At 44.3% G+C, this 72,089-nt stretch overlaps 1 protein-coding gene and 1 pseudogene across 1 annotated transcript; both read right to left on the bottom strand.

Annotated features, from left to right (window-relative positions):
• Window positions 1–30,507: 30,507 nt before the first annotated feature.
• LOC144714708 (small nucleolar RNA R71) lies at window positions 30,508–30,604 on the bottom strand (annotated as a pseudogene).
• A 16,619-nt stretch (window positions 30,605–47,223) lies between these two features.
• On the bottom strand, window positions 47,224–51,046 carry LOC144714219 (uncharacterized). The gene is made up of 3 exons (XM_078588916.1): window positions 49,615–51,046; window positions 48,145–48,971; window positions 47,224–48,039 (listed from the first exon to the last, which is right to left on the bottom strand). Exons 1-3 carry the CDS (start codon window positions 51,044–51,046, stop codon window positions 47,224–47,226), a joined length of 3,075 nt encoding a protein of 1,024 aa, XP_078445042.1.
• Window positions 51,047–72,089: the final 21,043 nt, after the last annotated feature.

Genomic DNA, 72,089 nt, shown 5'->3' with positions numbered 1-72,089 from the left:
CGGACCCGGCCGGCTTGAAATCGCGGAGAAAAGTTGCGAACAGAGGATGATAGATGTGCGAGATGGGAATACAGAACTCGTGAAGCTCCTCTCCGTCTTTCTCCGGAATCCCCACCTTCACTTTCACGTATCCCTTCTTCGCCTTCGTCTCCTTCTCTAACGCCATCTCTTCCGCCCTTCCTCCGCGAAGACGATCAGCGAAGAAGAAACACGGCCAACTACGGATGAAGAGTTGTCCCAGTTGCGAAAAAGGGATAAATTTTATAGGGAAAGAAGACCGAGGTCGGTTGTTTGAACCAATGGCGGGATCCAGCCGATGCGGAACACTTTTGAACAGGTTAATGTTTTTCTTGGCTGTTTGTTTTCCCACGACTAACCAACCTGTCAACGAAGCATTTTTAAGTTTTGGACACGGAAGATTCTCGGCTATGTTCGCGGATCTTTGTTGCACGCTGGTTGCTGCGGCAACTCTTACGAACGTCGCATTTCATATTTTATTTCATTTTGATTTTAGCACACACACTATCTAATTGTGAATTATATGCAAAATAACATGATTTTTTTTTGAATTAATAGACAAACCACAATAATAATCGCGAAACGTGTTTATGGAAGGAGAATAAGCGTAGTTGACGAATAACGAAAAAGAGGGGTTGATGCTTTTCGAAACTAATACGGACCCCAAAAACTGAGTCAGGAACCAATCGACATAAAACAACCCTCGATGCCAAAACTGAGGCACCTTTATTTTGCCGGATTGTAAGATGAGATGCCAAAACAACATCATAAATTTATCTTATCACAAATTATGCATATCAGAGTTTATTATGTTTTAGACAGTATCAGATGATCTTTCTCTAGTTTTGTTTGACAAAGAATTTGTGCTGGGGGAAAACAAGTCATGAAATTATGGGTAGCATTCCGTGGAAAAGATGGTACTTAAAAGTTTTCCTCAAAAAGTGGTGTGGTGCGGACAATGTGGCTACCGTCAGGAAATAGGTTCACATGAATATTGTACTGATTTGTAAGTCACCTAAGCAAAAATTTTAGTTTAGTAATAAAAAAAAGATATTTGGTATGACTCACTGGGGGGTCTAATTTACGGCGGCACAAAAGAAAAGGAATAACCGTTCTGGGTTTCTGGTCGCTGTGGAAGTTTATTATGTCTGTTTTTGAAATGGTCATATGGAGATTTCATCGTTTTCATTTATTGCTGTTGAATGGCCTATATAGGAAACAAATTTATGCGACCTTATAACAAATTTTGTTGGGCTTCGTTAGATCACAATTTTAGCCCGTGTGTTGACTGGGTAGTTCTATCCTTCTCCTTTCAGTTGGTGTAGACATCAATAAGAGAAATGGACTCTTCCAGAAGAACCCCCACCGTCCTCTCTCTCGGGAGCGACGGAGGGGTTACGACGTCATAGAACCGATCGGCTCTTTGTGCAATCAACCATCCGTTGATCCGATCGCAGTACGCATCTGATAATCGTCCAAAAGAAAGAAGGCTAGACAGGGAGGGTTGTGAGGATCGCAGGAAGAATTTCGTTAAAAGACCATACGATCTGTTTGGAGCACATATAAGGCATCGTTCGATTGGAGCAAAACAATTCCCATACTTAGAGTTCAAAAAAAGAGATTAAAAGAAGTAGTGATGTTTCATCGAGACAGATTTAGAGTTTCTACAGTGAGTTATGAGATGGAACCCAGTAAGATTCAACTTAGTAGCTGCTCGCGGATGATCCGGGTCTTCGTGTGTAGAGTGAGAACAAGAAAGAGAAAGAGGCACGCATGCCACGGCGAGATCGAAGAGAAGGCCGGTGGCGGGGCTCTTGGCGATGATCCAGCAGACGGTGAAGAAATCGGCGAGGGGACAAGGAATAACGAATCTGCCGTAGAAGGTGTAGTCGTGCTGGAACACGGGGGGTTTCAACTCGACGAGAGACTGGAACAGCGGATGACACAGGTGCGTGATGGGAATCCAGAACTCGTGTGGCTCCCCGCCGTCCTTCCGGTGAATCCCCACCAAGACTGGCACGCACCCCTTCTTCGCCTTCTCCTTCTTCTCTGGCGCCATCTCTTCCTTCCTTTCTTCCTAGGAGAAGACGATCAGTTCGCTGGCTGGATGGTACAGAGAAGAAATACTCCCAAGTACGAATGGCGTGGTGTTCCAGTTGCGGAACAAGGGTGGAGTTTAGAGGGGAAGAATATAGAGATCTGTTGTTTGTGCGAACTGCGAGTTTCCACTCGACGCGGAACACTTTGGAACGGGTTAATGTTTCTGTTTGTCTTTCGATGGCTCCAGATACTCTTTGGAATTTCAAAATGGGGGATTTCCGGCTTCTGTTTCCTCTCTCGCGTTGACTGACGGCTTCCTGACGAAGAGGAGGGATCGCTGTTTGTATCCTCACGCTGCCGTCTTCCGAACGTTGACGGTATCCTAGTTTGCATTTTCAGCATGTCTTTTCCGACTGTGGGCATTTGTGCTTGTGGCCATACCTTGTATTTGGACTTGGAAAGGTGAATCCCAAGTGTGGGCCTTCGAGGAGCCCATTACTACCTCTATGTAAGGGGGGCTGCCCCCTCTACAAGAACAAAGAAAAGGAAGAAAAACTATATTTTCTTATAATTTTATTATCAATTTCAGTTTTTAATTGTTTTACAGTTCTGCTACTCTGATTTTGAGTATGGAAAATCTAGCTGATCGTCACCATTGCCGCCCCTGCCATGATCACGCCCAGTGTAGCCCTGGCCGTGAATTCGTGGCCGCCGCACTGTAGCCCAGCACTGTCCGGGACCGTGCAAAGCTTCTATCCTTCTTCGCCTTCGCCTTCTTGCCTCCTCTGCATTCTCGATACAAGTGAGATGTGATTTTGAATGACGAGTTGAGATTGAATGACCATTCTATCATCAACTGTTCGGGTGTAATGCAAATGGATGATAATGCACATGCACGCGCAAAAATCAATGAGAAGTATGTACTTCGTGTCAAAAGACACTAGCGGCTGATAAATCACGTCATGGGGACCCTTGTGTATGCCATAAGGGTCCCAATGACCTAAGCATGGAGTTGAAGAATGATGCTGTGAGCACGGCTGCTGCTGCTAGTGCGCACGCCATCAATCGGTCCAACCAAGGATGTATCGTTTGAAAATCTATCTTATGGAACATCAACAGTATCTATACTTATTCTAACCCCAGCATTGGAGACACTTTGGGGATGTACTAGAAAGAATAATGCACACGTAAATGGGAAGAGGTGCGAACGCACCAGATTAGTTGTGACCCTGTCATCCGCGCCACTGATAATGGGAGCAGTCGAGCAATAGGTTGGTGATGTGTACGGCATGCAAGGACGGCGTGGGCATTGCGGGAAGAGTTGGCGATGAAGGCATGGACGATGGCACGCGTATTGGAGCACAGTTAATAGGGCACAATGTAGGTGTAACACTGTAGGGGGGGCTGTGGTTGCAAGACATGGCAGTGGCATGGCACGGGGTTGAGCAGCGCACTATGTGGTCGATGGTGGAGCGGGGTAGCTGACACCAGCATTTGCGCAGGCAGCTCAAGAGCAATGTGGCACCTCGGGACAGGATGAGGCAGCAGTACGAGAGCAAAAACTGTACTTATGTTTGATGTACTTACTGGTGGTTTAATTTAACTTGGCAGTTCTGACCAAGATGAAGAAATGGACTCCAGAGTTCATAAAAATCTCATTGTAATTTGTTTTGCTAAAAAAAAGAGACTAGAATCTTTATGGTGTTTGATTATTAAAAATGATCCTAGTTACTATATTCAGAATACACGTATTCATAGTTGGTGTAATATGCATGCACATGCAAGACTCTTGTTGGGGTTTGTCAGCCCCCCCATTACGAGAATGTGGAGGGGGGGGGGTTGACTAGTCAAGCCCCAATAAAGAGGAGGAGGATATGAAAAGGCTGAACCCTCCCTCTTGTCTATGTGGGGAAGATGAAAAGGCTTGTTTTGCCAATATGAAAAGGCTCATGGATTTTCATATTCCAGACCTTTCACATTCCCTTAACATGTAAGTGACCCTCTATAAATAGAGGGCAAACCTTTTCTCAATGAGATGCATATGAGTTTTCTGTTCATTCTTCTTGTCTCTTCCTCTTTCTCCTCTCACTCTCCCTTAGTTTCTTTTCATCACTCCTTGGTGGTCACTACCTTACCTTGGGAGTTGAAAAAGTTGCTCTACAGCACCGCACGAGAGGCCAGTGCCCTGCAACGAGAGCCTTGGATGTTGGCATCACGCCGGTGATGTAAATAGGTTCTTGTTATCTGTCTCTATACACCGGCACGTTTATCTCGTCCGTGTTGATTCCGCATTTCCACCGTAGCGTCTTGGGTCGTTGTTTTCTTCAACGAGTTTCAACAAGTGGTATCAGAGCTATTCGTTGCTTTACTCAGATTTGATATGGTATCGTCTTCATCTCGTTTTGATGTTGAGAAGCTAGACAGTTCATCAAACTTTAACCTGTGGCAACAGCGGGTGTACGATCTATTGATCCAGCAGGATTTGACGTTGACCTTTGATGGGCCGAAGCCTGATAATGTTATGGCGGCTGATTGGCACAAGTATCAGCAGAAGGCCGCAAGCACCATTCGTTCGTGTTTATCCGATAGTGCTCTTTATCATGTTCTCGGCGACAAGGATCCCGCGGCGATTTGGGATAAGTTGGCAAAGCGCTTTGCATCGAAGTCAATAATGAGCAAGTTGGCATTGAAGAGAAGATTTTTCGGGCTATGAATGGATGAAGGTGCTGATTTATTTGTTTATATTGATTGTTTTAATCAGCTGATCAGAGAACTGATGAAGATTGAGGAGGTGTTTTCCGATGAGAACAAAGTGATTTTTCTGCTTGTTTCTCGAGTCGCATGATCACCTCGTGACGACCTTGTTACATGGAAGCAGAGCGCCAGGTCTTGAGGAGGTTATTACAACCTTGATGGAGTATTATCAGCGGAAGAAAGGAGCTGAAGATAACCATGAAGAGGCACTCTACGTGAAGAATGGGAAAGAAAATGGATGGCAGAAGGAGAAGGGGAGGTCAGGAGAGAAGAACGAAAGTCTCATACAAATTGATTAAAGAGCGTGACATGCCACAAGTGTTATGAGAAATGACATCTTTGGAGAGATTTTCCAAAGTTGAAGAATGGGAAGACGGATGCTGTTGAGACAAGCACTACTAATGTCGTGAGGGTTGAGGAGGGTAGCAATGGAGACGTCTACTCTGCCTTGGTTGCGGCTGGTGAATTAGTAGACTCATGGATTCTGGATTCTGGCTGCTCTTACCATTTATGCCCTCACCCTGACTGGTTTTACTCTTATGTGAGTGCTTCACGAGTCGTTTCTATGGGGAACGATACTCCTCGCAAGATTGTTGGCGTTGGAGCGGTGAAGATCCGAATGTTTGATGGAACAATCATAATGCTGAGAAATGTGCGGCACGTGCCGGAGCTACGACAAGGTTTGATTTCCCTCGAGTACTTGGAGGCGAATGGCTGCACATTCAAGGCTGCAGACGTAGTATTGAAAGTTTGTAAAGGAGCGCTCATTGTGATGAAGGGGGCACGATGTCGGACGTCGTCAACACGTTGTTCGGTCGACAGCGAGGGTAGCGGCTCAGTATCGATTAAGGATCTCTATCGGACGACGACGGCGAGTGTCGTCCGATAATGCAGATGGAGAGATATGAATAATGACAGAAATGCAAAGAATCCTAACTGTAGTACGTGCGAGTGCCGATGTGCGGTTGTGCCGTTCCAGAGATCCGACGGGGTCACCTAGGATATAATCAACTAGACCACCCGTACCTCGCCTATGAGGGTCGAGGACGACTATGTCGCCGAATAAGAATATCCCACTTAGATGCCCCCACTCGTCAGGCTCGCCCGACGCGTACCAGCCAGGTAAGACTCTCAAAGAATTCGTTGTCGTTTTCTCAACCTGTCTCACTCACCTACGTCTACCGAGCGCGCAGGATGCAATACGAAAGCGTACTGAAGTAGATAAGAGACGTAAAGAGCAGAAAGAGAGGGATACCTTCGTCGCGTCCTACGATAGATATCTCGTGAAACTTGGAATCTGGAGCAACAACTGTGCTTGCGCGGGCGCGGGTGTTGGAGAGACGAGGGGAGCAGCGATGCAGCGGCGTGGGCGACCGGTGGAGTGGAGGGGCACAGCACAGGCAAGAGCCAACGCTCGGCACTCAATGTGGTTGGGCGTAGCAGGGCAAGGCATTGGGGCGCGGGTCACTGTATGGGGTGTCGGCGCGGTGCGGCAGTCATCGCAGCACGGGCGCGGCACCGCACGGTGAGGCGCGGTCGCAACTCGGGCGCGGAGCAGGGTGCGAGTTTGGATCCCGGGGCAGGGTGCCGAGCGCGCACGATGACCAACGCATCACGGATGCGGGGCGGCGCAGTTGCGGAGCAGCATGGTGTGGCATAGGCATGGCTCCAAAGCGGACGCGGGCGGTACCCGGCTGCAGGCAGTGGCGAGCTGTCAGTGACGGTAGTGGGTGGTGCTCCTCTTAGTGGTGTCGGCAGCTGTCCGCAGGGGGCGGAGCGGAGGTGTAGCGTCGCGCGCGCAGGGAGCCGGGCAGCGTGCACATTAACGGAGGCTTTCGTGTGGTGGCGATCAGTGGGGCGGCAGGAAGGCCGGGAGGGCGGCCTCGTGTCCAGTCTAACGGTGGTGGCTAAACAGACAGGGGGGCGGCGAGGCCGGTCGAGCGGCGGCGGACAGAGCGGTGGCGGCGGAAGAGGCGGCACGACGGCACGTTCTCTCTCCTTCTTCTCTCTCCCTTCTTGTACTTCTTCTTCCTTCTTCTTCTTCCCTCTTATTCTTCTTTCTTGTTCTTCCTCTCCTCGCGAGGGTGACTCTTCAACTTCTCAGGTTAAACTTTCAATATGAAATTCAAGAGTGGTTCGGGGGGCGCCCAGGCCTCACTTATATAGGAAGGATAAATGGGCCCCTTAAACTACAAAGGGAAAAGAAAATAAAAGGGGCTTATTAGGCCCACTAGGTTCATGGGAGGGGATGGTATTCTCATATGGGAATTTCCCCTCACTACAACATAGATGAGAAGACAAAATTATGAAAGACGAGAAGTGCAATAAAAATAAAAAGATAGATGGGATCGAAGGGGGGGTGCGCCGCTATCCGGGATATCTGAATCAGGGTGTGCACGTTGTCGCTTTGGCTAGTTGTTCGGGCTGGATGCGAGTCGGTGGCGAGATTGAAGGCGGTGCCGACTGCTCGAGCGATGGTCGTGCGGTCTCGGACGGGGCTGCACCATCAACCCTCCCGGGGTGGAAAGGACTCGACTCCGGCGAGTCAAGGTGGATGAACGGTAGCGGTTGGAGTAGGTCTGGCCGAAGGCAGTGGAGCTCGTCTTCTAAAATCCAGGTGTCATCCACGCATGTTCGTCCTGTCCAACGCACCAGCAGCCTCCTCGATATCCCCTCCCCTGCATGTTCAATTACATCCTCTAGTACACGAGCGATTGCCTCGTGCCTATCGGGCAAATCAATTGGGGGAGTGGTCGCCGCAAACCCACTCACACTGATGGAGTCTAGAGAGGCTGAGTCTGGGGGTGAGAAGGGGCCGAGTACGGAGCTAGGTCCACCGCATTGAATATTGAGCCTAGTGTCCGCCCGTCCCAATGTCGTTACCGGATGCCGGTATCGGGACGAATGCTGAACCGGATACTGGAACTTGATTTTTTGGTATCCATTTTTTTCGATATCCGGATGCTGGATGTCAGTATTGGATATCGGTTGCTACAATGCCAATATCCCATACCGATATCCGTTTGGTACCAGCATCCGTCTCCATCTCAGGGGGACAGATGATGGTATCGAATCTTGGATGCGGATATCGGTTTTCGATATCCGCATCGAATTTCATAAGTTATGAAATGTCCTCCGTCTTACTCCTCTTTTTTCAAAGGGGGACAACGGTGAGCAACGGTGAGCGATTAACAGCGAGTGGGCAACAAGGAGCGGCGGGGAGTGGACAGCGGTGTCGGCGGACGAAGGCAGCGGTATGGGTTTCTTGATCGCTCTATGATTGTCTAGCATTTCAATCTGATTCCTATGATTTCCCCATTCGAATGAAACTGGAGAGTTCATTCTCAACCTTCTAGGAATCGGTGAAGTTGAAACAGACAAGAACGATCGACCAATCAGCCCTGTTCCCATAATTGCCAGCGTGGAGGTAAAATTTCTTCATTTAGTGTTGAATTTCTAAGAAATCCTCATGAATTTTGTTGAATTTCAAGGTCTGAAAACATGTTTAATTTTCATTATTGTTCATCTTGTTTGCAAATGCGAATATCAATGTCTCCCTCTCTCCATTTCTCCCTCCCTCTCTCTCTCTCTTTCCATTTCTCCCTCTCTCTCTCCCACTCAATTTCTCCGTCCCTCTCCATCTCTCCCTCTCTCTCCACTTCTCCCTCCCTCTATCTGTTTGCTTTTTTCCCTCTCTCTCTTTCTCCATTTCTCACTCTCTCTCGATTTCTCCCTCCCTCTCTCTCTTTCTATTTCTCCCTCTATATCTCTCTCTCCATTTCTCTCTCCCCCTCCATTTCTCCCTCCATCCATCTCTTTCCATTTCTCTCTCTCTCTCTCACTCAATTTCTCCCTCCCTCTCTTCCTCTCTCATTCCATTTCTCCCCCTCTCTTTCCATTTCTCTCTCTCTCTCTCACTTCTTTTTCTCCCTCCTCTCTCCCTCTCTCTTTTTATCTCTCCCCCTCTCTTTCCATTTCTCTCTCTCTCTCTCTCACTCAATTTCTCCCTCCCTCTCCATTTCTCCCTCTCTCACTATTTGTCCCACACTAATCACTGTGAAGCGTTGGCTCCGTGCGGACAACAAACGTTGGTACAATGACGTCGAGCTAGATGTGGATGCTGACGACGAAGAAGATGGTGTGGTTGCATGTGCTCGAGGTACAGGTCACATAACTCAACTAGATCTTCTTATTTCTACGTAATGATCGTTACTTATCACTTATCTTATGCAACGCAGGTGATGATCAATTGAGCACAAATCTCTGACAGAGCCATTAAGACTACGCTTTTTTGAAAGGATTACAGTCATAGCATACGTGTGAATTTTGCTAGAAATCTCGAATTAACGACGTGTATGGATTCTTTTAAATTTATTCAAATTTTTATACATTTTCCAAATATGTAATTGAATATCCCTAGATTACTATGACGATTCCGATGAATGCATAATATTATATTTTATATCAACTTGAATAGACACTTTCAGTTCTTGTTGCAAGGTTATATCCATCATCACTATATTCCTCCAACTGTCGAATTAATAATCTTAGTAACAATCAAGATAATTAATCCCTGTAATTAAATATACTGCCAAGAAGTATACTTACTCGTCTAGTATATGTATTCACTACATTACACATTTCTATTCTCTTAAAATAACAGTATATTAATGTCCTAATAACAATAGTTTTTAGTTAAAAATAACAATTCTACAACAATCTAGTTATGGTTCTACGTATTTTATTAATACCACTAGTTGTTATGTCATATTAAATCTATCGTTAATTTTATTTACTATATTAGCGACTTTATTTACTCAACATTAATATATATTAATTACCTAGTAGCATTATTATTTACTTCAATAACTATAAAACCCACTTTTGTTTTCCTAAAATAGCAATATATTTATTTCTTAATACCACTAGTTGTTATGTAAGATTAAATCTATTGTTATTTTTATTTACTATATTAACAACATTATTTGCTCAAAATGACTATAGATTAATTGCCTAGTAGAATTAGTTGTTAGGACATATTAACATTACTATTTAATTCACTAACTATAAAACGCAATTTTTTTTTCCTAAAATAACAATATATTTATTTCTTAATACCACTGGTTCTTATGTAAGATTAAATCTTTTGTTATTTTTATTCACTATATTAGCAAAAATTTTTACTCAAAATGACTACATATTAATTATCTAGTATCATTAGTTGTGAGGTCATATTAACATTATTAGTTCATTCACTAACTATAAAACGCAGTTTTGTTTTCCTAAAATAACATTATATTTATTTCTTAATACCACTAGTTGTTTTGTAAGATTAAATCTATTGTTATTTTTTTTACTATATTTGCAACTTTATTTACCCAAAATGACTATATATTAATTACCTAGTAGCATTAGTTGTTAGGTCCTATTAACATTATTATTTCATTTACTAACTATAAAACGGAATATATTTTCTTCAAATAACATTAAATTTATTAATATTTTTGTTAGCTATATTAGGCAACTCTACCCTCGTTATCATGATAATTTAAAATTTTTAAATTTACATAATTATGGGACACGGGCTGGGGATGATGAGATTGAACTGAAAAATGGCTGGGGTGAATATATAGTCTCACGGCAATTGGAATTTTCCGATATGGGATGCAGACAACTGAACAAAAATTGCCGGATATCAAAAACCAATATCCAGCATCCGAGATTTGCCTCGTCCCTCCCCCTCCGATATCCGGTACCGATATCCGTCAAACCACTGATAGACGATATCGCTGGATATCCGATATCCGATATCCCGAACCGTTTGACTTTTTCCCAGATATCGGATATCGGTTGTCCGATACAAGATATTGGACGGATATCAGGACGGCGAACACTAGTTGAGCCTATTCCCCATGTAGGAGGAATCTCGACAACGTAGGCGTTGTCGCCCACTCTTCGGAGGATCGGGAACGGGCCAGCACTAGGAGCATGTAGCTTCGTAGCCGTCCCGAGAGAGTACCTCTCCGGCCTAAGTCTCACCGTTACTAGGTCTCCCACATCAAAATCTCTAGGTCGGCGATGCAAGTCGGCGGCTTGCTTGTACAATGCATTTTGCTGTGTGATCCTATCATGAATGCGATGATGTAATGCAGAAATATGATAGGCAAATGCAAGTTGTCTTCTGACACCCTAACATGCGGGTCTACGGGAGCTAGGTCTAGTGGTCGACGGGGGGCCTAGCCGTAGGCAATCGCAAAGGTGCTCAACCCGGTGGTACGGTTCACCGAGGAGTTATAGGCAAACTCGATGCGTGGTATGATCAGATCCCACGACACGAGATGTTCACCAACTACGGAACGGAGGAGTTCGCCCAAACTTCGATTGACTACCTCTGTCTGACCATCGGGTCTGCCGATGGTAAGCAGTCAAGAATTTGAGCTTCGTGCCCAAGAGGCTCCACGAGGTCTTCCAGAAGTAACTTGTGAAGCGCACGTCCCGGTTGGACACGATCGCCACTGGCAGGCCACGAAGACGCACAATCTCCCTAAAGAATACCTGTGCGACCTTCGTGGCGTCGGATGTCTTCGCGCAAGGCACGAAGTGTGCCATCTTCGAGAACTTGTCCATGACTACCATGATAGACTCATGGTGCTTTGCGGTGTGAGGTAGTCCTAAGACGAAATCCATACTCACGTCGTCCCAGGGACGCTTGGGCATCGGTAGCGGGGTGTATAACCTAGTGCTTTTCTTGACCTGTTTGGCCGAGGCACAAACGCGGCATTGGGCAACTATGTTGCTGACATCGCGCTTTAATGAAGGCCTATAGAACTGGTATTCTACGGCCGCAATAGTCTTATCGCGGCCGAAGTGGCAGCTAAGTCCCCCAGCGTGACACTCCCAGGTAAGGGAGTTACGTAGCGATGTGCGAGGCACACATAAGTTGTTATTGTAGAACAGGTATCCATCAGTGACGACATAGTCATGATGATCACGTGACGGGCCTCGTCGGACTTCGGCGATGATGGAGCTGAAGTCGGGGCAACTTTCGTACGTCTCGGATGGTCTCAAACCTGAGGACTGTCACCTTCATGACGTTCAGCACATGCGCTCTACGGCTGAGGGCATCAGCGACAACATTGTCCTTGCCCTTCTTGTGCTTGATGACGAATGTGTAGTCCTATAGGTACTCGACCCACCTGGTGTGTCGGTCGCTCAACTTCTGCTACGAGTGCAGGTATTTGAGCGCCTCATGGTCCGAGAAGAGCACAAACTCCGAGGATAGGAGGTAGTGTCGCCAATGCCTCAAGGCCTAGACAACGGCGTAGAACTCCTTGTCGTAAGTGGAGTATCGCAGTCTGGCATCATTCAGCTTCTCGTTGAAGAACTCGACGGGGTGGCCCTCCTGACTAAGGATGCCACCAATCCCAATGCCTGAGGCGTCACATGTGATCTCGAATATCTTCCCGAAGTCGGATAGGTGGAGGACCGGGGCTTGGGTCATCATGAGCTTTATCTTTTGGAAAGCTCGTTCTGCCGCAGGGGTCCAAGCAAATGTCTCAACTTTGAGACAGTAGGTGATTGGAGCCGAGACAAAACTAAAGTTCCGTATGAATCGTCGATAAAAAGTTGCGAAACCTATGAAGCTCCTAATGTCGTGCAGACTAGCCGGTGTCGACCATGACGTGATAGCCCGGACCTTCTCCGGGTCCGCGGCAATGCGTTGCGTGGATACGAAAAACCCGAGTAAGGCGACTTCCGAGGTGAGGAAGCTGCACTTCTTGGGGTGTGCGTACAGCTGCAAACACCGAAGGACGGTGCAGATCTGTCGGAGGTGGTCAAGATGCTCTTCCCTCGAGCGACAAGAGATGAGAATGTGATCAAAGTACACGATGACGAACCTCTCGATGAACGCACGTAGTACCTCGTTCATGAGGCACTGAAAGGTACTTGGTGCATTGGAGAGGCCAAATGGCTCCACTCATATAACCCATCCTTTATCTTTAAGGTGGTCTTCCATTCGTCGCTAGGACGAATTCTAACCTGATGGTATCCACTCCGTAGATCTATCTTGGAGAAGATAGTAGATCCAGCCATCATGTCGAATAAGTCCTATACACGAGGAATGGGAAAACGGTACTTGACAGTTATCTTGTTGATGGCACGAATATCGCAGCACATACGCCACGTGCCATCCTTTTTCGAGGCTAAGAGAGCAAGAACTGCACACGGGCTAAGGCTATCCTGGATAAGGCCCTTCTCTAGGAGGTCCCAGACCTGTCGTAGTAGCTCCTCGTACTTCTGCGGCTCCATACGATAATGAGACAGGTTCGGTAAAGTCGCACCGGGCACGAGATCTATGGCATGCTAAATGTTACGCATCAGTGGTAGCCCAGCGGGTAACTCATCCGGGAAGACATCGCGGAACTCCGATACGAGGGCATCGACCTCGGGTGGCTGAAAAACTACGGACGGATCGGTGGGTATGTCGAGGGTGATGGCGAGGCACAAAGGCGTGTCGTCCCCCTTGCTGCCCAAGTCTCGGGTAAACAAGGGCCCTCGAACGACCACTAACCCTACAGGTTTGGTCATGGCCAACTTGTTCCCCAGCTTCATGGTATAAGGGTACCATTTCACCCGTCGCCCCTGATACATGAACGAACACGTGTTCGTTCTACCGGCTAGAGTGACATCGTAGTCGTATAGCCATGGACGGCCCAGGATGATGCTCCTCACTTTCATCGGGAGTGCATCGCAGAGGACGTTCTCATCGTAGGCACTCACCTTCAACGGAACGCGACATTGACGCTTCACCAGTAGTGAGGAAGCGTCAATCTACGAGACGTCGAAGGGAGTCGGATGATCGATAGCGGCCAAACCTAGTCGGGTAACCATCGTATCAGAGATAGCGTTGATGCAACTGCCACTATCCACGATCAGCTTACACACCTTGCCATTGATCTTGACATATGTGTAGAAGATTGAGGTGCGGAGGACCGCATCGACAAACGGTTCCCGCCGTGGTTCGACCGAAGGGGTCCTAGCCTGGACGGTAACCCACGGTGATGTTGGCCAACGGTCGATTGGACAAACGTGGTGCCATGGAGGGGGTCTCTCGTGCCTCGGTGATCTGTATATACCCAACGTGTCCATCGGGTTCCTCATACTCGAGGGCGAACTCTTCATCTCTGTGATAGTGGCCATCCTATGGTGTGTCCACTCCATACATTTGGTCGGGGTCAACGTCTCTAGTGTCGATCAGAAGTGCCGAAGAGGCACATTGATTGGCCCGGTGTCCTTTCGCTTGGCACTTATAGCACGTTACATGTGCTTGACTCACAGTAGTGCTCCCGGCCAGTAAGTCGCTAGTGGCGGCCAGAGCTAGTGGTGTGGACCCCACGGATGTTGGGGGGTGTAGTTCCCTGCCCCCGGTGGTCAGAATGACCCGTGCAGTCACGGGTGGTGCGGTCCGAGCGGGGTTGGTCCGGATAGGTGGGTTCCGGGGCGCTGTGCTCGTGTTGGCTACTGGAGTGTCATCAGTGGGAAGGTCCATGTGTTCCACTAGGTGGTAAGCCTCATCGACCTCGGCCGGATGGCACTCGAGGACCTTGTTGCGCAGGGCGGGTCTGAGGCCGTTCGCGATAATCCAATGATGACCCGAGCGTCATCCACGAAATGGCAGCACATCCGGCATTCCTTGAAGGCTTCGATGTACTCTGTCACCGTGAGTCGACCTTGCTTGAGGTTGAGCAACGAGAGGAAGAGGGACATCCAGTACTGCCGAGGAACGTACTTGCTCCGCAGCTTCTGCTCCATGTCTACCCAGGACGTGATGGGTCGTCCTCATCACTCAGCGGCGACACGCTCGTTCTCCCAGGAAATCTTGGCCTGTCCGCCAAGTCTCGTCTCTGCGCACTCAACACATAGGTCGTTGTCCATACGGTACCACTGAAAATAAGAGTTCATGTTTGATTCCCAGTCGAGGAACTCTTTGGGCTTCCAGGAGCCTCAAAGATGACAACGTCGGCATGCATGCTTCTCTGGATGCATGCGCGGTGCTCCTCGCGCCGATGTTCGTCATCGTCCAAGTGCCGCTCGGTCACTGTGTAGTCTCTGTGTCACGGCTCCATGTGGCAACGGGGCGGGATCGGCTTGTGGCCACGGTCATCCTAAAGGTGGGGAGGGCCGTCACGAGGTGCGCGGTCGATGGTCATCGCACTGTGTGGATGTATGGGGACATCGTCAACCCTGTAGTGTCGGGGCGGGGGCGGCCAGAAGTAGTCGTCACGGCACGCCAGTGGGTCAGCCATCTGCCTAGGATCATAGGGCATCGGCGGACCTTATATTCGGCGTCCATTTCATGATTATACCGTCGGACGTAAGGGTCCAGGCAGACCGGTCGATCCGCGTCATACCCGCGAGCAGGGTCGTCCCACGGGTGCTGCATATCCCAGGCATGAACATCCTGGAGGTCTCGTGCTAGGTCTCTGATCAGGCATCCACGCGGAGGGACACCGTCTAACCGGTAGTCAAAACCCTCGTAATCATCATCTAGGTCGTGGATGTGTTTCCCTAAGGGTCCTTGTAGAGCAACCCATGACAGGTTGCGTGGTCGCCTCTTGGCGGCCGGACACATGCCAGCTCCATGCTCGGACGTTCGTTGGTTGGCAAACATGCGCTCGATGTGTTCCATCCTAGGGGTCATGGCATGGAAGTAGGCTCCCTGGTCGTCCGGTAGCTCATCTCGAAGCGGGTCCTGGCAGTGTACTCCTCTCTGACCTTGTCTTTGACCCTGTGTGGGGGTCGCTCAGGGAGTGTAGTTGATAACGGGACATTTCCCATGGGGTCGTCGATCTACGATCGTCCTATCCTCGTAGTCACTAGGCGAGGCATCGTCGAAGAATCGTGGTGAGCCGCGTGGAGAGTGCTGTAGTTTACGGGATGCACCGAGGGTTCCGGGGGGCCCAATGTCCCAGGAGCAACCGTACCGTCCGGTGTGGTCTGCGTAGCCTCAACATGTGGTAGTACCGGACGGGACTGGCTACCGGTGTCGCGGGTTGGGGTCCCAAGAGGGCAGTATCATTGCCCCACTCGTCTTGCGACGGGTCTGAATGTTGCGGGGAGGTAGAACCTCCGCGTTGTGCCATCCGTGTCGATCGCGTCTCTACGGCCATTCCTAGGGTTCCTATATGATTTTCGAAAAGACGATGCGATGCAGATGCAACTAGATGCTGATGCGAAGTCGGAGGCGTGCTGTGGGCAACCACAGCCGGGCTCTGATACCAATTTGATGCCGGACGCCATCCGACAAGACGACATCCGGTCGACACTGAGGGTAGCGGCTTGGTATCGAATAAGGATGGCTATCAGATGACAATGGCAAGTATCATCCGATAATGCGGATGGATAGATACGAATAATCATGGAAATGCGAAGAATCCTAACTGTAGTACGTGCGAGTGTTGATGTGCAGTTGTGTCGTTCCAGAGATCCGACGAGCTCGCTGATGACTCTAAAATATGTCATCAAATAATCAAGTTCTCAAGTTTAAATTCATTACAATTATCTTGTGAATTCATGCTAAGTTCATGCATATGTATTATTTTATGAAATCACTAACCCCACTTGATTCTTTTAATCAAGTGGAATATATTTAACGTTTTATGGCTAGTGAACATTCAGAAACAGGTTAAGAAGATCAAGGAAGAGAGGAGGATCAACAGAAGTGGGCAAAAATTCAAGTGGCAAAATTACGAAAATGCCCTGGGCATGACTTAAGAGAAAACCTATAAATACTCTCTTGAGAGAGGAGTTTAGGTGTTCAGAATTTTCTAAGGAAACTAGGGCTTGGAGAAGAGGATTTCTGCACCCTCCAGGAGCTGATGAGCTTTGGAGTTGGAGAGGAAGAACAGACTGAAGATAGCTTGGATTGAAGAACCACGCCCGCCGCAAGGACGTGACACCCGACGTGGAAATCGCAAGCTTCAGCCCTGTAATCCCTCTCTTCTCAGACAATTTTGGTTGGATTGGAAGAGTCACAAGATCTTCCAATGTTTCCCAAGCGAGGATTGTTTCGTTTAGATTTGATTTCAGTTTAAACTTTGTTCCTTTGTTGTTCAAATCGTCTTCCCAAATCTTCCAAAAGAACAGAACTCCTCCGCATCTCCCACACGCCGTGCAGCAAAGCCGCGCTCAGCGTGCACAGCCGCCGCGCAACGCAGCGCGCCGCACTGCACATCACGCAGCACACAGCCGCCAAAGGCCGCGCGCGCCGCGTGCAGCGCAGCGCGCGGCCGCGTGCAGCACGCACCGCGCGCAGCGCGCAGCACGCGCAGCGCACTGCGCGCAGACGCGGCCGCACGCAATCGTGCAGCACGCAGCCGCGTGCAGCACGCAGCCGCGCAGCACGCAGCGCGCGCGCGCAGCACGCGCGCCGCGCGCAGCACGCTGTTGCGTGCAGGCATTCCGATGCATAGCAGCCGCCGCGCTGCATAGTCAGCGCGCAGAGGTCGCCAAACACGCAACACCTGCGCGCAGGTTATCCCTGCACGCAAGGTGTTCGATCCTTTGCCCCAAAGGGCAAGGATCTGTCTACAGAGAAATTCTCGTAGACGGCTTGATTAAGTTGCACTTTAACGTACTGAAAAGGAATTTCTTGCTGTTTTCTTTGCTCCTGTGCATCGACCCTCACTACTCTAACTTGTGAGGTTTATAAATTCGTTGAATAAGCTTAATCCTCACACATGTTACTGATAAATAACCAGTAAAAACACAGTAAAATTTAGCTTATCAACTGGCGCCGCTGTGGGAGCACGGTATTACAGTAGAAAATTCTATTTTCTCTGAATCTACAGTTATCTCTCTAAACCTACAGTCATTTTGGTGAATCTATAGTCATTTTGTGAATCTACTGTCATTTCTCTAAATCTACAGTCATTTTGTTGATTTTCTAGAGCTGCAGGACTTGACAATCCTCAGCTCATTGTTATTCTAACCGCTTGCTGTAGATTTATGGTAGTAACACGCCAGGAGCTGGTGAAAAGTCTGCAGAAAAAGACATTAGAGACGCCACTCCGGATTCTACAGTGACAGAACCAGAAATTCAGCAGAGAAATATGGCTGAAGAGATGCACCAGCAGAATGAGAGGAGGAGGACTATGCTGGATAGGTCCACACCGTCGGGAAGCTTATGCCAAACCGATGTAAATCTGAACATCGGTGACGGTATTTCCTTTCGATATGACAATGCATTAATTCATTCCTTACCTGAATTTAATGGACTGCCTGCTCAAAACCCATTAGAATTCCTTGATGATTTCCACATTAGGTGTTCATCTCAAAACGTTCCAGGGATATCTACAGAAATTTTAAAAATGAAATATTTTCCTCTAACCTTAAAAGATAAAGCATTTTCCTGGTACCGCAATTTAGGAATCACTTTAATTCATGGGAAGAGATGCAGGAAAATTTCTGCAGAAATTTTACCTCTCTCCAAAACTAACTTTTATAGAAGGAAATTCACAACTTCCATCCTCATGATGGTGAGGCGTTTAGTGAATCATGGGAGAGGTTCAATGATCTGTTGAGGAAGTGCCCTCACTATGGAATTGAACAATGTCAACTAGCTCAGATATTTTATGAGTCTCTCTCTGATTTTATGAAAAACAAGGTAAACCTCGCCACGGGTGGAACGTTTTATACTGCATATGAGGATGAAGTCTTTGATATTTTGGAGAGAGTTGCAGAAACTGATTTGCAGGAGATTGGAGCCAATCAGAATGGGAGGAATGTGCAGCCCAAGAGAGCAGGAGTTCTGCAGGTCAACGCCAAGGAGGGAGAGCTACAAGCGGGCCTAAGGGAGACCAACCAGAAATTGGAGGAGCTCACCTCTACCTTGAAGAATGTCTTCCTAGGTAACTCTCCCATCATTAAAGCTAAGATCTGCTCTCTCTGTTTTAGCAGGAACATGAAGATGGAGCTTGCCAAGCCATGGAAGAAGAGGTGAAGGCTTTCAACCAGCCGCAACAACCGTGGGCGGGTCAAAAGCGGTCAAATTTCCAAACGGAGAGGCCCTCCACCAAGGAAACAAGTCGGCAGCTCCACCCCCGTTCCAGCACAGACAGCCACTCCAGCACAGGCCTCCACAACAGCACCAGCTTTCATCGCAAACCCCACCTGATCTCTCCACATTAACTCCGTCATTTCAGATATGATCGAAAAGCAAAATCAAAAGTTGCGGCGGAAATGGAGATGCGGATGCAAGTGATGATGGAGTTTCAAACGAAGCAAATGCTGGATGCTCAAGAGCAGATGAGGAAGATGCTAGAAAGCCTCAGACCTGTCCAATCTGAACACCAAGGTATACAGTTAGATTCTCCTTGCACATCTTATAAACTTCACGAAACCGCCCATCAATCCATGCAACTTGCATCATGTGCAGCATTCCATTCATGATGAGACGAATAGAGATGATCCTGAGGTTCTAGCCATCTCAAAATTGAGAAATGGGAAAGAACTTCAGGATCCTATCGGACTTCTATAGAGAATTCTAAGAAGGGAACCGAACCACAAGAGGGAGAAGGAGAGGACCCCACGTGGAGGAGCCTCTACCTTCTACGAGTGGGCAGCATGTTCCCTACCCTTCCGCTTTAAATAGAAAAAAACCGATATTTGATTATGAAAACCGACTGCTAGAGAATTTTAGAAAAGCCACCATGACTGTTACTGTCGAAGATATGCTTAGGTGTGCACCTTCCCTAAAGAAGTACCTTAAGGACTCTTGCACCATTAAGAAGCCTAGGGAAGTGGTTAAATTATCTGAAAATGCCTCTAGCATTCTTAATGCCATCCCTATCAAAATGAGAGACCCCGGAGCCCCTTTCATTACATGCGAAATAGGAGGAAACACCTTCTCTAAAGTTTTATTAGATACGGGAGCAAGCATAAGTATCATTCCGACCGCATTAAATGAGGAGAGTGGGTTTGGAGAGTTGGAGGAAATTCATATGGACCTACTCTTAGCTGACGGCACTGTTAGGCAACCCGAGGGAAGGTTAACCGATGTCATGATCACTGTAGAGAATTGTGAAATCCCTGTAGACTTTATAGTGACAGATGTAAAGATATCGGGAGACATTAATTTAGCTCCTATCATCTTAGGTAGACCATTCTTGGTTACGGCAAAAACGATTATGGATTGGGAGAAGGGGACGGTTGAGTTTAAAATTGGAAAGGATAGAGTTCAACTGGATATATCGAAAATGATGAAATGTCCTGTAGGAAGCAATGTGGAGTTAAAATTGTGTGCAGAAGATGAAGGAGAGGATGTGGTTAAAGAATACTTGTCACAAGTAGAGGGTAGAGAGCTAGAGGGAGAGATCATAGACCCCCCTTCGGTAGAGGTAGGGCCAGAATTGAAACCTTTGCCCTCATCCCTCAAATATGCATATCTAGATGAGCAGAAAATCCTACCGGTAATCATATCTTCATCACTATCCTCTGAACAGGAAAAGGACTTGCTAGAGGTACTTAGGGAGCATAGAAATGCCATAGGTTGGACCTTTGATGATATTAGAGGAATTCCATCTTTGATCTGTGAACATAGGATATTTTAGAAGAGGAAGAAAACCTTGTAGAGAGCATCAAAGGAGACTCAACCCTTACATGAGAGAAGTTCTTGAGAAAGAAGTGATTAAGTGGTTGAATGCAGGAATAATTTATGCTATATCCGACAGTAGATGGGTGAGTCCTGTACACGTGGTACCAAAGAAATCTGGAATTACCGTAGAAGTGAACGAAAAAGGGGAAGAGGTGCAGAAAAGATTGACCACAGGGTGGAGGGTGTGCATTGATTACAGGAAATTAAATAAGGCGACAAAGAAGGATCACTACCCACTACCCTTCATAGATCAAATACTAGAAAAACTGTCAGGGCAGCAATATTTTTGTTTTCTTGATGGTTATTCAGGATACAACCAAGTAAACATCCCTCCCCATGATCAATAGAAGACAACATTTACGAGTCCCCTAGGGACATATGCCTTCAGGCGTATGCCCTTCGGGTTATGCAATGCCCCGCCACATTTCAGCGATGTATGAATGCCTATTTTCTGATTTAGTAGGCGAATGTTTAGAAATATTTATGGATGATTTTTCAGTATTTGGATCTACCTTTGAGAACTGCCTCCTAAGCCTCACCAAAGTATTGAAGAGGTGCATTGAGTCCAACCTTGTCCTAAGTTGGGAAAAATCTCATTTCATGGTGCAGGAGGGAGTAGTGCTGGGACACACGGTCAGGAACCGTGGATTGAAGTGGACAAGGCCAAAATCGAAATCATCCAGGGCCTTCCACCTCCAACCAACCTAAAACCCTTAGGGGTTTCTCGCCACGCGGGTTTCTATAGACGTTTTATCCTTGATTTTGCTAAAATTTCTAAACCTCTTACAAACCTTTTATCGTCTAAAAATAATGATTTTGAACTAACACTAGAGGCTAAAGATGCATTTTATAAATTGAAAGAAGCTTTGGTTAATGCGCCTATCCTGCAAGGGCCCGATTGGACCCTTCCTTTTGAACTAATGTGCGACGCTTCTGATTTTGCAGTAGGTGCAGTGTTAGGCCAAAGAATTGATAACAAACCCGTGGTGATCTACTACGCCTGCAGGACCTTAGTGGACGCACAACTGAATTACACCACCACCGAAAAGGAGCTGCTGGCCATTATTTTCGCTTTAGCAAAGTTTAGGTCTTATTTACTAGGTAGTAAAATGACTGTTTATTCTGATCATGCAGCTATTAGATACTTGTTAACGAAGAAAGAGGCTAAACCGAGATTGATTAGATGGGTGCTTTTATTACAGGAATTTGATTTGGAAATTAAAGACAAGAAAGGGTGTGAAAATGTAGTAGCCGACCATCTCTCACGAATCATAGGCGCCCCACCTGAACAAATTAATGATGCATTTCCTGATGAATTTGTCCTAACTGCACAAGGAACATTCGTTCCTTGGTATGCACATATTGTCAACTTTTTAGTTTCAGGACAAATTCCTACAGGTTGGACTTCCCACGAGAGAAAAAAGCTACTCAAGGATGCGCGATTTTATTTTTGGGAAGATCCGGAGCTGTTTCACCAAGGACAAGATCAAATTCTCCGACGATGCGTCCCCGAGAGCGAGCAACGAAGCATCCTAGAATTCTGCCACGCAAAACCAGGAGGGGGTCACTACTCGGCCAAGGTAACAGCTCATAAGATTGTTGAATCGGGTTTCTTTTGGCCTACATTATTTCATGACGCGCAGAAATTTTATAACAGTTGTTTAGCATGCCAAGCATCCATCAATATCAATAGGAAAGATAGAATGCCCCTACAACCCATCTTAGAAGTGGAAATATTTGATTTATGGGGAATTGATTTTATGGGTCCATTTCCTAGTTCTAACGGTTATGAATACATCTTGATGGCTGTTGACTACGTCTCCAAATGGGTAGAAGCCATTCCCTCCAAAACCAATGACAGTAAGGTAGTGACCAATTTTATTGAAAAACACATTTTTTATAGATATGGATGCCCACGAGCGATCATTAGTGATGGAGGTTCACACTTCACAAATTACAACTTTAGGAATCTCCTCAAAAAGTTTGGTGTTCATCATCGAGTCACTACCCCATATCATCCTCAAGCCAATGGACAAGTTGAATTGTGCAATAGAGAGGTGAAGAAAATTTTGAGGAAAATAGTGCGTCCAGATGGGAAAGATTGGTCCAGGAAGCTAGACGAGGCGTTATGGGCTTATAGGACAGCTTACAAAACCCTTCTCGGCATGTCTCCCTTCTGCCTTATCTTTGGCAAAGCTTGTCACCTACCACTTGAGTTAGAACACAAGGCCCTTTGGGCTATTAGAAAACTCAACCTAGATTTGGATAGAGCCGGCAAGCATAGACTTCTTCAATTGAATGAGTTGGAAGAGTTAAGAAATGAGGCTTATGAGAATTCAAAGATTTATAAAGCCAAGATGAAGATGTTTCATGACAAGAGCTTGAGGAGAAGAATTTTTGTGGAGAATCAAAAAGTATGGCTTTACACCTCTAGACTAAAACTCTTTCCAGGTAAATTGAAAACGCGATGGGATGGTCCTTCCTTGTTCAACAGGTTTTTGAGAATGGAGCCGTTACAATTTTAGATCCTACGTCTCAAAGACGATTCACTGTGAACGAACGGCTCAAACCCTACTTAGAAGAAGAAGATCTTCACAGCCCCATGAAGATTACGTTAGAAAAGCCATCGCATGATAGCTCATGATCCGATTAGTTGTTGTTTTTACTACGTTTCATATTCGCTCTGCTTGATGACTTTCCTTGTTTTGTTTTTGTTTTTGCGTTTTTGTTTCTGTTCTCGTGTGCAGCCACTCCGATCCACGCCCACCTAACACGTCACTGGACAACACGCATGCTGATCGCTGCCCTTCCTTCCATGCTTTGGTATTCCTTTCTCCATTCTCTCATTTTTTATTTGTCATGTAGGAACATGCCTTTTATTGAGGGGAGGGGAGTACATTTACATGCATTATCCAGGAAATTTTTTTCGTTTTTGCATTCACAAACCATGGATATTTGATGATCTTAGGAGATGATTGTCCAATGATATGCATGATAATTTGATTCTTTTCAAAAGGGTAGAAATGCAAGAGTGGCCAGCTAGGGAATCCTAGGTGAAGTAAGCCTAGCTAGGTGCACTAGGATCCATACCACGACAGTCGTATCTATTACCATTATACTTCTCTCACCTCACCATCCACCTCGGGTTGAGTTAGCACTTACATGCACGAAAAATTTTTAGCTTTAGTGGAGAGTAGGGTTAGTGTTAGCTCATTGGCAGTATTATTATGGCGTGAGTGAAGCTCCTGACCCATGAAGGATACATAACCGTGGGGAATAAGCTGCCGGTCTACTAAGGACGGCACATGGGTAGTGGATAAGCGCCACCAAACTATCAAGTGAAAGCTGCACTGCGCATAAACAAGCAAAAGCTTGCATCATAGTACTAAAGTTGATTGTCATCAAAAATGACCAACAAGCAGAAAATGCCAAATAAAATAAAGGTGGAAAAGCTGTCTCCCGTGTGTTTGAGCCGATGCTACTATAGCCATAGTATTGAGCTAGCATTAATGCCACTCTCTACGCCTGCTCAGTAGTGCGCTGGGGGGGTTAACTCGATCTTATTCCATATACTATGTACTTACTATATGTACTCCATAGATCATGTGCACTTAGTTGAGGTTTAAGGCTGAGATAGATCCTAAATTTCTTCTACGCTGGTCAATTTAAATTGCTGAAAGTACTCCTTGAGAGGAGCATGAATCAAAGTTATCGAAGTCAAAACTCACATTGAGATCATCTTTTATTCTCACCTGCATGTCATTACTAAGGGACTAGTAATGCTCTAAGCTGGGGGGGGTTTGATGACTCTAAAATATGTCATCAAATAATGAAGTTCTCAAGTTTAAATTCATTACAATTATCTTGTGAATTCATGCTCAGTTCATGCATATGTATTGTGTTATGAAATCATTAACCCCACTTGATTCTTTGAATCAAGTGGAATATATTTAACGTTTTATGGCTAGTGACCATTCAGAAACAGGTTAAGAAGATCAAGGAAGAGAGGAGGATCAACAGAAGTGGGCAAAAAATTCGAAGTGGCAAAACTTACGAAAATGCCCCTGGGCATGACTTAAGAGAAACCCTATAAATACTCTCTTGAGAGCGGAGTTTAGGTGTTCATAATTTTCTCTAAGGAAACTAGGGCTTGGAGCAGAGGATTTCTGCACCCTCCAGGAGCTGATGAGCTTTGGAGTTGGAGAGGAAGAACAGACTGAAGATAGCTTGGATTGAAGAACCACGCCTGCCGCAAGGACGTGACACCCGACGTGGGAAATCGCAAGCTTCAGCCCTGTAATCCCTCTCTTCTCAGACAATTTTGGTTGGATTGGAAGAGTCACAAGATCTTCCAATGTTTCCCAACTGAGGATTGTTTCGTTTAGATTTGATTTCAGTTTAAACTTTGTTCCTTTGTTGTTCAAATCGTCTTCCCAAATCTTCCAAAAGAACAGAACTCCTCCGCATCTCCACCACGCCGTGCAGCAAAGCCGCCAGCCGCACAGCCGCGCAGCCGCGCGCAGCACGCTGCTGCGCAGCAACGCTGTTTTGGCAGGCATTCACGTGCATAGGCAGCCGCCCGCGCTGCATAGTCAGCGCAGAGGCTGCATCGCACCTTGACCTGCGCCAGGTTATCCTGCACGCAAGGTGTTCGATCCTTTGCCCCAAAGGGCAAGGATCTGTCTCAGAGGAATTCTCTGTAGACGGCTTGATTAAGTTGCACTTTAACGTACTGAAAAGGGATTTCGTGCTGTTTTCTTTTGCTCCCTGTGGATCGACCCTCACTCGCCCTAACTTGTGAGGTTTATAAATTCGTTGAATAAGCTTAATCCTCACACATGTTACTGATAAATAACCAGTAAAAAACACAGTAAAATTGAGCTTATCAGTCGCCTAGGATATGATCAAATAGACCACCCGAACCTCGCCCGTGAGGGTTGAGGACGACTATGTCGCCAAACGGGAATATCCCGGTTAGATGCTCACACTCGTCGGGCTCTCCCGACACGTATGAGCTAGGTAAGACTCACCAAGAATTTGTCATCATTTTTTCAACCTGTCTCGCTCACCTACGTCTAACCCGAGTGTCGAGCAAGAATTTGTCATTTTTTCAACCCGAGTGCGGCGGTCGTGGCAGCACAGGCGCAGCACAGCACGGTGAGGCACGGTTGCAACTCGAGTGCGGGGCAGGGTGCGAGTTTGGATCCCGGGGCGGGGTGCCGGGCGTGAGGGGCGACCGATGCGGAGCAGATGCGGCGCGGCGGCTGCGGCGCGGCACGGTGTGGCGCGTGCGTGGCTCGGGTGCAGACGCCGGCGGTACACGCCGGTAGGCAACGGCGAGCTGTCAGCGATGGCGGCAGCGGGTGCTCCTCCTCTTAGTGGTGTTGGCATCTGTCCACAGCTGATGGAGCAGAGGTGGGGCGTCGCACGCGCGCTGGGAGCCGGGCAGCGTGCATAGTGACAGAGGCGGCGTGCGATGGCGATTAGCGGGCGGCAGGAAGGCCAAGCGGGCGGCCGCGCCGCCAGTTGGGTGGTGGCAGAATAGGACAGCGGCAGCGGCGAGGCCAGTCGAGCGCCAGCGGACAGGGCGGTGGCGGCGGAACAGGGCGGGGCGGCGGCACGTTCTCTCTTCTTCTTCTTCTCCTCTCTCCCTTCTTTTTCTTCTTCCTTCTTCTTCTTCCTTCTTCTTCTTCTTTCTTCTTCTTCCTCTCCTCACGAAGGTGACTCTTGACCTTCTTAGGTTAAACTTTCAATATGAAATTTAAGAGTGGTCTGGGGGGCGCCCACGCCTCCCTTATATAGGAAGGATAAATTGGCTCCTTAAACTACAAAGGGAAAAGAAAATAAAAGGGGCTTATTAGGCCCACTAGGTTGATGGGAGGGGACGGTATCCTCATTTGGGAACTTCCCCTCACTACAACGTAGATGAGACGACAAAATTATGAAAGACGAGAAGTGCAATAAAAATAAAAAGATAGATGGGATCGAAGGGGGGATGCGCCGCTATCCGAGATATCTGAATCCGGGTGCGCACGTTGTCGCTTTGGCTTGTCGTGCGGGCTGGATGCGAGTCAGTTGCGAGATCGAAGGCGGTGCCGACTCCTCGAGCGGTGGTCGTGAGGTCTCGGACGGGGCTGCGCCATCAACCCTCTCGGGGTGGAAAGGACTCGACTCCGGCGAGTCAGGGTGGATGAACGGCAACGGTTGGAGTAGGTCTGGACGAAGGTGGTGGAGCTCCTCTCCTAAAATCCAGGTATCCGACCCAACGCACCAGCAGCCTCCTCGATATTCCCTCCCCTGCATGTTCAATTACCTCCTGCAACACACAAGCAGTTGCCTCGTGCCTATCGGGCGAAACAACTGGGGGAGTGGTCACCACAAACCCACTCACACTGATGGGGTCTGGAGAGACTGAGTGTGGGGGGTAAGAAGGGGCCCGGTACGGAGCTAGGTCCGCCACATTGAATGTTGAGCCTATTCCCCATGTAGGAGGAATCTCAACGACGTAGGCGTTGTCGCCCACTCTTTGGAGGATCGGGAACGGGCCGGCACTACGAGCATGTAGCTTCGTAGCCGTCCCGCGAGAGTACCTCTCCGCCCTGAGTCTCGCCATCACTAAGTCTCCCACGTCAAAATTTCTGGGTCGGCGATGGAAGTCGGCGGCTTGCTTGTACAATGCATTTTGCTGCGTAATCCTAGCATGAATGCGATGATGTAATGCAGAAATATGCTGGGCAAATGCAAGTTCGTCTTTTGCCACCCTAACAAGCGGGTCTCAGATGGGGCCGCGCCATTAGAGCACATCTACGATCCAACATTTACAAGCTTAAAGGGAGCACTGTGATCGGTGGAGCTGTAAATGCTACACCACGTGAGCCAATGACAAACGACACACTCTTGTGGCGCTTGCACTTGGCCCATATGAGTAAGGCCAGTAGGCCGAAGCTACATGCACGAGGTCTGCTACCTAGGGTGAGGTCATGCAAATTGCACTTTTGCAAGTACTATGTCATGGGCAAACATTGTCGAGTGATGTTCAAGGCGGCAAAGCATGACATTGGTGGTGTCATGGATTAGATCCATGCTGATGTTTGGGGACCCATTGACGTGATGAGCCGTGGAGGTGCTCGATATTTTCTAACGTTTGTTGATGATTTTCAAGGAAATTTTGGGTTTATTTCTTGAACCAGAAGTTAGACATTTTCTCGCGGTTCAAGACTTGGTGCGCAAGAGTTGAGAACCAAACAGGGAGGACGATCAAGGTCTTGCGCATAGACAATGATATGGAATTGAAGAATTTTGAATCTGATCAGCTCTGCGAAGAACATGGTATTTGACGTCATTTTATGGTGAAGAAGACCCCTCAAAAGAATGGCATTGCAGAACACATAAACCACACCATTGCGGGTAGAGCAATGTGTTTGCGGTCGAATGCTGAATTGCCCAAGGAGTTCTGGGCAGAGGCAGTTCCGATGGCGGTGATAACATGCAAATTAATATACTTAATTACTGAATTATACATTCTATTTATGTGTTTTAATGGTCATATTTGCATGTTATCATGATAAAATACATTGAAATTAGTTAACATGTCGTTTTTCTATTATTTCATATTTTTTATCATTTTTTACATGGAATTTGACATTGTTTCAGTGAAGAAATATTTTTTTACATGATTTTATTTGCTTGGTTTAAGGTCAGTAAATCATCTCCTGATTTTTCTGAATTTCTCCCATATTTTTATGAATTTTTCTGACCATTATTTAGGCAAGAAACGATTTTTATTTAATTAAATAATATATTGATTATTTATTTTTCATTTTAAATGCATTTAAAATGAATATCCACGTCATTAAGCCCAAATTGGCGAATGAAGGGATATATTAATTAAATAAGAAAGGAGAGAAGAGAGGAGAGAGATAGGAAAAGTCAAATAGAGTGATTAAAGAGAGAGAGAGGAGAGAGAGAGAGAGTAGAGCGGCTAGAGAGGAGAGAGAAGAAAAGATATTTAATAGGAGGAGAGAGATTTGAAAAGTCAGAAAGAGCTAGAGAGAGAGAGAAAACAAAGGCGGAAGAGAAGATAGAAAAGTCAGGAAAGCGGCTAGGAGGAGAGAGATTAAAAAAAGAAAAAAGCACTATTTTGTCCTTTTCTGTTTTCTTAAAAAGCAGCAAAAAAAGTGCGGCCCACGCGGACAACGAGGGTGCATGTGTCCCGAAACACGGAAAGTGAGAAAATCAAGCCCAGCCAATAGGAAATTCCGTTTTTTTAGAGAAAATAAAAGAGATCCAACGGCCCACATTTGATCTCACTAAAACTGCGATATCTTGAGATCTACAACTCCGATTTGGCTGAAATTTTGAGGCCAGGTTCGTCTTTTCCTCCTCTACAATCTGGACGGTTGGATCTTTAAATAGAGGTCAGAAAAAAGGCGAAACTCACTTTTGGAGGCTCTCCTCAAGCAATTGGCCAGGAAGGACACAGGAGGCATTCTGGAAGTCGTCAGATCTACATCTCTTTATCAAATTTGTAAGTTTCTGAATTGTATTTGATCATCTTCTAGAACGATTCAAAAACGCCTTGGCATGGGCGAAATGTACATGCCCTAGATTCATGTTTTGAATGCATCAGCACTTCTTTCTGATTTGGATTCGAGATCTGACTTTTGATAATTAATTCTTAATCATTTTAGGACATTTCTGCTTCATTACATTTTTAATTTAGGGTCGAAATTGGGGCTTTCCCCAATTTCTTCACTTTCTCTCTCTAGGTTAATTTGATTTGTTTCTCTCTCTAGATTTCAGTTTTTCTTGTTTAGGAATTTAATTTGATATATAAAAAACCCAAAAATAAAATTTGAACCGAAAATTCATCTATTTTGAACTCCAATTCAAAAATCACTTTTTTGATTATTAATTTCCCAATTTTAATTCTGAAAATTATTATAAATTTTATTAAATTGGGAAATTAATAATTTATACTTTTATGAGCTTAAAATAATAATAATATTCTTATCTGGAATTATCTGACCGAAATCAAAATTAGGTTTTACTTAATTTTGATTATTTTAAGAATATTATTTAATATTAATTGAGTTAGATATTATATAATTTGAAATAACTTGACTTGATTCATAAAAATTGTTTGAAAATTCTGAATTGTTGCCTCCTTGCGGATCGACCCCTTGCTTGCTCTATATTCTTATTTAGTAATTAAGGGAATTATAAATTTATTGCATAAGTCTAAAAAGCGCAACGACCACATAATGTTACGTGATTTTTCGGCTTATCAATTGGCGCCGTTGCTGGGGACGCACGGTTTTAATTTTTAAATTATCCTGTGTGGATTCATTACTCTTTATTTTTTATATCAAGTCTTGGATTGAGCTGAGTTTTGCGATTATTTTGTGAATTTTGATGAAATAGTGAAATTGAGAAAAAAAAAAATCATCATTGCATAATTAATTTTTCTTGTTCATCAAAACTGATTATTTTTTATATTGATGTGTTTAACATTGCATGTTCGGTAGGAGATCTTTTAAACCTCATCTCGTGAATCTTGAAACAGTTTGTAGAACTCCTAGTTTTGATTGTATTTTTTAAAGCTCCGAAGGTGAAAATCAGCATTTTTGTGACTTAATGGAGAATAATCAAAATTTTGGGGTTGAACAGGGTGTTAGAAGAATGAGGTTGAGAGAATTTTCTGACCCTATAGAGAGTGAAACCTACACTAAAATATCTGCTCCTTTACCAGAAAATATTAACTTTAGAATTGACCCGAATATGATTAATCAATTGCCTACATTTTATGGAAGATTTAATGAGGAGCCTTATGAGTTTTTGGAAGAGTATAACCAGATTTGTTCTGCTTATAGTTATGCAGGTGTTCCTCAGGAAATTCTCAAACTAAGGTTATTTCAATTTGCTTTGAAAGATAGGGCAAAGATTGGTTTAAAGGGTAGGTCAAGAATTTCAATCTTGGAGTGAAATGCAAGCTTGCTTTTTAAAGAGATTCTTTTCTTATGGAAAGACATCTTCAATTAAGAAACATATAAGAGATTTTTGTCAAGGAACTGACACTCTAGGAGAAGCATGGGAGAGATTCATGTCACTCACTAGGAAGTGCCCACATCATGGCATACCATCTCATGAATTGGTTGAATTTTTTATGGTGGATTGAATGATCAGGAAAGGCATCTAGTGGATATATCTAGTGGAGGAATGTTCCTTGATACCCATGCAGATGAATCCATGTAATTGATGGAAACATTAGTAGAAGATTGGACATACCGTCAAAGTTTTAGTACACTAACGAAGTGCAGGTCCCAAGCGTGGAGGAATCATTGACGTCAAGGCAGTTGAACCGAAGATCAGGATTGATAAGCTAGAAAGAGAAATGAGCAATATTGGTAAAACAGTTAAAGATATGAGCAATGATATTAAATCTTTTTTGCAGGAGTCTAAAGGAAAGGCGAATGCAAACGAGGGCAACAATTCCACTAACAACCCTTGTTGTTTTTGTTCTAGTGAAGAACATTCTGATGAGGCTTGTCCTATGGTTGAACAGGTTAATGCATTTGGGAGACAAGATGCAGGTCAAAACCAATGGAATGCACGACCTAATCAAAATTGGAGCAAAGGAGGAAACAACAATTTCACCTCAAAGCAATTACCCGCAACCATATCAGCAAAATTTTCAAAATTTTCTAAGCCCTTTTACTCTCGTCCTAACAACAATAATGACAACACTAACTCTACTTTAATGGATTTTATCAGGGAAATGCAGGAAGAGAGAAAAAGCATGCATGAGGAAAGGAAGATGTTGATGCAAACTTTAGAAGAGCACAAGAAGGAAATTGAGATGCTCAGCGAGGACAAGGGATTCAAGCACAACAACCTGCTCTCAGGATGAAAGGTAAATCAGAAGAAATCCTTCTAAGAGAACGACATCCAGGTCAACTCCCTACCCAACCTAATATAAATCCTAGAAATATCATGTTGTGTGTAGATAGAAATTTAGAATCATCATGTTGTGTGTCTTCCGAAATTTTAAATGAATCTTGCATTGGTGAAAATAATAATGTTGCATCATGTCATGATTTTACAAATAATATTTTACATGGCTTTGAAGAAGATATGATTAATGATGAACATGTGAGTGTGATTTCAAAATTACGAAGTGGGAAGGTTTTGTTAGATACTCATAAAAAAAATGTAGGATTGCGGAGCATTAAGATAAAGAAAATGGAGAGATGGAAAATGATCAACAAGATAAGGGTGGCCAGGATGAGGAAAGGCATCCACGAACGGCAGACCCTAATCCTAGTGCTTTAAATATATCCAAGCAAAAACCTGAAAATTCTCATTTGCTTGAAATTTTTAAAAATGCAATCATCACTATTCCACTGACTGAGGCAATACAAAATATTCCTTCTTATGCAAAATATGTGAAGGAACTATGTACACCTTCTAGAAAGCAGAAAAGGGTACAACTTTCTGAAAATATCGGTTCAATTTTATTGAATGATATTCCTAGGAAAAGAAGAGATCCGGTGCTCCTCTCATTAAATGTGAAATAGGAGGCATGGTTTTTAGTAAATCACTTCTTGATTCAGGAGCTAGTGTAAACATAATGCCTAAAGCTTTGTATGATAAATTTAAATTTGGTGAGCTTGAACCTATTTTTCTTGAATTACAATTGTGATGGTTCAATTAGGCAACCTTATGGAAAATTAGAAGATGTCATAGTAAAAGTGGAGAATTGTAAATTTCCTGTTGATTTCATAGTTGCAGATATGAAAATAACAGGAAATTTGAGCCATACCCTATCATTTTAGGTCGACCATTCCTAGCTACGGTGAAAGCCACAACGGATTGGGATAAGGTACAGTGGAACTTAAAGTAGGAGATGAAAAAAATTGAACTATCTATCTCCAAATTAATGAAATACCCTAAAGACACAAGTGAGGATGTTTGCTTTCTAGGGTTGGTAGAAGAAGATGACTTTGATTTTGATCCATGCTCTTATGATTTATTTTCTTGTGAATCTAATGAATGTTTGAATGAAAAATCTTCCATACCAACAAATATTTCTTTGCATTCTGAAATTGAACTTAAGCCTTTACCATCATCTCTGAAATATGCTTATTTAGGACCATGCAAGTCTTTTCCTGTAATCATATCATCATTGTTATCATCTGAACAAGAATTAGAGCTTTTGAATGTCTTATCTACTTATAAATCCGCTATAGGATGGACAATTGATGACATTAAAGGCATCGGTCCAAATATTTGTGAGCACAGAATTTTTCTAGAAGAAAATTCTAGGGCAACAAGAGCAACCCCAAAGCGACTTAACCGCACATGTTGGAGGTTGTTAAAAAGGAAATCATGAAATGGCTAAAAGCTGATTTTATTTATGCCATTTCAGATAGCCCATGGGTAAGTCCTATTCATGTAGTACCTAAGAAAACAGGAATAACAGTGACTAAAGATGAAAATGGTAATGAGGTACAAACTCGAGTAGCTTCTAGTTGGAGAGTATGCATTGATTATAGGAAGCTTAATTCTGTGACTAAGAAAGATCATTATCCATTACCATTTATTGATCAGATTCTTGAAAGACTTTCAGGTCAAAATTTTTATTATTTTTTAGATGTATATTCAGGTTATAATCAAATTGAAATTAACAAAAGTGATCAAGAGAAAACAACATTTACATGTCCAGTAGGTACTTTTGCATTTAAAAGAATGCCTTTTGGGTTATGTAATGCTCCAGCTGCTTTTCAAAGGTGTATGACTGCCATGTTTTTTGAATTAGTAGGGGATTGCTTGGAAATTTTTATGGATGAATTTTCAGTGTTTGGTTCCTCATTCGATATTTGTCTATCTAATTTAACTAAGGTTTTGCAGATATGTGTACAGAACAATCTGGTTCTAAGTTGGGAGAAATCCCACTTTATGGTGGATGAGGGAATTGTCCTAGGCCACCATATCAGCAAGGATGGGCTAAGGGTCGACAGGGCCAAAGTCGAGGTTATCAAGAACCTCCCCCTGCCCACAACCCTAAAGCAACTTAGGGGATTTCTAGGGCATGCTGGCTTCTACAGAAGATTTATAAAAGATTTTGCTAAAATTTCTAAACCCTTAACTAATTTACTTTCTAAAGATACACTATTTGTTTTTTATGAAAATGCTAAAGCATCCTTTTTGCAGATTAAAGAAGCTCTAATTCAAGCACCTATTTTGCAAGCTCCAGATTGGGGTAAGCCTTTTGAAATTATGTGTGATGCTTCTGACAATGCAGTGGGAGCAATTTTAGGACAAAGAGTGGATAAGAAGCCAGTTGCCATCTACTATGCAAGCAAGACTCTAGGAGGAGCACAAGTAAATTACTCTACTGAAAAAGAATTGCTTGCTATTATTTTTGCCCTAGAAAATTTTCGTTCTTATCTTTTAGGTAGTAAAATAATTGTGTTTTCAGATCATGCAGCTTTAAAGTTTTTACTGAATAAAAAAGAAACCAAACCTAGATTAATTCGGTGGATTTTACTTTTGCAAGAATTTGATTTGGAAATAAAAGATAAGCGAGGATAGATAATACTGTTGCAGATCATCTTTCTAGATTATCTACAGAATTATCTATTCCTATTCATGATGGTTTTCCCGACGAATATATTTAAAAAATTCAAAGTAACAGGCTTCCATGGTACGCTCATATTGTGAATTTTCTTGTCACAGGATTAATACCTAATGATTGGGATATGAATGATAGAAAGAAATTTTATAAAGATATTAATTACTATTATTATGATGAACCTGAGCTTTTTAAATTAGGTGTTGATCATGTGTTTAGAAGGTGTGTACCGGAGGAAGAACAATGGAGCATTTTAGATGCTTGCCATTCTTCTTTATGTGCTGGACATTATGCTCCTAAATTGACTGCATTTAAAGTTTTAAACTGTGGATTTTTCTGGCCAACTCTATTTTCTGATGCTTTTAAGTTTTGCTCTAGTTGTTTAAAATGTCAAGCAGCGCTGAATATCAAAAAGAATGATAGAATGCCACTACAGCCTATCATTGAAGTAGAAATATTTGACCTATGGGGGATTGATTTTATGGGACCATTTCCTAATTCAGATGGGCATGAGTACATCTTAATGGGAGTGGATTATCTTTCCAGATGGGTTGAGGCAATCCCCACTAGGTCAAATGATCATAAAGTAGTGCTTAAATTCATTCAACAACATATATTTTGCAGGTTTGGTTGTCCTAGAGCAATCATAAGTGATGGAGGAAGCCATTTTAATAATTCTCAATTCAGGACCATGCTTAAAAAATATGGGGTTCAACATAGAATCACTACCCCATATCATCCACAAGCAAATGGTCAAATTGAGAATTCAAATAGGGAGATTAAAAAGATTATAAAGAAGATCATTAGGCCTGATGGAAAAGATTGGTCTAGCAGATTATATGATGCTCTATGGGCTTATAGAACTGCTTACAAAACACCTTTAGGGATGTCTCCTTACAGGGTTGTTTTTGGTAAAGCATGTCATCTTCCAGTTGAAATAAAACATAGAGCTTATTGGGCTATTAAGAAACTTAATCTCTCTTTAGATGCAGCGGGAAAACAACGTTTATTGCAGATGCATGAACTCCAGGAGCTAAGGAACGAAGCTTACGAAAATTCAAGAATCTATAAAGCCAGGATGAAGCACTTCCACGACAAGAATATTAACCGTAAGCATTTTCAGAAACAACAAAAGGTTTGGCTTTATAATTCAAGGTTGAAAATTTTTCCAGGAAAATTAAAATCAAGATGGGATGGGCCATTTACAATTTCTGACATATATGATCATGGAGCTGTTTTTATTTTTGATCCTAAGAAAGGGAAGGAGTTCACAGTTAATGGTATGCGACTTAAGCCATATGTGGAAGCAGAAGTTATATCGCAACCTACGGCAACAATAACGCTAAATCCGATCGAAACCACCATACATGAAGCATAAATCTAGGATTTTGATTTCACTACTTTTCTCTTTTTATTAATGAATTTTGATTTTGCAAATAAAGGGGAATTAACCTAATTCCTTGGCTCGTAGTTTTTCTTTGATTTTGTTTTCAGTTTATAGCTTTTCCAGAATAAAGAAGATGATCAAGTACAATTCAGAAACAACACGAGATGTCGACTCATCATTAGTAAGTCCTTCAAAGATCACGCCAAGCAGGTTTGCAATTCTGAACTTCTGAATTTCAATTTTGATCTTTTTCCCATGCATTGAGGACATTGCATAATTTAGTGGGGGGGAGAGAACATTTCATGTGTTTACATTGCATAATGCAAACCTTTACTTTTCTTTATGTCATATAAATTCCATGTATAAATGAAACCCACCTTTAGGAGATATTCTTCATCCATGAATTCGAATTACATGTGTAGGGAAGTTTGGCTTTATATAGCGGATCATGATCATGCAAAGATGGGACAAACTTTGATTTTGGATGATATGAGAGTTGATTTCCAAATGGCTAGGTTATCTAGTGGGTGTGTAGGGGATAGGAAAATCAAAGGATTGAAGCACTATGGTTCAATATGCTAGAGAGTTGAGTGAATTGAGGACCCCCATCGCGCCACCAATCAATGAGCCGATCCTACTTGATTGTTTTCATTCTTCCATTAAGTCAATCTTACTGTAGGCTGGAAGATAGGCATTTCTCCAAGTCCTTAAGCACAGAACTCCCTTTTCTTGATCTACCTTATGCCATTTGCCATACCATTCTACTTATCATGCTATCCACATTATCATCTATTTATTCAACCATGAGCCAGTTTTTCCTATCCACTTGTTGAATTTTTTTTTTCATGGATGGTAGCCATCTCCCGAGCCACTCTATCTCTCTTTCCATGGGATCACTTTTATCCCACCTCTATCTCCAATTCTGTCTAAATTCTTATTAACTCTTCTTCTCTCAAATGATTTTTTCAAAAAAAAATAAAAAAAAATCATGCCCTTATTAGAGTCAATGATAAATTTTTTTGTTTTTGCTTTTTAAAAAAATTTAGTAGTTTTTTATCCCCCTTTAAAAAAAAAAAAAAAAAAAAAAAGTGGAAGTCCTCAAGCTCAAGAAAAAATATGAGGAAAAAAAAAAAAAAAAAAAAAAATTCATTCAAAGAAAACAAATGGGGTTTTTTGTGATAGGGATTATTGGTAGATTGATTTTTGCTTTGAATTATTGATTCTAGTAAGGGCATTTTTCACTATATCTTCTTTCTATTTCTTTCTCACTTCGTCTAAGTCTTGGGAGAAGGCAACTTGAAATGAGACATCTTTGATATACCCTCCATTCGCGACTCATCTCTTCACCTTTGAGCCTACGTTTTTCATTCATTCTTATGCTCTTACCCATGCCATCACACCACTTGATATTCTGTGCTAACTGGGAGGCGGAGAATGTTTAAATTTCATCTTATAGTGGGAGGAAACTTAGTGGAGAATTTGAACACAAGTAGCCGCTACCCGTGAGAGAGTGATCTTGTTATGAGAGGAAAGGCCCACCACTTGATGAGTGTAGTGAGGAGCATTATGGATCATAGTGTAATATCTAGAGAGAAGTACATCTTTCTACTCATTTCATTAGCTCTATCCAAACCATGAGGACGGCACTCATATTCCTCACAAGGTGGAATCCGAATTGTCGAAGAGAGTTTCGTTTAAGCATGTTATTGATAATTCTAACACTTCATGCAGATGAATAAGGATGAATGGATGAAGAAATCATCTAAAGAATTCATGATACATTGCTAAGGGACTAGCAATGATTTAAGTGAGGGTATGATAACATGCAAATTAATATACTTAATTACTGAATTATACATTCTATTTATGTGTTTTAATGGTCATATTTGCATGTTATCATGATAAAATACATTGAAATCAGTTAACATGTCGTTTTTCTATTATTTCATATTTTTTATCATTTTTTACATGGAATTTGACATTGTTTCAGTGAAGAAATATTTTTTTACATGATTTTATTTGCTTGGTTTAAGGTCAGTAAATCATCTCCTGATTTTTCTGAATTTCTCCCATATTTTTATGAATTTTTCTGACCATTATTTAGGCAAGAAATGATTTTTATTTAATTAAATAATATATTGATTATTTATTTTGTATTTTAAATGCATTTAAAATGAATATCCACGTCATTCGCCCCAAATTCGGGCGAATGAAGGGATATATTAATTAAATAAGAAAGGAGAGAAGAGAGGAGAGAGATAGGAAAAGTCAAATAGAGTGATTAAAAGAGAGAGAGAGAAAAGCGGAAGAGAGAGGAGAGAGAGTAGAGCGGCTAGAGAGGAGAGAGAAGAAAAGATATTTAATAGGAGGAGAGAGATTTGAAAAGTCAGAAAGAGCGGCTAGAGAGGAGAGAGAAAACAAAGGCGGAAGAGAGAGAAGATAGAAAAGTCAGGAAAAGCGGCTAGGAGGAGAGAGATTAAAAAAAGAAAAAAGCACTATTTTGTCCTTTTCTGTTTTCTTAAAAAGCAGCAAAAAAAGTGCGGCCCACGCGGACAACGAGGGTGCATGTGTCCCGAAACACGGAAAGTGAGAAAATCAAGCCCAGCCAATAGGAAATTCCGTTTTTTTAGAGAAAATAAAAGAGATCCAACGGCCCACATTTGATCTCACTAAAACTGCGATATCTTGAGATCTACAACTCCGATTTGGCTGAAATTTTGAGGCCAGGTTCGTCTTTTCCTCCTCTACAATCTGGACGGTTGGATCTTTAAATAGAGGTCAGAAAAAAGGCGAAACTCACTTTTGGAGGCTCTCCTCAAGCAATTGGCCAGGAAGGACACAGGAGGCATTCTGGAAGTCGTCAGATCTGCATCTCTTTATCAAATTTGTAAGTTTCTGAATTGTATTTGATCATCTTCTAGAACGATTCGAAAACGCCTTGGCATGGGCGAAATGTACATGCCCTAGATTCATGTTTTGAATGCATCAGCACTTCTTTCTGATTTGGATTCGAGATCTGACTTTTGATAATTAATTCTTAATCATTTTAGGACATTTCTGCTTCATTACATTTTTAATTTAGGGTGAAATTGGGGCTTTCCCCAATTTCTTCACTTTCTCTCTCTAGGTTAATTTGATTTGTTTCTCTCTCTAGATTTCGGTTTTTATTGTTTAGGAATTTAATTTAATATATAAAAACCCAAAAATAAAATTTGAACCGAAAATTCATCCATTTTGAACTCCAATTCAAAAATCACTTTTTGATTATTAATTTCTCAATTTTAATTCTGAAAATTATTATAAATTTTATTAAATTGGGAAATTAATAATTTATACTTTTATGAGCTTAAAATAATAATAATATTCTTATCTGGAATTATCTGACCGAAATCAAAATTAGGTTTTACTTAATTTTGATTATTTTAAGAATATTATTTAATATTAATTGAATTAAATGTTGCAAAATTCAAAATTACTTGACTTGATTCATAAAAATTGTTTGAAAATTCTGAATTGTTGATTCCTTGCGGATCGACCCCTTGCTTGCTCTATATTCTTATTTAGTAATTAAGGGAATTATAAATTTATTGCATAAGTCTAAAAAGCGCAACGACCACGTAATTTTACGTGATTTTTCGGCTTATCAGGCGGCGTATTTGGTGAATGGCTTGCCGCATTTGGCTCTTGACGGAAAGGTGGCTGAAGAGGTATGGACTGGAAAACCTGTGGACTATTCCATGTTGGGTGCATTTGGATGTCCATGTTATGTCCTTAAACCTGCTGATGAGAGATTGAAGCTTGATCCAAAGTCCAAGAAGTGCATTTTCTTGGGGTATAGCGACAAAGTGAAGGTTTATCGGCTTTGGGAGCTGGAAGCACAAAACATTGTGTTCATCAAAGATGTGGTTTTTGATGAAAATCTCATGGTGAAGCCTTCCAACGAGCAGGGAGATCAGAGTTCAGGTGGCGACAATGTCCAAGAGAGGACTTGGGTGGAGGTGGAGAATGTGCAGATTCCACCCAGTTCAGTTGGTGGTGGAGGATCAATTGTGGAGGTCGCGGAGAATTTTGAGAGCATTGCTGTTAGGCGGGCGAGGCGGGAGATGAGGATGCCTGCACGTCTTGATGATTATGTGACTGTTGCTTTGTTTGCAGGAGATGTTGATAATCGAAGATCCACGACTGGTTATGTGTTTACAGTGGTTGGTGGACCTGTGAGCTGGAAGTCAACACTTCAATCAATTGTTGCATTGTGATGCCGGACGTCGTCTCAACGGCGTTCGACCGTCACCGAGGGTAGGAACTCGGTGTCGTATCACTAACTAATCGGTTCACGTCCGCGACGTCAACCGATGGATATGCGGAGAACAGGAATGTATGTATGACGATAACGAGGATGATGGTCCTACTTTGGTACGTGCAATGCGCCGACAAGCTATGAGAGCCAACCCGGAGCGGGGACGGGGTCGCCGAGCTGGGTCGAACCAGGTGGGTCGAGGGCGCGCACGCCGTCGAATGGGATAACTCCCACTGGAATGCTCACACGCGTCGGGGCGTCCCGACTCGTACCCGACAGGTAAGACGCTCGTCTTTGTTTCGTCGTTCTCTCAATCTGTCTCACTCACCTATCTAACCCGAGCGCGGTGGAGGCAATACGAAAGAGTACTGTAAGAAATAAGGACTGAAGAAGCGAGGGTAGCAAAGTACCTACGTCGCGGGGCGACGGTTGACTCGAGTAGGAGCTTCCACGAGAGGAGCCAATGGTGAGGGAGTATGCCAATCACGAGCACGTGACAAGGGGAGGCGACCGGGCGCAGCAGCAGCAGTGCAGCAGCAAGAGCGGGGGCGGCGCGCGCGGCGCAGCTCAGCGGTGATGATCGATGCGGACTCACGGTGCAAGCTCACGGCGGCAGTCGTGCGCTGCGCGCCGGTCGAGCAGGTCGCACTCACGGTCGGCTCGGCGGCAGTGTGGCGCACGCCACGGCGCTCGCGCGACAGCGAGAATGGCGGCAGCACGCAGCGGCGGCTCGGCGGCGGCGGCAGGCGAGCACGCGGCGGCGGCACGACCAGGTCGCGCGGCTGGTGGCCCTGCTGGTCGCGTGGCGAGTCGCAGCGATCGGCAGCGAGGCGGCGCGGCTGATCGGTAGCGGCGCTGGCGCGACTGGTGGCGGCTCGAGCAGCGGCGCGCAACAGCGGCCCTGGCGGCGCGGCGCGGAGGCGGCGCGGACTCGGCAACAGGGCGGTGCGGCGCCGTGACGAGGCGAGCGCGCAGGTGGTCTCCTTCCCTTCCCTTCTCTTCTCCTTCTCTTCTTCCTTTCTTCTTCTTCTTCTTTCTTCTCTTCTTCTCCACGACCTGACCCCTTCCCTTCCAAAAGTGCAATTCAGATTTAGGCCAAAGGTGAGGGAAGCGCCCACCTCTTCCCCTTATATATGGGTGAAGATGGGCCCTTCCTTAAGTCCAAAAACACAAAAGAAAAGGAAAGGAAAATAAGGAAAGAAAGTATGGAAACAGGCTTGTCAGGCCTAACATAGAAAAAAGGGGGGGGGGGGGGGGTTCCTCATATGGGCCTTTCCCCTGCTACACGACAATACGAATAAAGTGAAAAACTATGGAATAAAGTAACTGACGGTATCGGTGTGCTCCGGTGGTCGGCGTCCGCGTCATGCCGAGTAACGGAATGCGGGATCCCGTGTTGCTGCGGCGGCTCGTCGTGGTGGCTGGACTCGTCTCAGTGACGAGCTGGGTAGTGACGGCTCCTCGGGTGCTGAGTCAGGGACATCCTGCTGCTCCTCTGCTGCTGGCTCGATGACGACCGGTGGTGACGCGCCATCACATTGTCTACAAAAGAGGCCGAGAACATGGCGGCAACTAAAGCTGCTAAGGAGGCCTTGTGGTTGAAGGGTTTGTTCAAAGAACTCGGCATTTTTCAAGGTGGATTTCCTTTGTTATGCGACAGTCAGGATGCCATTTGCTTGCCAAAGAATCAGGTCTATCATGCACGGTCCAAGCACATTGATGTGCGGTATCACAAGATCTAGGAGCTGCTGAATTCTGAGGAGATTATCCTTCAGAAGGTGCACACGGAGGAGAATGCCGCAAATATGTTGACGAAGGTCATCACGGCAGAGAAGTTCATACATTATTTGGACTTGGTGCATGTTGCAAGTACCTTGATGGAGGTGGAGCACCTGCAACGTGGGAAAGCGACAAGAACACCTAGCGGGACTGGGGTGTCTGCCAAGGTGGAGTTTGTTGGGGTTTGTCAGCCCCGCCCTTAGGAGAATGTAGAGGGGGGGAGGGTTGACTAGTCAAGCCCCAATAAAGAGGAGGGGGATATGAAAAGGCTGAACTCTCCCTCTTGTCTCTTTGTGGGGAAGATGAAAAGGCTTGTTTTGGGAATATGAAAAGGCTCATGGCTTTTCATATTCCAGACCTTTCACATTCCCTGAACATGTAAGTGGCCCTCTATAGATAGAGGGCAAACTTGTTCTCAATGAGATGCATATGAGTTTTCTGTTCACTATTCTTGTCTCTTCCGCTTTCTCCTCTCTCTCTCCCTTGGTTTGTCTTCATCACTCCTCGGTGGTCACTCCCTTGGCTTGGGAGTTGAAGGAGTTAGTCTACAGCACACACGAGAGGCCAACGCGCTGCCCCAAGAGCATTGGACATTGACATCATGCCATTGACGTAAAGAGGTTCGTGTTATCTGTCTCTATTCTGCATGTCCATCGTAGCGTTTTGGGTCATTTTGTTTTTCAACGAGTTTCAACAACTCTAGACAATTCTATACAATATTCAAGGTACGCCGTTTATATGTTATCGAGGATGACAAATGGTTCAGTGTGCCATTGTAACACATAGAAGCAAGACTGCCACATAACTTTGAAATCTATGTCTCCTGTATGAATCATACTAAATAACTATACATGCACAACTCATAACCATTTTTGAGTGATGCCTACCCTAGTGATTCTAAAGTTAACCCATGTATCTGATGATATTCGTAGAACAAGGATATAAAGACATGTGGAAATAAATCTGAGAAGGTATGTTACAAAATTTTAATCCTACATTTTTGGAATATAATCATATATTGGAAATTGGTTATCTCAAACAAAATTCTAACATTTGATATCCCATAAAAAATGCTTTACGGGAACTGAGCTTTAAATAATCTATTTGAAAGGTGTGTAATAATGTGACTGTGTAAGATCAGACCCATAAGCATTGCCTGTAGTGAAAATATAATTTGGTGGTGCTTCTCCAGCATATCATGTCTGTCTCAGATTTACGTTGCCCTAAGTCCAAACCTTCCTCATAATATATCTAGTTACATTGATCCCATAGTTAATATATATTTAAAAGCGATACGTTAGGAGATTCTGAATATGTTTGAAGTATTCTGGAACTATTTAATATACACTTAATAACGCCGAAATAAAGGCATACATAAGTCAAGACGAATGAAGTAAACGTTTTGTACTCTGATCAATTTAAAGAAAAATGTTTTGATAAAATGTGTACCTTTTCCACATTTAAATTTGATATGACTTCTAGGATGTACATTCTTTAAATACTAGTGAATCCATAACTAACTCAGTAAGTTTTTTGAGAAAATATAGTACTGTAAACTTATCCAATTTGCAATGTAACTACAAATTGGTAATTAAACTACTTGGAGGCACATCATAGATACGAATAGGGTTGGACAGTTCGGACAGCGGACCGGTTTGTCTGTACCAAACCGGGATCAAAGGTCGTCCATTTGATGGTGGGCCAGTTTGTCAAACAGGTTTAGGTCTAAGGGTCAAACAAGATTGTAAACCGAAGTATAATGTTTAACATTTTATTATAAAATTCTAAAAATATCAAATCCAACTTGACAGAGAGGTTTTGATTGAGCCATCATGAGACACCATATATTTGACCATCAGTGGGCCCCACTTGATGTAGAAGATATCTAACATTACTATGAAATAATTTTTGTGTTGACTTTGACGTTGACATTGATTTGACAACCTGATTGGATGGTTTAAATTTGACCCCCTCATTACTCACTCAATATCGGATCATTTTAAATTTGACCCTTGCTGATAGAGCGCACCCAAATGACGCAAATAAATCACCAGCGAAGCCGTCTTCGTCGTCATCAGAATCACCGCTGGTCCGTGTCCCATAGGACCAACACACCAAAGCGTCTGTGAAGATGCCCGGGTTTAAATACCACGGGTAGAGCACGTTGGCATCCGTATCTTTGTGTTTTCGTTATCCCCCCCTCCCCCCAACGCATCAATTTACTTTCACATCTTTTGCTTTTGTATTTTTTTATTTTTTTTATGTTGTAAAGTGGGACGGGGAGATCTCTTATTGGACTTCCCCTTTGTTGAACTCCTTGTAAGTGGACCATCATGACCGTATATAAGGCCATGATGGGACCACGTTCGGAACAGTTTTGGGAGTTTGTATTTGGGAGTTATTGTTCATCGTCCAGTTCTCATTGCATGAAGAGATGAAGAGGAGATGGAGACGTAAGAAGAGGAAGAAGAATGGGAGGAATAGGGAGGATGGAGAATAGCCCTGATTCTGCCACACTTTGCCAGACCTACCTGAGGGTCTTCTCACGTGCGTTGTTCAACGTCGATTCACAGCAGCTTCAGTCATCCCGGCTAGCCATAAACCCTCGCGCCCATGGGATACAGTGTTGTTACTCATCAATACTCCTGCGACGGTCTACGCGGACATACAATCACCGACAGGTCTGGATGGTTTTGATTCATCCACATTGCATGTAGATTGTTCAGTGCCCCAGCGTCACGACGCCTGCATGTATCGACTAGAAGCCTTGCTGCCGTTGCAATTTGCCCAATCCTCACTAGTCATTTTGGAGTCTTGTTCGAGCCATCTTACCGCCAATGGAGCGGCGAATTCCCCCTATTGATTTGAAAATCACACCTGTGTGCGCAAACCGCTAACCCGTAAACGTGTGGTTGCTTTTTCACCCTCGCCACTTTCCGCAGACAGTCATTTTCTTTGACCATTCGTGTGGGTTTCTTATTATGACGACCTACGCCTGGACTACTTTCCATCAATCATCTTCGCCAGACCAGACAATTTGTGAGGGATCACCGACCGGTGTGCCCCGTGCATTGTCGCATCATCAACGGTTGGATCCCTGGTGGACCATCCTTCAACTGGACAAATACGGTGCAGCTATTGTGACCTACGCCACAGATTGATTGCTCCGACGACCTGTGATTGTAACGCCTGCGTTTGGGCAATCCAAACTATGCTACAGGTCCCAAGTGGCCGTCTTGCAAATAGGATTATCTGTCCAGCCATCTTGTCGCCGGTTGATTGCCTTGCTACGGCTGGGCAAAGTCCTAACTACTAGACATTCGAGTCCTCATTGCACATAACCACGCAACCTGCCACTACTGACTATGTATCGTTTGTGCGTCTACTTTGGACGTCCAAAAATATTCCAGTTTTCTCTATAAAATGATCATGTGTTCTTCATGATCTCACCCATCATCTCTGTCAGCCTCTCCATCAATGGCGCGAAGAGTAGGAGTTTGTGCAGGTTAGTTGTTAGGCGGGCAGAGATGCAAGAATTGATAATAAGAGTAGGCTTAATACAAAGGTTTCCATTGAGGTTGACTCACTTTTATGTGTTTGGAAAAAACTTGGGGCCCACAGCTATTGGTTATCCATCCTTCACTGCTTTGTCCATATTATTATTTTGACAGAGACTCATCTCTTTAGTTCTTCTCACTTATGTAGACCTTGGTTCCTTGACATGATGGTTACCATAAAACTTTGTGGGGTAACTTCTCAAACTAATTAAAAGTAGATAATACAGTTAGTGATATTTTTATCTCGTTCTGGTAATAGAAGTTATAGTTTTCCATAAATTTGACCTTTATTACTCACTATGGAACTTTACAGTTTGGTTACATAAATAAGAACCTTAAAAGTGAAGGTCCACGATTTTCATCAAATTTATGGGACCTTATTTTCTTGTTTAAATTTAAATCTTGAATATATCAAAGTATTTTTGTGTTTTTAGGGTCAGTATAATTTTATAAAAAGTGAAAAAAACTTAATTCGACTAATTTAAGCGAACGGTTAAATTTAAAAAAGAGCTTTAATGAATCGTACTTGTTTAATATATTTTTGTAAATTTTTTTTAAAATTAAATCAATCAAAAAATTAAGAATGGAAAAATACATTCTCTAGGGCTCTAGCAGAATGAAACATTTAAGAGAGCAATTTGGGTTTGTGTGGGTTTGAATAGAGAATCGACAAGCAAGGCTCAATTGGACTAACCATTGTGGAACAATGAGGCAGACCACTCAATGACTGGTGCCTATTCATCATTCTACATAGATCAACAGATTTATCAAGTTTTTTCACTGAATCTAATACCTTTTAGCCAAAGTGGAACTAATAGAACCTGGCCCGATAGGCCGCAACAAGAATTTCAATCAAATTAAAGGATTCTAAACTTTCAGTTAAAGACCGTGTATTGGGCAGTTCTTTTACCTTTCTCAACTTTCATCAAAAGAAGTAACCTGGATTTGGGAGATATTGCACGTATGTTTTCAATATGGATTTGTTTCCTACGGATAATTTTCCTTAGTCTTTATTTTTCCTCTTTTCCTAAATTCGTTAGACAGAAAAATAATAACTGAAAAGAACTTCCCATATGGAAGGCATCTAACAAACCAGTGGTTACTAAATAGACAAGTTCTATGAAATAGAAATCTAATTAATCAAAACGCTATCACCTCTAATATTATTCCTTCCTAACGCTCTTTGTTAGGTTTTGTGGTCTTATTTCAATTGTGTAAAGATAGAGACACTTCTTTCTGATGAGCCATTTCTTTAATTTATTCCTAAAAATTTATTTTGGAATCGGGTCCCTTAATATACACCAAAAGAGATAATTTGCTCTTGGATAAAGGAGTAACAGCGGGAGAGGTAGGAGGGGGGGCATTTTATCACAATGGATCAGCCAGAGAATCAGTTGTTCTTGGACTAGTGAAACAGTAGCCAAGACCAGCTATTGACCTGTATTTGTTGAGCAGGCCCTAGAAAATTAAATTCATGCCCATATGACTCTATCCATGGTAATTAGGTAGTCACTTACTTAGCTTAGTTGACTTGGAACCGACCTAATCAATCCGTGGGAAAACACTTTTGTGGAACGATAGAACCGTGTAATCTCAAGAGTATCAATGAAGAGGTGGGGGGTTCCTCCCTTATGTAGAGGAGGAGAGAACCCTACGAGAGAGAGAGAGATTTACAGTAATACCCCTGAAGGGGAATATTCACTCACACTCCCCCTCAAGCTGGAGCGTAGATATCAAACATGCCCAGCTTGCGAGAGATGACGTCATAGGAGGTGGTGCTCAGTCCATTGGTGAAGATGTCCGCCAACTGGTCCGATGATCCCACATGTGGAGTAGTGATGAGTCCCACGAGCACACGATCACGAATCGCATGACAGTTGATCTCAATGTGCTTCGTCCGCTCATGAAAGGTGGGATTGCTGGCGATGAAGATAGCAGCTTGATTGTCACAGTACATTGCCATAGCCTCCTGCACAGGAAAATCAAGCTCGCGAAGGAGATAGCGTATCCACAGAAGCTCCGAAGAGGCGTGCGTCATGGCGCGGTACTCGGCTTCCGCACTCGATAGGGAGATGACCCGCTGCTTCTGACTGCGTCACGTAACTAGGTTTCCACCAACAAAGGTGTAGAAGCCTGAAGTGGACTTCCGATCCCCCCGATTGCCAGTGAAACCTGCATCCGAGTAGGCCTCCACGCGTAGATGGCTATGGCACTGGTAGAGTAGCCCCGGCCCGGGGCATGCTTCAAGTAGGCAAGCACGCGTAGGTCAGCGTGCCAATGTATGTCCTGGGGAGCCTGCATGAACTGACTCAGTAGTGCCACTTGATAGGCAATGTCAGGGCGTGTAACCGTCAGGTAAATAAGCTTCCCAACTAAGCGTCGGTAAGGCTCAACATTAGTAAGTAGCGGAGAAGTAGAATCCCATAAGCACGGTTTGCACCCTAGTAACCCGGCTTCCTCCAGCATATCTAGGACGTACTTTTGCTGATTCAGGATCAGCTTACCCAGCTGATGAGCAAACTCTATGCTGAGAAAGTACTTGGGCGTACCCAAGTCCCGGATGGTCAGGTGCTGATGGAGATAGTGTTTTTCTTGAGCAAGTCCCGCATGATCACTGCCCGTAAGTAAAATATCATCCACGTAGACCGCAAGAATGACTGTGCCTTTGGATCCGTGCCGACGAAACACCGTAGGGTCCACCGTGCATTGGGTGAGGCCCAAGGCAAGCACAAGCTTACTGAACTTGGCAAACCATGCATGTGGACTTTGCTTGAGGCTGTACAAAGCACGCTGTAGATGACATACCTTGCTAGCCGAGCCTGGAGTGATATATCCGGGCGGTTGCTCCATGAAAACCCACTCGGTGAGCTCCCCGTATAGAAAGGCGTTGGAGACATCCAACTGATGTAGGGGCCACCCCTGATTCACCGCAATAGAGAGAAGAACTCTAATAGAGTTCAAACGTACCACAGGAGAGAACGTCTCCCTGTAGTCGATGCCGTAGGTCTAGGTGAAGCCTCATGCCACGAGGCGGGCCTTGTATCGATCAACCGTGCCATCGGCGTGATACTTCACCGTGAATATCCATCTGCAGGTGACGATATTCGTATTGAGTGGACGAGGAACAAGGATCCAAGTCTGACGCTCGGTGAGGGCCGCATATTCCGCATCCATAGCCGCCTTCCAGTGGGGACTGCGCAGGGCCTCCACATGGGTCCTCGGTATCGACTCGGAGGTAAGGGAGAGGGTGAAGGCACGATAGGTGGGGTGAAGCCGGTCATAGTGTACGTAGGTAGAGATAGGGTGAAGGGTACAGGAGCGAGTACCTTTCCGTAGAGCAATGGGGAGATGTAGGTCTGTCGGTGCCGATGCAAGGGGCGCTGAACTTGCGGACGTGGGCGAGGACCCGCCTGGTGGCTCGACGGAGTCCGGCTCCGGGGTAAGTACTGATGGAGCGGGCGGTCCCAAGCTAGGAGGAGAAGTGCAGGAGGAGGGTGACTCAAGTATTACGTCCAAGAGAGGCGGAGGAACAATGGAAGAAGGAGAAGGGAGTGTCAGAGTAGACGAAGTAGGTGGAGAGGTGGGCATAGACGGAGTGGTGGTGAAGTAGCGAGTGGTCTCAAAGAAGGTTACGTCGGCCGAGACAAGGTATCTGCGCTGGTCAGGAAGGTATACACGATAACCTTTCTGAGTACGAGAGTAGCCAACAGAGACGCCTTTGAGGGAGCGAGGAGCTAGTTTGGACAAATTTGGGGAATGGTCATGGACAAAGGCCACGCACCCAAACGTCCGAGGAGGTAGTGCAAATAGCTCACGATCGGGGTGTAGGCGACGGAGAGGAACTTCACCACCTAGAGGAGATGAAGGTAAGCGGTTAAGCAGATAGGCAGAGGTGAGGAGGGCATCCGATCAGAGATAGTGTGGGACGCCCATCTCGATGAGTAGGGTGCGGGTCATATCCACAAGATGACGGTGTTTCCGCTCGGCGACACTGTTCTGTTGGGAGGTGTAGGGGCAAGTGGTCTGGTGGATAATGCCACGGGAGGAGCAAAGATCCTAGAGAGTGGACTGAACAAACTCCAAGGCATTATCTGTGTGAAGAATTTTGGGGGTAGAGGAGTATTGAGTGGAGATCTCTTGGAGGAACTGACGAACAGAGGACAGAACGTCAGTGTGGTCGTGGAGAAGATACACCCACGAGAGGCGAGAAAAATCATCGACTAAGACGATGTAGTAGCGAAAAGTGGGAAAGGGAGGAGACACGAGACGGTCCCACACATCACAATGTACGAGATCAAACGGTTTCGTACACGGAATAGAGTCAAGAAGGGAATAAGTAGAACAAAAATGCTTGTTTAGCTGGCAAGACTCACAATCAAAAGGAGATAGTTTTAGCTACGGAAGGGCCTGTCGAAGTTTGGTAATACCAGGATGGCCCAAACGACGATGCCATTGTAGAGAAGTGTCCGACTGGGAGAGAAGACAACAAAAAACCAGTCGGAGGGAGATCAGAGACGAGCTCGTAGATACCCCGGCCGGTCTCATGTCCCAAACCAATCCTCTTTCCCGTCCGCAAGTCCTGAAATGTACAGTGGTAAGGAAAAAAAGATACGGAGCAAAACAGGGATTTGGTGATAGCGGAGATGGAGAGGAGGTTAACAGGAAAATTGGGTACGTAGAGAACATCAGAGAGGGGAAGGGAGCGGGTCGGTAGGGAACGGCCTTTGCCCCGAACGGGACAAACACGACCGTCCACAATGGCGAATGTCTCAGGATGAGGAAGGCTAGCAATTTGAGAGAGGAGAGAGGAGGTACCTGACATGTGTGCAGAGGCTCCCGAGTCGATAATCCAGGGACCCGAAGAAGATGCAAGTAGAGCGGTACCTGAAGTGGAGGTCGACGCAAGGTGAGAGGTATGGGAGCCCGAGGTACTCGAGGTATCCGTTGGAGCGCGAGTGGCAAGCATGTGGGCTAATTCCTCCCGGGAGATAGTGAGGAGGTTCGAGGCCGAGGCGGAGGTCGTCGTGCTGGAGTGGGAAACCTGGTCTGGCTTACCAAACTTCTGCCAGCATTTGTCGGAGCGATGGCCAAACTTCTGGCAATGAACATAGGGGGGGTAGAGTTTGCCATCGCGCCCACGTCCCTTTTCCCGACCACGTCCACCGTTATCAGAGCCGCGCCCGCGAGGGCGGGTCTCCGAGGAAAGGGCGGTGGATTCAGTCAAGACGGGAGTGGGGACGGGCCCCGGAGAGCTAACCCGCAGAGCAGTGGAGAAGGCCTCACCCAACGTCGGGAGAGTGATCGAGCTCAGAATAGGGCCCCGAATCTGAGCGCCGAGGGTGGGGTTGATGCCCGCCAGAAACAGTCCGACTGTGGTCTCCTTCCAATAGTGACGCTGCACGGTGAGATCTGGCGTGTAGGGCTGATAGATCTCAAGCTGGTTGAGGAGAGAGCGCAGTGTGGCATAGAACTCCTGAAGAGAGCGAATACCCTGGCGGGCGCAAAACATCCCTTCGACTATCTCCACCGTTCGACCAATGTTGGAGCGATACCCGTACATGCGGGCCCATTCGTCCCAAATGGCCTTGGACGGGGAGAGGAGCTGCATCCACTTGGCGATGGTCGGAATAGCCATCTTCAGAAGCCAGGAGGTGACCGCCTGATCTTGAGTGATCCAGGTGGCAAACCGGGGATCCTCTAGAGAGGGCGGGTCGTCGGTGAGAAAGGAGAGCTGACCATGGATCTCAAGGAACCGACAGAACCCGGCGGACCACGTGACATAGTTAGTGCCATCAAGGAGGGTCGTCGGGCCCTGGAGTCCTGTGATAAAAGTGTGAGACGGAACCGGGAGATCCAGAGATGTACCCGGATACGGAGTCAGTGGTGGAAGCGAGGAGGAAGCCGACAATCCCTTGCGATGCTCCATGACGGCAAGTAGGTGAGGAAGGGAGCGCCGACGCGACGATAGCCTGTTACCGGGATGGACGCCGGAGAGGGTCGGGCGGCCGGATTAGGTCGGCCGGATGCAATGGCGGAGTCCGGAGGAGGGCGGCGGCTCGATGCAGGGCGGCCAACGGCAGGACAGCAGCCGGATGCGAGGCGGCAGCGGCAGGTGGCCAGCAGCGGCGGCGGCGATGTAAGGCGGCCGGCAGCGGCGAAAGTAAGGCGGCGGCGGCGGTAGGCGGCTGCCGATGGGAGGGCGGCCAACAGTAGGCGGCCGCAGTAGGCGGCTGCCGGCAGAGGCGATCAGCGGTAGGGCAGCCGGCAGTAGGCGGAGCGGCGGCGTAGGCGGCGGCGACGATAGCGGCGGCAGGAGGCGGCCGATGGGAGAATGGCGGCAGCGGTAGGGGCGGCAGCGAAGCGGCGGCGAAGCAAGGCGGCCGGCGCGGGCGGCGGAAGCGGCGCGGCGGCGGCAGCGCGGCGGCGAGCGGCGGCAGCGAGCGGTGGAGGGTGACGCTTGTAGAGGGCGTCGACGTCGATCACCGGCAAGCAGAGGGCCGGAGAGGAGGAGGGAGGTGGTGGTGCTCCACAACCTAGGTCAAGAACGACCAAGCGGCTCTGATACCATGTTGAACGATAGAACCGTGTAATCTCAAGAGTATCAATGAAGAGGTGGGGGGTTCCTCCCTTATGTAGAGGAGGAGAGAACCCTACAAGAGAGAGAGAGAGAGATTTACAGTAATACCCCTAAAGGGGAATATTCACTCACAACTGTCCACATCAGTGTTGTTTGAGGTGAAAAAAATGATTGATGTTGTACAGCTAGTGACTAAGTTTCGCAGCAACATACTGTGGTCAGTTTGGTTGATCTTGTTTACTATATTATGACTTTATTCATGTGGTTGCTTGACTCTGGAATTTCTAGATCCTGGTGCTCTTCACAGGAATACAAATGTAAAGCAGTAAAACATTATACTAACCATTATGTTGTATTAGTCACGACAGAAGGTGATACTGCTTCTTTGTACAAATAAATACCTTTCCTTGAGAACAAGGTAAGTTAGAGTTGGATCCACAAGTAGCAGGCAATAAGAGGCTAAATTACACTTCCAAAATATATTAAAAATAATTTATTTAGGTAATTTTATGTTAGTCTTATTTCTTTAATTTTTTCTAAAGAGAAATCATCGAAATCAATGAAACTATTTAAAAATATGTTAAATGAATAAAACAAATATTGATATTATTTATAATAATTTTAAAAATTTTTATGACTTTTCCAAAGTGGTACTTTAGGCCACAATTCCAAATTTTCATGGATTTATAGTGCACTAAAAAAACTACAAGTACACGTGAAACTTTTGGCTACTATTCCCACCTTGAAAATGCAGCACGAACAAGTAGTGCATGCAAAATGCAGATACTTCTTATAGAGGAAGAATTTTTCCGTTTTGTTCAATTCATTGAAAATCTTGAAGTGTGGGGTATACGTTGGACTTTTTAATTTAAAAATGGTGAGAAAATTAAATTTGAAAATTCAGCAGATCACACAAACCTTTTTGTCACTTCTCCCAAGGGCAAACTAGTATTTTTTCTCCAAGAATCTTTATCACCCTTAAACTCCCTCCCCCGCATTTTTGTAGAACAATAACGGATCAAAGAAATCCATTGAACTATGCCTCGAACAACGAGTTGGGAGCATAAATCCATAAATAGAGGGGATGAGAATAAATAGAAGGTCCCTAACTCTCCCAAACACTGGATTTAATTCCAAGGATTTGTAGGCCTAGGATTTCTTGATTTCACACATGGTCCCACGTTACCTCCTTCATATTGTGGGTTTGGTACCAGAATTCTTGCCTTTAGCTGACCTAACCATTAAGGAGGTTTGAATGGGCTTCGTGACTATGCTTCTTGTGTATTCTTCCTCTTCTTATTATCTATTAGAAGGGTTAGGTTTCAACTTTCCTTCAATTTGATCCGAATTCACCCTGGTATTTACCAAAATCATGTTTTTTAAAATAAATCTCCAAGACATTCTGAGGAATCCAGTCAACTCTAAGGATTCAAGTGGCTTGAATCACACAAGTCAATAAAATATATCCTTAAGTGGTGAATAATGCTAGTAAAAATCTAAAAATATGTGGTAAAAAGAAGTATAAAAGCATGGTTGATCTACTTAGTGTTATCGTTAATCCAGTTGGATATTATTTAACACCTCATCCTATAGGAGGAGCCTTTGTGAACTCAAAGTCCTACGTGTGGGTCCGACTTGATGGAAAATACTCAATTTATTGTACAAACTAACATTAGGTAAAGAAAGGAGAAACAGAAGATATTATTTCCACTGCTCTCTCCTACTCTAGTCCCTTATGCTATTCTTCCGTTTTCTTTCTTCTTCCTTTCTTCTCTTCCAAAACTTTGGACTTCTTTTCTTTTCCCCTCCTTCGCTTCTATTTTTCTCTCCTCTTCTGGCCTCTTCTACAATATGTGTACTTCCTTTAGAAAGATCTCTGAATTTCTCTTTGTTTTGGAAGCCAATGGACAAAACATGAGTTTCATCCCCAAGGTTGAAAAAAAAAATGAACATTCATATGAGATTATTTCTGGTTGATGTATTTGTTATCGTGGTTACAGTCAAGAGGAATAAACAGATTCTACAAATCAGGAAACTCTAATTTTTATTTGTTATGACGGTTAATGAGATAATATGATCTGGCTGATCTCTATATATCAAAGGTTATCTCATTCAAAATCAGGGTTTGGCATTTTTTACCAAAATTCAGTAAAACCCAACCGAACCGATACCATCGGAATGGGAATGTCACGTTTACCGAAAGTTGGTACTGGGTTCGGTTTCAAGAGAAAACCGGACCAAACGCCAGACCAAGTATCTAATGGGAAAATATGTTAAAATTAATCTTGGGCAAGGGATTTGAACCTGGGTCCATCAGACTCACATCAAAACCTAGTGTCAACTGCGCAACTCATGTCTCGACTCAATGTTGCCACTAAAACTTATAGATCCATATAATACCAAACCCAAATAACACAATGCACAAATAACCTAAATATGTTAACATGCAAATGCATAACTACAGAAAAGTGCACATAAACAAAAAATCACTCAATTTCACCTAGATATGTAATTGTGTAAAATTCTTAAATGTATAAATATGCAAATCAATGACTATGTAAATATGTAAAACTACGACTAGGTAAATACATATATTTAAACACAAAGATATAAAATGTGCATGAATACAGTCTTGCATTTGATTATGTAGTGAATCCATGGCAAAAATATAATATTTCCGTAGTACAGTAGTTTATTCAACTCTCGTAATGATTTTTTTTACCTTAATTCTGACTTTGATTTTTTAAACTTTTAATGTGATTTTTTTCGGAGGCATTGTGACTAACTTATAGGTTTTACTGAACCTACACCAAACTCTGACAAAACCGAGAGTGTACCCAAGTTTAGGCACAGGTATAGGTGTTGGCCAAAAACCAATACCGCAACTGTCATTGCCTACTCAAAATGTTTGGAGTATATTAGTTCCTCAGTTGCTTTGTAATATGCATGAGCTTATCTGAATCAACAAAAGATGATCTGGAGCTGTCCATAATCGTCATGATCTTCATGATCATCATGACCTTCATTATCGTCATAAATGATTAACTGTCGTATTCGAGTACATTATATTAAAGTACGAGTTAGGAGAGCAGATCGTTGGGATCGATGATGCCGCCACGCCGTTGTCGCTGCTCGCCGTCCTCTCTATCGCTGTCTACTCCGCGGCGGTCATTCATCAGCCTGCCCCAGCGAGTTATATACCCACAACGGTTTTTTAGGAATCTGTGATCGTCGTTGCTGAATCGTTTGCGCATTTACAGAGCGATTCAAAGTCCTCAAATATATCAGCTCTGAAATGAATCGGCTGATGATTCCGATTGCGGAGAATGAGACAGAACGAAATAAAAATAGCCTACTAATTGGGGAGACCAGTCGATTTTTACGGTATAATCTCTTTTCAGTATGGACCAAAAAAACAGAATCAAAAGACTATTACTCGGTCATTCAGACAGATTTACAGATGTTTCTCTGAAATGAGTGATGGAAGTCGGGGAAGATTCGGCTGAGTAGCTGGAGGCTGATGAACTGCGTCTTCTGGTGAACCAAGAGAACAGGAAAGAGAGGGAGACGCACAGGCAACCGTCAGAGCGAGGAGAAGGCCGACGATGGCGGTCGCCTTGGCGCCCGGACGCCTGGTCGATGACCAAGCAGACGGTGAAGAAATCCGCAAGGGGACAGGGAAGAACCAATTCTCCACGGGATGTGCAGTCGTACTCGGACCCGGCCGGCTTGAAGTCGCGGAGAACACTTGCGAACAGAGGATGATAGATGTGCGAGATGGGAATACAGAACTCGTGAAGCTCCTCTCCGTCTTTATCCGGAATCCCCACCTTCACTTTCACGTATCTCTTCTTCGCCTTCTTCTCCTTCGCTAACGCCATCTCTTCCTCCCTTCCTCCGCGAAGACGATCAGCGAAGAAGAAACACGTCCAACTACGGATGAAGAGTTGTCCCAGTTGCGGAAGAGGGCTAAAGCTTATAGGGGAAGAAGATCGAGGTCCAGTGGCGGGATTGAACCAATGGCGGTTGTTTGAACACTTTTGAACCAATGGCGGGATCCAGGCAACTACGGATGAAGAGTTGTTCGAACCAATGTCGGGATCCAGCCGATGCGGAACACTTTTGAACGGGTTAATGTTTCTCGTGGCTGTTTGTTTTCCCACGACTAACCAACCTGTCAACGAAGTTTTTTTAAGTTTTGGAGACGGAAGATTCTCGGCTATGTTTACGGATCCTTGTTGCACGCTGGTTGCTGCGGCAACTCTTATGAACGTCATAATTCATATTTTTTTCAGTTTAATTTGAGCACAGACACTATCTACGAGATAATTATATACAAACTAAATGAATTGTTTTTTTCGTTAATATACAAACCATCATAATAATCGTGAGACTTATTTATGGAAAGAGAATAATTGTAGTTGACGAATAACAAAAAAGAGGGGTTGATGCTTTTCGAAACTACTAGGGACCTCAAAAACTAAGTCAGGAACCGACCGGCATAAAACAACCCTCCATGTGGAAAAACTGAGGCGCCTTTATTTTTCCGGTATATAAGCTGAGATTCGAAAGCAACATCATAAATTTATCTTTATCACAAATTATGCATATCAGAGATTATTATGTTTTAGACAGTATCAAATGATCTTTCTCTAGTTTTGTTCGACAAAGAATTTGTGCTTGGGGAAAACAATTCATGAAATTATGGGTAGCATTCCGTGGAAAAGATGGTACTTAAAACTTTTCCTCAAAAAGTGGTGTGGTGCGGAGAATTTGTCTATCGTGTGGAAACAGGTTACATGAACATAGTACTGATTGCTAAATCACCAAAGCAAAAATTTTAGTTTAATAAAAAAGAAAGATATTTGGTATTAGTCACTGTGGGGCCTTATTTACGGCAACACACAAAAGAAAAGGAATAACCCTTCTGGATTTCTGGTCGCTGCGGAAGTTTAGTATGTTTGTTTTTGAACGGGTTATATGCAGATTTCATCGTTATCATTTGTTGCTCTTGAATGGCCTATATACGCAACAAAACTATGCAAGCCTATAACGAATTTTGCTGGGCTTCGTTAGATCACAATTTCAGCCTGTGTTTTGACAGAGTAGTACCATCCTTCTCTTTTGAGTTTATGTAGACATCAAAAGGCAAAATGGATTCGTCCAGAAGAACTCCCATCGTTCTCTCTCTTGGGAGCGACTGAGCTGTTACGACGTCAAAGAACCCATCGGCTCTGAGTGCAATCAACCGTCCGTTGATCAATCGCATTACGCATCCGATAATGGTCCAAGAGAAAGAAGGCTAGACAGGGAGGGTTGTGAGGATCGAAGGAAGAATTCCGTTAAAAGACCATACGATCTGTTTGGAGCAGATCATCGAATTAGTCAGTGGTTGCGACATATTTCTCAATCAATTGTAACACTTCCGCATCAATTCTTGATTGTTGCATCCATTCTGCCATTTTCCCCTGTGGTGTAATACGACCCGACCGATCCCGGCACTCGTGATACATCATATTGGTCTTCATTGAAAGACACGCATTGTAGACGGAAGTTTGTTGACGTGATGATATGACACTATCTACCTGAAATATGTTTGAGTCTCTAATTTTGTCTATGATATTATCGAGATGTATCATTATCGCTTTGAGGATAAAAATTGCTTCATTTACTACTGGTGATTTTGATTGGCAAGCAAGGGCGGTAGCCAGCACAAGGGCATGGAGTATCCCTACAAAATCCTTGATATTCAGTCATTCTTTGTCGCACAGATATCTTCATCACATTCACTGCCATGACATCAAGAATATCAATCTTCTCAACACTAGTGACAAACATCTGACACATTGAATTCCACCTGGTCGTGCAATCTAAGGGAATCTTTTTTCTGGTTCGGTAGGTCAAACTGCTTGTACAATAATACGTAGCACTCGTCACATTGTGTAGACCCACGTATTGCAGTGACAATGTCCCTGACCCAGAGCATTGCATCGTCCAACATAGATGAACCGAAGTTGTCATTTGTATTGAATTATTCACTGTCATCGGCACCAAGACTATTATCATCCAGTATGACCTGCTACAATGGTGACTTTGCAACCCGTAGTGAGCTCTACTTTGCCTGGACTACAAGTTTAATGACGTGTGCCATGCATAACACATGCCTACCTGTGGTGAAATGAGGATTTAACAACTTCAATTCATTTTATAGAGTAGTAATCATTTTCCTATTATTTGATGAATTGTCAGCGGTCAGTGTGCACACATGAGTAGAAATACATCACAAAGTTGAAAATTACATAGTACAAACTATTATTGATAACAATGTAATGCATACTTTCAATTTCAATTCAAAGTCTGCCAAAATTTGGAGGACATACATGCTCAAGTTTTCCCTAGTGTGGGGACCTTACAATTGGTGTATCCCAAGCACACGCTCACACAGTTTTCACTCTATGTCCACCTAATGCATAGTCACCCCTAAGAATGCAATGTTATTCTTAGAAATCCACGTATCAAGTGTTAATCATACACGGGCAATATCGGCCATTTTTTGTGTAAATGGTATGTGCTTTTGATTTGATAGCCCGCACTGATGGGATAGATATTTCTTCTTGTGTGATAGAACGAAGAAGTCTTATGAAGTACTTCATCCTAAAAATTGTCCACGGTGAAGCGCACTAGTTCTTCCTTCATATTATGTAGTGTACGACCAATACAATACTGCTTCTTACTACCTTCTGCATCAAAATATCCAGCTATTGACCTCTCCCTTGGAAATCCTTTTAATGGTGCACGCCATCAAGGTTCATCGACGACGCCGTTTGCGCCGCCGGCCACCGCCATTGAGAGCCGGGTGAAGAGATGCTCGATCATCCCGTTTTGATTTTTGTTGTTTTTCCTAGTCACGTTTCGTGTTTTCTCCGATGGTGTCTTGTTTTTGTCGCACTGTGTCACGTCCCATGTCCATCCTTTTATCATTATGGAAAAGGGGCCTTCTTTCCTGCTCCTTTTCCTATTTCATTTATGTTTAAATTCCCTCCCCTCCTATGTGTAATGGGGGCCCCAATTATAACGGCCCCCAAAGAACCCAATTCTGGTTTGTTGACCCACTAAGGGGAGGGGCCCTTTTGACCTCTTCCCCCGTTATAAGGGAAGAGGGTGGGCGCCCTAGCCGCTTAGACCAGGAAGAACAAGAAGCATCATTTTGTTTGAATTTTCTGGTCTCCCCCTTCTTCAGAGAAGAGATCTCAGAAAGGAGAGGAGAAGAAGAGGAACGAGGAGGGTGGAAGCAACAAGGATTCAACCCTGCTTTCAGGTTTTATCCATCCTTGATTCCTAATCATGGGGTGGGATAATTCCCCCATTTTTGGTGAAGATTTGAGTTCCAAACACAAGGGAATGACAGTGTACTCTAGGGGAACTCTTCCGACGCCTCTGATCGCTTTCTCCCTGCAGAAGCAAGAATCGATGATTTCCGAAGTTGTAGAACGAGGACCGCACTCAGTTTGCTGTGGAACGCGATCAATCGCTGGGAAAGAGGACTGAAATCCCCCAGGTATGCATCCTTTGTCGTCTTTATCCGTCGTAACTCAACAGGGTGTGAATTTGTCACTGTCGCTGCTAGTGATTGTGGGCGAGTCCACAACCGTCGAATTCTGCTGATACTCCACGATTCAGCAGAAATTGCTTCTTTGCTGGTGTTTGGGAAACTCCCACCATGACGAGTGCTGACCAAATTCCATGCTTCCCTTCCGCTCATTGAACAGCTGGCCAACTATTTCGCCCACCGTCTGAAGCTCGATCCCCACCTTTTGCTCCAAGAGACAGCCAAAAGTAGCTACCTGTTAACCCTAGGAGGGGGAAGTGGATCAAGAGAGATGGAGTGAGAAGGAAAATAGAATAATGTACCAAAGATGTTACAAGAAGAGGGTATATATATATACCCTAAGTGAGAGAAGAGAGATAAAGGGCTAATGGGCTTATAGAACAGGGCCCATTAGCCCGATATAGGAATATATCACTAACACTACCTTTGCTGGTGATTGGGAAGTGAACGCCTAGATGGAAGCCTGATGGGTTCCTGCACCACGGCCTCTGCTCTCTGAACCACTGGTCAAACGCCGAGCGGGACTTGGACTACTAAGGACCCTTTCCTAGATACCACTTGCCATTGTGAGCTCAGTCGACCGACACCCCCCCCCCCCGATAGTACGAAGAGGTTGGTGCCACATCACTGCTTGGGTCACGCCAACAGGTATCGGTTATCGGCTTGAGCCGTGGATATTGCCGCCCTCGCCTTCCCCTACTCTAACCTTTAAATATAGCTCCCATCGCCAGCGACCCTCTTCTCCCTTCTCTCCTCCATCGTCGTCGACCCTCCTTGACTTCTCCTCCCTCTCTCCATCATCGCCCCCTTCTCCTTTTTCCTTTCATCTGCCCTTCACTCTTCGTACTCCCGCCTTCCACGCACTCCCTCTCCACCAATCCCTTTCTCCAACCCGCAATCTTTTCCTTTGATCCTCCCCCCATTTTGCCCACACAATTCCCACCGAACTTTCCTATCCCTCCCCTCTCGCCCCTCTCTCCCACCACCACCCTTAATCTCCTCATCCCCCCCCCCTTCTCTCCATGCTGCGACCTCCTCGCTACTTTTCCACCACCGACCCTTCTCTTTGCCCGCGATCCCACCCCGCCCTCTGAACTCTCGATACATCGTTCAGTTCTTCTCTCCTCGTCCTTCCCTTTCTCCCTCCTCTATACTTTCCCCGTCGTTGGAAGAATTTCCAGGCTTGCGGCGTTAAGCAGCCCCTTGGGCTGTTTCCCACTACCCCTCCAACGGAAACCTCTCATGCGGTGGCTAGAATTACTAAGGAGAAAGAAAGGAGGATTGGGGTTCATTCTCCCTTCTCGGAAAATCATCGAGTCCAGGCCGACGCCTGGCGGCGAGGACAATTTGCTGCACAGCTAAGTGCTCCCGACAGCCTGGAGCCGCTTCTGCAAACAAGCGCGAAGTGGTTTGATTTTCTGATCGGCCTTCAATCATGGTGGAACCGACTTCTCCCAGGCAGAGTCGCTGGAAATCCCATTCCCCAACCCCGCCACCGGCTCAAGCGATCCTGCCGCCATCTCTGCTAGATTGACCGAAGAATCACGCCAACCAATCCCGCCGTCCCCCTTGCGCAGCTGTTAGTCATCGCGAGTCCTGCCGTCTTTCTCCAGAGCTTCATGATCGTCGATGAAATTCGGCCTTGGTGGGCGAAGACCGCACCACAGCTAGCAGGGAGCTTACTGGTTGACCCTCCACCGACTGGGTCGTGCTACAACCGCACCCGCAGGAGCTTAATCCATTCAGGTCAGAGCGGCCACTCTTTACCCTAACTTGGTGTTATTTACTTTTCTCCCGTGCCGATTGCATGTGCATCGCCTCTTCCAATAACCTGTGCCTGTTTCTTTCACTTCCCTCACCGTTGTGCCTTTTCCTTCCCTACATCATTAGCCGGGTGGGGTAGTTGATAGGAGGCCCATGGGGGACGGGTAGACATGATCGTTCGGTTCGCTTTGTGCGAATTTGAGTGATTTGTGCGTTGTGTTCGGATTTCCGAACAGAACAAACTCGAAAATGAACATAAATTTGCACATACCCATGTGCGGTTCACTTTGTGCGAATTGTGCGAATTTTTTTTTGTAAAAAAAAAACCCCCTCGTCGGCCTTCCATCTCCCCGTCTCTACTCTCTCGAGTCTCGACTCCATCCCCCTTCTGGACTTCTCAATTTTTAGGTATTTGTTATCCCCTTGAGCCCTTCTTCTCTCTCCGACCCTCGTCCCTCGCTGCTCTCCCGGCTCCCCCTGTTCGGCTGCGCCCTCCGTCCCTCGTCGGCCAACGATCTCCCCGTCTACCTTCTTGGCTGCTCATTCTGTTCCTCGTCAGCCGTCGCAGTTGGATCTCTCCACAAGGTACACACGCTTCCTCGTCTCCCTCTTCTTCCCCCTCTCCCTCTTCCTCTCCATTCCTATGCCTCTTCCTGTCCATCTTCTTCTTCTTTAGACTTCTCCGTTGTCCCTTCTCCTTCTCCCTCTTCTTCTCCAGTTCTCGGTCTCCCCCTCGCTCAATCACTCTTCTTCCCCGCTCTCCTTCTCTCCCTCTTCTTGTCCAATACTCTGTCTCCACCTCTCTGAATCACTCTTCCGTTGTCCCTTCTCCTCCCTTGTCTTCTCCAAATTATGTGGTATGATGTAAATTAACCAAATTTGTCATGATTCACTCAGACAATCTAAATTATTTTATTAAAAATGCAAACTTCAGAAACTTTTAACTGATCATATATTTCCATCCATTTACATATAGTATCAAATATCACAGATCACTTGATACTTTCCACGTATTAACATGGAGGCACCATTTGATTTCCCTTTTTATTTATTTTTTAGACGCAATATCATGGATCACGTGTGCGGCATAATGTGTTGTTTTATAAGGGAAACAATGGAAATTTTTCACGTCACAGAAATTATTCAATGAAAATATCCCAGATCACGAGTTTATTTTTGGGCTTCTTCTCTGATCCGTTGTCATAATTGTTTTTTTTTATATAATTATTTTAGCACAGATCTCTTCTAGATTAGCTTTTTTCTAGTGATGACAAACATTACAAGTTATTTACGTCCCATTAGTAAGCCTAAAAAATGGATGTGGGTCAAATTTAAGAAACTATCATGTGCGGAATGTGGGCAAATGTGAAGTGTAATAACCTCTCCGCTTCTGCAATGCACTCGACAGGATCACTGTTTCGGGGCGGATTCGGCTGAGAAGCGTTGGGAGCATTTCTGAACTCACCTGGAATTGGGCTGCGCAGTTTCACGGTAAGTTTTTATTATTGACTCTGATTTTAGTTCGCGCTCATTTGGCTCGGTGTTTCAAAATTCTTTCCTTTTCACTGCACTGAATTCACCATTTCTCTATGTCAACGTATATTCTTGTTTGTCTTGCCGTTTTGCATTCTTTCGGTGATGATGTTTGAGTCTACTTAACAAGGAGTGGTTGCTATATCCTTGATTAAAATTTCAGAGCCATGGTATTTATGTTAGATCCATGAGACAATGATATTTTCGATAAACTAAAGTATCTGTACTGTGTTGCGTAAAATTGGATCACATAATGTTTGGTGATGTTTCCGCTGATTTCTCTCTATGTTTGCCTCCCGATTGATTTATTTGTCTTTCTCGTCATTTTGGATGATCTTATAGCATAAGATGCCTAGAACACATCGATCGAATACCTCTGCTTCGTCCGAGAGCTCTGCGTCGACAGACAGGAGTGTTGGCCACACCCAAAAGAAGAGGAAGAGAAAGAATGAATGGGGTACCGGATACACTTCACAAAGGTGGCACCTAGGGTTTTCACATGCAATTTATGTACGACTCGGACTAGGGGGTGGAGTGCAATGACAGTGAGAGCAAAACAAGTATAGCTGCAATACGGTGCTATCGCGACATTTGTTAAATGTGCACCGTAAAGAGTATAACGAACTTAAGGTTCAAGAAGGGAGCTCTTCCAACCAACCGTCAGTGGAGAACATCTTTGATCGATCAAGTACAGAAAAAATGTACTTCACTGGGCGCACGTCAGAGACGACAAAAGAGGAGTTTATGCGGTTCATATGCCAGGCAGCGCTCATGGAACATTGTATGCAAGAAATACTTCATCGACTACTGCGATACATCGCACGGAGAGATTTGATCCCATCGACAAGGGCTGTGAAGGAACAGGCTTTCAAGCTTTACACTGAGTTGAAGATTGGTATTCGCGACCGACTAGAGGGTGTTGAAAAAGTGGCCATTACTTAGATTGTTGGACTTCTGCCAATCAAATCTCATTTTTAGGACTCACCGTTCATTGGGTTGACGCAGAATGGAAGATGTGTGAATGTGTCCTCGCTACACGTTAGTTGGAGGGCTCGCATAGTGGGGAGTGCTTGAGCGAGATTGTGTTGGAGGTTTTTGTCAATTTTAAGTTGAGCGCAAAGGTCTTTGCAGTGACGACAGACAATGCGCCGAATAATACAACAATGATGGCGACATTGGAACGAGAGTTGCTCTGTGAACACTCGTTTTACTACAAAGAGACATGTGTTGTGTATTGCGCACGTGATCAACTTAGTTATACTGGAACCCGGGGGGCTTCAACTCGACGAGAGACTGGAACAGCGGATGAGACAGGTGCGTGGTGGGAATCCAGAACTCGTGTGGCTCCCCTCCGTCCTTCTGGTGAATCCCCACCAGGACTGGCACACACCCCTTCTTCGCCTTCTCCTTCTGCTTCTCTAGCGCCATTTCTTCCTTCCTTCCTTCACTCCTTACTCCGAGATGACGATCCGTTCGCTGCCTGGATAGTGCAGAGAAGAAACACGCCCAAGTATGAATGAAGAGTTGTTCCAGTTGCAGAAGAAGGGTCGAGTTTATAGGGGAAGCAGATGGGGATCCGTTGTCTGCACTAATTGCGGGATTCCGCTCGACGCGGAACAGTTTGGAACGGGTTAATATTTCTGTTTTCTGTTTCTCTTTGGGTTTTCAAAATGGGGCATTCCCGGTTTCTGTTTCCTCTCTCGCGTTGACTGACGGCTTCCTGACGAAGAGGAGAGATCGCTGTTTGTGTTCTCACGCTGCCGTCTTACGAACGGTATCCTAGTTTGCATTTTCAGCATGTCTTTTCCGATTGTGGGCATTTGTGCTTCGGCCATACCTTGTATTTGGACTTGGAAAGGTGAACCCCGAGTGTGGGCCTTCTAGGAGCCCATTACTACCTCTATATAATGGGGGCTGCCGCCTCTACAAGAACAAAGAAAAGGAAGAAAAAATATATTTTCTTTTAATTTTATTATCAATTTCAATTTTTTATTTGTTTACAGTCCTGCTACTCTGAATTTGAGTTTGGAAAATGTAGCTTATCGTCACTATTGTCGCCCCTGCCACGGCCACTGCCAGCGTAGCCCTGTCCGTGAACTCGTGGCTGCCGCACTGTAGCCCAGCACTGCCCCCGACCGTACAAAGCCTCTCCCCTTCTTCTCTTTTGTCCCCTTTCCTCTTCTCCATTCTCGATGCAATTGAGATGTGATTATGAATGATGAGTTGGGATTGGACGACCATTCTATCATCAACTGTTCTGGTGTAATGCGAATGGATGATAGTGCACAGGCAAAAATCAATGAGAAGTATATACTTCATGTCAAAAGACACTAGCGACTGATAAATCACGTCAAGAGGAACCTTGCGTATGCCAGAAGAGTCCCAATGACATGAGCATGGAGTTCAAGACTGATGCTATGAGCACGGTTACTGGTGCTCGTGTGCACGCCATAAACCGTTCCAACCAAGGATGTATCATTTCAAATACTACTATGCGGAACGTCAACCGTATCTATACCTATTATAGCCCAGCAGTGGAGACGCGGTCAGGAGTTACTAAAAAAATAATGATCACGTAAATGGGAAGGGATGCGAGCGTACCAGATTAGTTGCGATTCTCTCATCCGCATCACTGATAATGGGAGCCATCGAACAACAGGTTGGTGATGTGGACGGCGTGCACGGACAGCGTGGGCATTGTGGGCAGAGTTGGCAACGAAGGCATAGACCATGTCTCGGATATTGGAGCACAGTTAATAGGGCAAAGTGTGGATGTAACAGTGTATAGGGGGTGCGGTGACAAGGCATGGCAGTGGCGCGACACGGCGTGGAACAGCGCACAATGTGGTCGACGATGGAGCGGGGTAGTCAACAGCAGCCGTCTCGTAGGCAGCTTAAGAGCAGTGGGGCAGCTCGGGACAGGATGGCGCAGCAATGCGAGCAACAACTGTACTTATGTTTGATGTTCTTGGATTTGGTTTTCTTTAATTTGGTAGGTCTGACCAAGATAAAGAAATGGATTCCAAAGGTCATAAAAATCTAATGGTGAATTGTTTTGCTAAAACGAAGAGACTACAATCTTAATGGTATTTGATAATTAAAAGTGATCCCATTTAATATATTCAGAAGATACGTACTTGTAGTTGGTGGAATATGCATGCACATGCAAGACTCTACAATTGTATACAATATTCAAGGTATGTCATTTATATGTTACGGAGGATGACAAATGATTCGTCATGGCATTTTATGCACGTACAAGCAGGACCACCACATAACTTTGAAGTCAATGTTTCCTGTTTGCATCGTACTAAATAACTATACATGCCCTACTCAACCATTTTTGAGTGACGCCTACCCTACTGATTCGAAAGTTAACCCATGTATCCGATGATATTCATAGAACAAAGATATAAGGGCGTGTGGAAAGAAATCTGAAAAGGCATGTTACAAACTTTTAATCCTAATTTTATTGTAATATAAACTAATACCGGAAATTTGTTATCTCAAACAAAAATCTAACATTTGATATCCCACAAAAAATGCTTTAGGATAACTGAGCTGTGAATAATTTATTTGAAAGGTGTGTAATAATGTGAGTGAGTGAGATGAGATCCAGAAGCATTGTCGAAAGTCCAAAAACAATTAGGTGATGTTTATCAAACATACCATGTCTATCTTGGATTTACTTGGCCCCATACCCCAAACCTTCCTCATTACATATCTAGTTATATTGATCCCACACTTAATATACATTTAAAAGCAATACCTTAGGCGATTCTGAAACTGTTTGAAGTATTCCCTAGAGACCTTCAGACGGTCATCCTGATAACAACGCCAAAATAAAGGAATAAAAATGCCACGACAAATGAAGTAAGCGTTTTATTCTCTGATCAATTTGAAGAAACTGTTTATATAAAATGTGAATTTTGTCCAAATATTAATTTCATAGGACTTCAAGGAGTTACATTGACTCCAATATTAATAAATCCATAACTAAATCAGTAACTTTTGAGAAAATACAGTACTTTGAACTTATCCAATATGCAATAGAACTGCAAATTGTTTATTAAAGTACATGGAGGGAAATTATAGGTATGAGTAGGGTTGGACATTTAGGACGAGGAACCGGTTTGACTTTACCGAACTGGGACCATAGGTCCTCCATTTGAAGGTGGACCAGTTTGTCAAGCAGGTTTAGGTCTAAACATCAAACCTGATCGGAATCGAAAGTATACTATTTAACATTTTTTTATAAAATTCTTAAAATACCAAATCCAACTTGACAGAGAGGTTTCTATTGAGCTCCCGTGAGACACCATATATTTCACCATCTATGGGCACCCACTTGATGTAGACGATATTTAACATTACAATGAATATTATTTTTTAAACTTTGACTTTGGCTTTGACATTTATTTGTCTACCCAACTAGACGGGGGGCAAACAAGAATGAATCGAACCGAAACTAGGTTAATTAGGGTTTAGACCTTTGCTAATAACCCAAACTAGACAGGGACTTTCAAACTCTATATACGAAGTCCTGTCACCTGCTTCTTGCGGATCCACTTGTACTCGACCAAAACTGTATTTTATTTATTTTTATGGTTTTCTAACCAATCGTATTTGGAAGACGGGGGATGATTGAATTTTCTACATTTGTTTCTGCATTTGGCCCACCAATACTCGGAAGGCCCGTCTCATTAAGAGGAAAGCGAGCATGATCGTTGCCATCGACGATGCCAGCGTGCGGTGATCATCACCAGCGTTGGAGCAGTAGGATGTCACTGAATCGGTGGGTTCCAGGTACAATCAATCTTCTTTTGATCTGATCAGATATACGCGTCCAGAATTGAGTGTTGAGACGATTCATGTTCCTTGAACACATAAGAGAAAGAAGAAAGAATGAGATAGTGGGAAAAGAGAGATGAAGTGGAAGACACGAACAAGCTAGAAGATCGTTATGATCGTTGTTAATCTGCAATAATATTACATTGATGTTGGTTTATATTTGTACTATACAATGTTATTGTTTTGACATATATAGTTAACCCGTTATAATTGTAGCCGTTGTAACAAGTTATAACAGCTATTTTATAATGAAGTATAGTTGTTGGATCTTGCCGAAAAATATGAGCCTATCCATGTGAGTCTATCTATGTGTATTCCTGTACTAGATTGAATAATATAGCATGTTTAAACTTATATTGGATCATACATGTATATTTCTAACGAGTATATGGGGTACGTGTTCAATTATCACTGGCCATTCTTTATTAAAGTCCATATTGGTCCACGTTTTGGTGACTGCGTTTCGCTGAACTACGTTTTGCTGATGTGCCGTATCGTGGCGAGTAGAGCTTCTTATAATGGAGGATGAGAAAAAACCTGCGCAGGGGACGACCACATGAATAGGAATGGATGAGGAATTTCATTAAAACATTACAATCTGTTTGCATGCATATGGGAAATCGTTTGATTTGGGGAACTCTTTTTGCTACGAGTTTCCAAAAAACCATTTCAAATGAGTACTGCTGGATCATTCAGACAGGTGTACAGACTTTCCAATAAAGAGAGTGATGGAGTTTATAACGGTACGGCTCAGCAACTAAAAGCAGATGAACCGAGTCTTCTGGTGAACCAAGAGAACAGGAAAGAGAGGGAGAAGCACAATCAACTGTCAGAGCGAGGAGAAGGCCGGAGATGCCGGTCACCTCGGCGCCCGAATGCCTAGTCGATGACCCAACAGACAGTGAAGAAATCCGCAAGGAGAGAGGGAAGAACCAATCCTCCACGGGATGTGTAGTCGTACTCGGACCCGGCCGGCTTGAAGTCACGGAGAAGACTTGCAAACAGAGGATGATAGATGTGTGAGACAGGAATACAGAACTGGTGAAGCTCCTCTCTATCTTTCTCCAGAATCCCCACCTTCACTTTCACGTATCCCTTCGTCACCTTCTCCTTCTTCTCTAATGCCATGTTTCCTCTCTTTCTCTACGGAGACGATCAGTTCGCTGGCTGGAGCAGAGAAGAAACACGCCCAAATCTGAACGAACAGTTGTTTCAGTTGGTGAATAGGGGTCCAATTTATAGGGGATAAAGATGGAGATCGGTTGTTTCCACTAATTGCGGGATTCTGATCACCGTAGAAGACTATGGAATGGGTAATGGTTATCTCATCTGTTTGTTTTTCCATGACTAACCAACCTGCCAGCAGAGCTTCATTAGTTATTGGAGATGGAAGATTCTTGGCTATGTTGATGGATCTTTGATTAAAAGGAGGGATCACGGTTGCATCATTTTGTTGCATGCTGATTGCTGCGGCCAGTTATTTGAGCGTGGCAATTCATATATTATGGTAGTTGGATTTGAAAAAAAAAATTATCATATTGCTTATTTAGATACAAAATAAATAGTAATTATTTTTGAAGTAATATACAAGCCACAATAACCGTAAGACTTATTGTTAGACCCCTAACTAGGCGGCATTCCTTGCCCAAAGGCCAGCAGGCTTATTGGGAGGGTGTGTCCGCGTTTCGCTCACGACATTGAAGGACTGAGTCATTATGGGTAGAGATATTCAATTACCTGATCTTTATTGCCATTTCCCTTGTACGTGGTGATGCACTACAAACGGTGTACGTGCCCGTCCATGCCCAAGGTGAGACGGATCAGGTGCGTCTGCACGTGCTGGGCACGTAGCTGATACACATGTGCGCGCGCGTGCCACCTACCGCGCGTCAGTACCAAGCGCCATGCGCGGGCACAAACGTGATGCACAGGAACACAAAGTGCCACGCGCGGGCGTGGGACATGCAAGCCGTGAGGCGTGCCGTGGGGGCAGCAGGCGCATTGCGTGTGGGGGACGTAGGGCCGGGAGACATCCCGCTAGGAGACAAAGGGATGCGGCGCACTGAGAGCGCCGAGACAGCACTTTGGGTGAGTAGCGCTCCAACGGGTACTATTGGGTGCGTAGCGCCCTGCTTGAGGCGTAGGATGCAGCGCCGACACGCAGACTCTGCAGGAGGATGTTGACACGTGTGCTGGTGGCATGTGTGATTGTCAAGGCCGGGGTGGCGTGTGTCATCGCCACGCCTGCAGGCGCACAGCGCCCGACCGGGCGCACTTGTATAGCGGCAGAGCGGCCGCGCTCACGTAGAGCGACAGCCTCGAGGCGGTGTGGCGACACTACCTTGGCGCAAGGCGCCTCATCTCGTTCGTTGTATAATCCCTCGTCTTCCCCCGTGTAATGCTCCCAACAACGATGTACTCTTTTATGATATGAATGCATCAAACATATTCCCTAAAGGGGGTGCATCCCCACAATCTCCTCTAACCCCTTCTATGCGATCTTATGCATTTGCAAAGACTTCCGCTACAACAAATCAATGCTGCTCTGTGTTTTCCTCTGAGCACTAACGCCGGCATACGCCAGATTCGAGCAAGAGATCCAGCTTGAGATTTGACTGTGTGACACTTTTCTATACTACAATAATAGGAACACTGATAACACCCTAATTTCGGTCTTTATTTCATGTTATTAGCATGATTTATGCATTTAAAATACTTAAAATTGGGTTGTTATCATATATTTACACGAAAATAATGCTTTCAAGTAATTTCTTACAAATTTTTAGGAATTTTCTGGGATTTATTTCAAGAAGAAATGCATTTATTCTATTAAAAAGGGCAATATTATAATAGAGAAAGAAGTATTTTTATTATTTTCAAACTTTCAAGGGCCTTTTTGCAAACTTTCGTTGCAAAAAGACCCTGAAAACAGCTCTCGGTCGCCATTGCAGGCGTAAAGATCCAATTTAAAATTTTACAGGGTTTTATTGCAATTTTTAATATATATTTTTAATGTTTTAGGAGAAATCGGAGGAGAGAGAGTGCGCTAGGGGCATATACGCAATTACTTTTGGGCGGCGTCCAAAAGCAATTCCAGGCTTTTTAAGGACTTTTCTGCTAAAAGGAGGATTCAAAATGCGCCAGCCAATGAGAGAACGACACGTCATTGCGTATTTAAAAACGAAACTAATAAATAAATCAATTTTAAATCCAATGGATTAAATTAGTTTAAAATTGATTTATTAATAACTTTTGATCTTGAAGTTCGATTGAGATGATGTTTTTAAGGATTTGTTCTTCTTGATCCCCTCTTTCTATCTGTATGGTTGGATCATTCAGATCCAGCCTACATTGATATATAAACATTAAGTACTAAATGGGGGTAAAATGGTGATTTTTACCATATAACCTAAGTATAAAAGCTAAATTTCGAGAGGAGGAGCTTATTCTGGATGGTTCTCTATCACAACTGCAAGACAGAGAGGAGTCCCACCCTGGATCAAGTTATCTGGTACTTTTTCCTTGATTGTATTTGGATTTGTGCATTTTGAATGAGATTAGTTCAATTTCTTGTTTCTTCTTCTTGGTTTTGATCTGAAATTCTAAATCGCTTGGCTTGAGCGGCATGTACAAGCCCTGATTAGGATTGAGAGGAGAATTTGAGGGATTCAACTAAGCATAAGCTGCATTCGAAAGAAAAACTCTAAAAATATTAGTTTTAATTCTTAGGAGATTAAATTACCCCCATTTCAGTTTTGAATTATCAAAGTTGCAAAAACAAACCAAAATCAAATTAAAAATTCCCTTTTAACCTCTCTAATTGACCTCTTGGATCCTTTTATTAGGATAAAAGAAGCCGATTTAGAGCTCCATATTTCTTCTATTCATCTCAACTCTTCTACCCCCCTTTCTAAATTCTCATCTAATTAGGGTGACTTGATCCTCATTCAAGATCAAATTCAGTTTAATCAGAGTGAAACGACCAATAATCACCAAATCGAATTCCTTACTAGCTTCCCTTGGACGACACTCGTACTTATCACTACACGTCTTAAGTGGAGTTCTTATAAATTTTATTGCATAAGCCAAAATCCACAACGACAAGGGCTAAAAATTGCATAGTTTTTACTCCTATTTTTGGCTTATCAAACACATGTGCGCTTCTGGCCTCTGATTGTCTCACAGAATAGCGAGAGAGAAGAAAGAGAAATGGTTAAGAACGGTAGAGTGGATTGAGTGGCCTTTCCGCCCCCTCTTGCACTCTTAGCGATATAGAGAGGGCAAGAGGGAGAGGAAGAGAAAGAGAGAGTGAGAGGGAGAGGGAGAGGGAGAAGGAGAGAGAGAGAGGGAGAGGGAGAGAGCGAAAGTGAGAAAGCGAGAGAGAGAGAGGGGGAGAAGGAGAGAGGGAGAGGGAGAAGGAGAGAACGATAGTGAGAAAGCGAGAGGGAGAGACAGGGAGAGGGAGAGAGCGATAGTGAGAAAGCGAGAGGGAGAGAGAGGGAGAGGGATAAGGAGAGAGGGAGAGAGCTATAGTGAGAAAGTGAGAGGGATAGAGGGGGTGAGAGAGGGAGAGAGCGATAGTGAGAGGGTGAGAGGGATAGAGGGGGAGAGAGAGGGAGAGAGCGATAGTGAGAA

This window comes from Wolffia australiana, chromosome 17 (genome assembly GCF_029677425.1).
Source record: "Wolffia australiana isolate 7733 chromosome 17, ASM2967742v1".
Classification (NCBI taxonomy): domain Eukaryota; kingdom Viridiplantae; phylum Streptophyta; class Magnoliopsida; order Alismatales; family Araceae; genus Wolffia; species Wolffia australiana.
Note: the sequence above shows the minus strand (reverse complement) of the source record. Positions and strands in the feature narration are given on the sequence as shown.

Excerpts from the sequence above, each read along its gene's own strand:
- LOC144714219 (XM_078588916.1), bottom strand. The coding sequence starts at position 51,046 with ATGGAGCATCGCAAGGGATTGTCGGCTTCCTCCTCGCTTCCACCACTG. Across the intron at positions 48,972-49,614 it reads CTCTGATCTCCCTCCGACTG|GTGGTGAAGTTCCTCTCCGT; the intron begins GTTTTTTGTTGT and ends CATCTCCTCTAG. Across the intron at positions 48,040-48,144 it reads GATACAAGGCCCGCCTCGTG|GGGTGGCCCCTACATCAGTT; the intron begins GCATGAGGCTTC and ends GCGGTGAATCAG.